This window comes from Dipodomys merriami, unplaced genomic scaffold, assembly GCF_024711535.1.
Source record: "Dipodomys merriami isolate MVZ:Mamm:240054 unplaced genomic scaffold, mDipMer1.0.p SCAF_2, whole genome shotgun sequence".
NCBI classification, from domain to species: domain Eukaryota; kingdom Metazoa; phylum Chordata; class Mammalia; order Rodentia; family Heteromyidae; genus Dipodomys; species Dipodomys merriami.
Genome location: NW_027203381.1, coordinates 109,957,043 through 110,029,131, shown reverse-complemented (window position 1 = coordinate 110,029,131; position 72,089 = coordinate 109,957,043). Strand labels below are relative to the sequence as shown.

The 72,089-nt window shown below is 38.2% G+C and overlaps 1 protein-coding gene across 1 annotated transcript; it reads left to right on the top strand.

Moving 5' to 3' along the window:
* The first annotated feature begins 29,240 nt into the window (after nucleotides 1-29,240).
* Adamts5 (ADAM metallopeptidase with thrombospondin type 1 motif 5) lies at nucleotides 29,241-70,964 on the top strand. The gene is made up of 8 exons (XM_070030523.1): nucleotides 29,241-32,177; nucleotides 41,487-41,619; nucleotides 52,536-52,703; nucleotides 59,914-60,197; nucleotides 61,498-61,681; nucleotides 62,598-62,773; nucleotides 64,891-65,066; nucleotides 69,271-70,964. The coding sequence occupies exons 1-8, from the start codon at nucleotides 31,053-31,055 to the stop codon at nucleotides 69,836-69,838; spliced, it is 2,814 nt and encodes a 937-aa protein (XP_069886624.1). The 5' UTR covers nucleotides 29,241-31,052; the 3' UTR covers nucleotides 69,839-70,964.
* Nucleotides 70,965-72,089: the final 1,125 nt, after the last annotated feature.

Below are 72,089 nucleotides of genomic sequence, written 5' to 3'. Positions count from 1 at the left end.
TTGGCTTGATGATTCATCTGGGTACTGTGACTGTACAATGTCACGGTCATAATATATTATTCATACTCTCTAAAATTTGATAATATTTCAGGGGAAAAAACCTGACCAGAGGATACTTGTGTTTTTCCTATAATATTTATCTAGGACCCCAAATACCAAGAGTTCTGTTAAATGATATGTATACAATGGCCTCTTCCAGTTACCAAGGCTTCTCAAATATCATACTCTTATTCCACTGTAAAATTAACCCATTCCCCAAACTATCTATAATATGAATTATTTGTGCTTTACCTAAATACTTCTTACTAAGCCAATGTAAGCACAACCTCAAACGCTATAGGAATTCCCTGCCAACAGCAGTGACCAAACCTCCAATAAATGGCCTTTGGAAGACATGAGAGCCAAACCATAATACTCTACCCCTCACCCCAAAGGCTCGTGTCCATCTCACATTGCAAAATGCAGTCAGTAACATCTCCAAGATTCCCCAGAGTATTAAATATTCCCACATTGCTGGAAAATCTAAATCCAGAGTCTGACTCTTCTGGGATTGTAATGAAACTTTTACTTATGAGCCATTGTAAAAATACAAAGATTAAATTATGTACTTTCAAGAAATAATGGGATAGATAAGTAAAGATTCTCATTCTCAATGGAAAGATAGATGAGGGGCATAGAAAGGAAGGAAGCAATCTATGGAAGACCAAAACTCAACAGAGCAACAATTAAATCTCCTGGCACCATGTCTAAAACTGAGCATGCTATGATGTGATGTGAGCTCCAAGGGATTGAGGAATTCCACTGTGGCGGTCTTGCTGGCTCTAGCCCATGAGACCACTGTCTTGAGATGGTTCTGATCACTGCCTTAGCTTACTATGCATTCTATGTTCCTGGAATCTGTTGCTTCCTGGGTTTTTCATAGCAGTTTTGGCTTTACTCTCATAGGCTGGTGCATCTCTAGCTCAGAAACTGCTGTCAGGGACAGCAATGGGCCTCTTCTGTTTCTTTATAATCTTAGCAGAGACTTCCATGACCCAAGAACTGTTACATTCTGTATGCCTGCAAAATCAGCAGGTCAATAGGTGAAACATGGCCACAATTTCTGAGTATTGTGATGGGTGGACATGGGGAAAACCACTGATAAGCAATTTCTTAGACTATATCTGTCTGGAAGCAATCTGATTGGGACTCTTCTCAAATAAAAAAATGTAATGAGCTCATAGTTATAAACCCTTAAATAAATGAAGTTTTGTTGAATTCTCAGGTAATTTCTAGGTATCTGTCCTGTTGTTCCAAAGCATTTGTTTTCTGTGTGTGTGTGTGTGTGTGTGTGTGTGTGTGTGTGTGTGTGTGTGTGTGTGTGTGCGCGCGCGCGCGATAGCGTACATGCGAATGTACTTGAATTTAAGGCCTGAGTATTATCCCTGAGCTTTTGTTTTGCTCAAAGCCAGCATTCTAACACTTGAATCACAGTTCCATTTCTAGATTTTTAGAAGTTAGAGATAAAAGTCTCACAGACTTTCCTGCCTAGGATAGCTTCAAATCAAAGTCCTTAGATTGCAGCCTTCTGAGGAGCTAGAATTATAGTCATGAGACACTGGTGCCTGGCTTGATTTTCTTTTTATTAAAAAAAAAACTGTGAGTTTATTCTTTTTAAGTATTTTAAAATCTTAACTGCATAGATTTAAGCAAAGAATAAAATAAATCTCTGACTAGGTTTTCTTCCTATGTTGGTCTTTCAACTTTCCTTAATTTCTACACCAGTATCTCTTCTTGATTGCAATTGCAAATTAGCTGTAGGACCCAAACAGCCAAACTCACTACTTCAGCTACACCATGCTGTAGCTTTTTGCAGAGGTCAACACTGAAGCTATCCAGGAACAGATCACGTGGTGAAAGGTTTGCCCAAATGCCTCCCCTAAATGGTGCCTTTCCCCAACCTCTTCACTTTACATTTTTGAGTTCCATGTATGCAGGGTCTAGATATCTTTCACTGTGTTAAATATGGGATTGGTTTGTAGACAAAATGGGTGGAGGTGGTCTTTTTCTTCCTTACTAGTCTGTTGGACATAAACTCACAAGTCAGCAATCAAAAATCTTTGTCAAATATTTGTCAAAATGAATTTCTTTTTTGGCAATGATGGAGTCTAGTTTACATGAAAAGGCACACATACTGTATTTACTCAATATTTGCATTATTTTTAAACAAAATCCTCAGTATTAGAGACCTATTAAAGGACTTCAGGATCTTGACTTAAAAGAAACTACCTCTTGAGGTTTTAAGCAAGAGAAATAAGAAGGGCATAATTCCCTTTTCCTTAAGCATATGTTAAGAATGTCTCAGACTGCTTGGATTATATATAGGATTGGAAACTGGGACAAGGGTTCCAGTGAGATACATACATATACAAGCTTGCCTACTCACCTTAATGTTGGTGCCTGTGTGCTTAATGTGGCATTCCTTATATTATAGGCCAAATGTTAGTTGATTTTATTAGATGCCTCAACAATGTGCCATTTTGTGATTAGGTATAAAGCCACAGTGAAATGTTGTCCTTGTATACGTGTGTGTGTTTGTTTGTATGTGTGCATATGTACATATATATATATATATATATATATATATATATATATATATATATATATATATATATCTTTTTCTTAGTAGAAATTCAAATTTCATCTGTCAGGTCAAAGAACACAAATATTTTATTCACTATTTGCTGCCATTTGGAAAAATTTTCTGCCAATTTGTATGTGCACTAGTCATGTTGAATCTCATTTTTTTGTTTCCTGAGCTTTCATTAGGTGCTCATCCTTCATTATTTTCTATGTAACATGTAATGTATGGTTGATCTCCTTTTAATGTTACTTATCCCCATACCTTCCTAGATTTTATATGACCCCCTTTTCTGGATAAATCAAGAAATGTTTTTCAAGCCCACTCCTGATTCTCAGAGTAAATTTAGGTTAAAAAACAACAATAAAAATAAAAAAGCATGATCTTTTTTTTGTCGGTTGTGGGGCCTGAACTCGGCCTGGGTGCTGTCCCTCAGCTCTTAGTATGGAGGTTCCGCAAAAGATTCCACATAGAGCTCCCCTATGACCCAGCAATCACACTTTTGGGCATTTACCCAAATGATCACAAATAAGACCACACTAAAGCTACCAGCGCAACTATGTTTATTACAGCATTATTTACCATAGCTAAGATCTGGAACCAACCCAGATGCCCCTCAGCAGATGAATGGATCAAGAAAATGTGGTATAGATACACAATGGAATTCTATACCTCCATCAGAAAGAATGACATTGCCCCATTTGTTAGGAAATGGAAAGACTTGGAAAAAATTATATTAAGTGAAGTAAGCCAGGCCCAAAGAAACATAGGTCCCATGGTTTCCCTTACTTGCAACAACTAGTATATGTCTGAGTCAAGCAGAAATGGGCAGATAAGTTGATGTTAGGTGAAATGAACCCCAAGATAAGGACTCAAATGGTTTTCCTTTCTTGCTATTTTTTCTAACATATTTATAAGATGATTTCTTTGTTGCTTTGTATGTCCTTCCTCCATGGTAAAACCCCTGTTTTCACTGTATTTGATGTTGGTATAATTTGGGGAGGGGAATGGAAAAAAAACAAATTGTTTGAATAGGGATACAGGTGGACCCATTGCAACAATGAGATGGACAAGACATTATGTCAAAAAACAAACTTTACAACTTTGGTGGGGGGTAAGGGAGACTGGATGCCACGATAAGGGGGGGGTGAGATGGGAAGGGGAAACAAAGGAGGAGGCTACAATGCTTGATAAGAAATGTACTCATTACCTTACTCATGTAATTGTAACCCCTCTGTACAGTATTTTCACAATAAATAAATAAATAAATAAATAAGTCAGTCGCTGGGGAAAAAATAAAATAAAATAAAATAAAACAACAACAACCAATCAGCAGTATCTATGCTATGAATGGAAAGCTATGCTGCCCTGAATTTCTTCTACCACACTAATCAGGCTATTATCTTTAAATTCAGCACCACATCTTTAAATTCATGGCATGGACAAAATGTATATGAGCTCTCTGGAAGCCTGCTGAATAAGTTCTAATCTAATTTCCCAGTAGAGTCCTCATTTCCCACTGATACTTTTTTGGCACAGCCTTTAATGTCTACTGATCATAGGCCTCATGGTCTTCTAAGCCTAGCCATAATTGTGTATCAAGATCTGTTTATTTGGTTCTATAACTTTTGCGACCTCCCCTCTAAATTTTCCCAATCCCTCTGACAAGTCCTTCTCAAAGACTTTGTCACATTATCCTAGGTATAGTCACAGCCCTGAGCTCACTCCTCAGTACCACTTTTTAGGATTGGTCAGCTTTCTCATCACCGTGAAAATTCCTTAGACCAGCAACCTTATATATCTATATTATCTCATAGTTTCAGAGTCCTCAGTACTTTGTCGCTTTTCTCTATTGTTTTTGGGGCCATGCCATGGCCTGGTAGAGAGCATTACATTGGTGAAGGACATCTGTTTACCTAAGTTGACCAGGAAAAGAGCAAGGAAAGGGAAAGATTTATTCTCTTCAGCCACACCCCAATGATCTAACTTCCTTCTACGATTTCCAAATCTTCACAGTAGTGCCAAGCCTTTAACACAAGGCTGTGAGAAACATTTAAGATTCCAATAATAATGTTGAGTCCAAAGCTACCTCATTGTAAGGTTATCTAAAACTGATTGCATTCTCCCTCTCCCCTGACCCATCTCTTTCTCTCTCTCTCTCTCTCTCTCTCTCTCTCTCTCTCTCTCTCTCTCTCTCTCTCTCTCTCTCTCTCTCTCTCTCTCTCTCTCCCTCCTTCCCCCTTCTCTCTTTCTCTGTCCATCTTAATCCTTTTATTTTGGAATACTTCTTAAAACTCAAAAAGACAGTACAGAATTGTCTACACCCCTTGCCCAATTCTTGCTCTGCTAACTAACATCTTAGGTTACTGATGTACATTTGACACAACAAAGAACCCAGTACTGTGACAGTCCTTAATAAGCAAGTTCCAGGCTTACATTTGCACTTCAGTTCTTTCAGTACCACATACTATTTGGCTGTCATTTCATCAGAGTTTCCTTTAGCCAAAAGTCCCTGCTCTTTTTTTGGCTATCACTCTCAATATACACTCTCTTCTGGGTCCCAGCAATGGTTCTCTTCCCTTCCTTCCATTCCCAACTGTTAACACTGTTAATATTTCAAATTTTCCTTCATTATACCTTGATTCTCCTATACTGTGTCTATTAATTTGCATAGTCCCTTTTATTAAAGCCTCCTACAATAATTATCAGTTAAGCTTTTTATGTTTACTGTTGCTTCACTGATCATCAAGTTATGCCAAGTTCTGTTTTCATGAAATTTTAAATAGTTATAATTTATCTCTGATCTCTGTTCTTGGGAGTTATCTTTTTATAATGTCACTATTAAATTTGCCTGATTTTGTTCACTAGGAATTGGACCATAAGCAGTATGGTATTTGAGCTCTGTTCAGTGGAAATCAATTATTTTTTTCAAGGGTGCACAGACCTATCTTTAGGATTCAGAAACATTAACTCAGAGGCTTAGACAATTCCCTAGTCGGTAAGGTACCAAAGCACAGACTGAATAGGAGACCTGGAGATTTAGCAACAAGGATTTGCATAAGAAGAGACCATTCCGAATGGGAAGACAGTGGGAGTGGTATGGTGTGATGGTGGAATAGGCTCAGTTAAAACACACTTATGTGGTAATTACATTAAATGTTGACACATTGCATGGAATCAAAAATACTTCAAAACTTGTAAGTATTGTGGCTTTTGACTCAATATCTAACTACAAAGAATTTAGTTTATATTAAAAAAAGAAAAAAAATTCCAAATAGTTCTTGTGGCAGATTAGTAGTGTGTTAATGAGGGGAAAAAAATAATGCCATATAGAGTAAAGCGAATTCCAAAATGACCAGGTTATCAATTGTGGACACAATATGAAGAAATATTGACTGTTGATTTCTAACATACTATTTGCATTTGCCACTTGGCATTTGTTTTAACTGACCTAACTTTTTGTTGAATTAGGTAAAATGGACAAAATTTATTTTTGTTAAAAGCACTAACAGAAATGAAAACTATGTTTTGTCAGTCTTTCAAATTGTTTGCCTATCTGAGTATCATATTTAGCTTAATTTTTTCCATCTAATTTAAATTACAGAAAAAGAAAACCTTTCTGTATAGATTAACACATAGAGGCAGAATATCATGCTGATATTGTAAATAAAAAAAGTTATTAGGAACTATTTTTATGAGTGATGTATAAATAAATAAGAAACATATGGACTATATTTCCCTGGAAATACACTCTGGTTTGAAAATTGAAAAGAAAAAAATAACCACATTGGCAAAAGTCTGACAAGCCTTTGCCAAACCCCAATAGTTGGAAAAATAGCTTGAAACATTTGAGGAACCCAAACATGGATGAGCTTGCCCTAGTTAGAAGGCCTTTTATGGTCAGATGAATGTGGGTAACAGTGGAGGAGGTAGGGTGGAAAAACAAATCATGAATAACACATGGCTTGGCACTATTCCAGTCAATTCAAGGGAAAACTTAGATTAAAATATTCCACAGAAGGTACATGACTCAAATCTTCACACCAAACAATCTCAAGATTTCCTGAGTAGTTGACACAGGTTGAAAAGTTTTAGTAGGTTACTATCTCCATGTTTTCTGGCATCTTGCCCCACCAAACATAAATTCTAGGTTTAGTGATCAGGATATCAAGTTCAGAAGAATGCATAAAGAAGGACCACATGAATAGGAATTTTGAAAGGCAGAAAGATTGCTGGTGCATCACAAGGGAAATTTTAGGTATGCAATAAAAAATATGTACACCCACAGAGAAGAAAATGTTACACTTCAGGTACTCTCGAAAGCTGAGTTGGTATATCCATATTTGCAGTTAGGGGGTGGTTACTACAACATAACCAAGATAGTTCTGAAGAAATTATTGGGAACATAGACAAATTCTTTGAATACTTAATAAAACCCTATTATTATCCACTCAAAACCTGAAAGTCAAACTGGACAAGTGAGAAAACAAATTGATTTATATGAATTTAAGAGCTGTGATTCAAAATCACATGCATTATTTTTATTTTTCTACCTAAGAAAGTAATTTTCATTTAGGCAAAATTAAAGCCTTAATTTAGGGGGGGAATACAATAGGAAAGGAGACTAACTTTTAAACATTTTAATATATAGGCTTATTAATTTCTAATATAGATCTTTAAACAAAAGTACAGAATACAAAAGTAAAACACTTATAGATATATCTCTGATAATTCATGAAAAATGTGAAAAACTAAAAACAATATGTTACTTTCCTTTTCGAATGAGTATAAAATGAGATGTCCATTTTGTGTGACAAACTTGTCGGGAATATACACAATGTATACCAAGTTAGAATACCAGATTAAAAGTAGTTCACATCTTGTGAAATTCAGAATTTAATTTCAATTTGATTTGTGGGAAATTTTCTCAAAGGGTCTTTGCATAAGGAGAAACAAAGGAGGAGGCTACAATGCTTGATAAGAAATGTACTCATTATCTTGCCCATGTAATTGTAACCCCTCTGTACAATATTTTCACAATAAAAAAATAATAACATAGAACTGGTTCCCATACTCATGATTCAAGGAAGTATTAGCGACTAAAAGGAACAGATATGGAAAATATATGGAATACTTATTATTAAGAGAAATAAACTGTCTTTATATAAGCTATAATGAGATAATTCAAATAGCAACATTTTTAAATGAACAAAAGAATAAATCTGTTGGAAATATTAAGTACTTGAGAATCTGTATTATTCTTTTCTGTTTTTGTTTTTGTTGTTGTTTTGTTTTGGGTTTTTTCTTTTTGTCAGGTGTGGGACCCTGCTTTTGAGTGGTTTATTGGAGATAAGAGTCTCACAGGGATTTTTCTGCCTGGGCTGGCTTCAAACCATGGTTCTCAGATCTCAGCCTCCTGAGTGGTCCTTTCCTCATGTTACCTTGATTTTCTATAGCAATGTTCAAGGCATCATGACTATTAATTAAGGTCAAGAATGGCAAAGTGGGGGGCTGGGAAGGTGGTTCAGTAGTAGAATGCTTGTCTTGCATGCATGAGGCCATGCATTTGATTCCTCATCACCACATAAGCAGAAAAAGCTGGAAGTGGTGCTGTGGCTCAAGTGGTAGAGCACTAGCCTTGAGCTGAAGAACTGAGAGACCAGAGTTCAGGCTCCACGACCAACTAAAAAACAAAAAGGTAAAGTGTGGCTAATTGAGGGTAGAGGAGCGCCGTAGTCATGACACATTTATATGACCCATTGATCTTGACTTTGTACTTCTGTCTTCCAAAATTACAAGAGAACAAATTACTGTTGCTTCAAGCCTCCAAGTTTATGATATCAACATGTTAAACTAGTAAGTCAAAAGAGGTTCATGAGGAAGAGGTAACAATGCTCGATAGGAAATGTACTCATTACCTTGCTCATGTAACTGTAACCCCTCTGTACACTATTTTTACAATAAAAAAATTAAAAAGAGGTTCATGAAATAAGATCTTCTTCATATCTTACAGTATTCATCCTATAAGCGACATAGAGAAAAAGCCAGGGTATTATCCGATAGAGACCAATAAACCAGTTAACAAAACAACTCTTAATAATGGTGCAATGTGACAAAAGGAGATGAACTCAAGAGTTATTTTTTGAGGTCCAACTTCCAGGACTTGCTGGCTAAATAAATATTAAGAATGAGAAATAATGCAAGCTTGCTTTTCCTGCAAATGTGAAAGAAAACACAATGTCATTAGCTGGGGGTGAAAAGAATGATAGAAGGGCTTGTGGGCGGTTTATCCAATTCATGCATTGACTTGATAAATATTTGCTATCCACCCACTTTGTCCTGATTTAGGGCTACTAATGTTCAGAAATGTTCCAGAGCCCCGAGGAGGTCAAGGAGAAGCAGGATGAAGGAAGAATAGAGTCACTGAGAGACTTTATTTTTTGCTCACTTTTTGTTGTTGTTGTTTGGCTCATGTTGGTTTTGTTTTGATATTTCAGTGGGTGAGCAGTGAGGGAAGGGGAGGCTGTAGGTGGAAAGGTTGTAGTCTGAAAAAAGGGAAGGCAATAAATATGCAGTGAGGAAAGTAGAGAGTTGCTAAAGTAAGATGCTAATCACAATTTTCACATTGCCTTGAACACAACTGAAACTTGATAACTTATTTTTTATTATCTGTAAGTAGTTGTACAAAGAGATTTCAATGCAACATGTCATTTTATGAGTACACTGCCTCTTGACAAATGTCACACCTCTCATAATACTCCCCACCTCTCTTAACCTCAGCCATCTTCTCAATTTACCTAGTTTCATTTTCACACACATGCATTAAGTATTACAGCTACATTTGCCTGTTCTTCTCTGCATTCATCAGCCCTCACTCCCCTGGACCTCACACCTCTTCCCTCCCCTCCCCCAACACCACAACTTCAAGCTTCCTGGTATTCATTTTATTAAACTGTTGGGTTGTTGTTCAAAAGAGTTGCACCATTGGAATCCTCTCTTGCATATGTCACATTTTAACTAATATATTTGTATATATGTATATATGTCACATTTTTTTGGTCCATTCTTCCACTGAAGGGTGTCCTGGGCTGTTTCCATAACTTGGCTATTGACTTTGCAATGCTTGGGCTTTAAATATAAATGGTACACATAGGCAGTTTTTCCGATGATAATTTGACATATCATTATGCAACAGAGCAGTTCCTAATTATTATAAGACTGCAGTGTACCTGATGCAAATGACTTGACTTCTACTCCATTTAACTCCTACAAGAAAAATATTCTGTAACACATAGATAACTGGTTATTTTCCCATTTTATGGCATGGAAGAAAATGCTATTTTGAACATTTTCATAAGATGAGGTATTGAACTAGCTGAAGTGAGATTTAAACTAACGATGTGACTCTTCAATGGCATACAATTTCAACATAACAAGCTCATAAACACTCAACTCAAAATTCCCTTATAATCAACAATGACCCTTATTTTGGTGGATTTGATCAGATGAAGTTCTTTGGAGGATAAAGTATTCTCTTCTATTCTCCTCATTGCTTTTATCTGAGTGAAAAAAAAGTAGTATGTTCTTGAATTAGAGATGCTACATCTCTGGATTTCAAGGTACCATTTGTTATTTATTGATAACCTAAAAATTAAACCTAAAAGCACCAAATCATTTGCCTGTTTTGTAGATAAGCTTTTATTTTAAAAATGATTCATGTTTTTAAGCATGTTAGCTTGATCATATATATTTATTATCTGTCCCTTAGCTTTCCATGAACCCATTTAAAAAGTAGCCATTGTATATTCCTTCTCATCTATACCATTCTTTCTGATTCTCTCCTGTCTTCTTACTCCTCCAAAATCTCTTGTCTTTTTTTCACTTTTAGCCAGCAAACTTATTTACTACATACTGTGAAGATAAAACTCTTACAAACTACCTGTAGTATGTAAGTATATATTTTAAACTTTATGAAGCATAGAGTCTTCATTTAGTGTCCTAGGTTAATTGTTTCCAGGACATCTCTCAGATAATCAAATCCAGTGATGGTACAGTTTTTAATATCACTTAAGGACACACACCCATATATTTTAAATCACCTCAAGATATATGAAATAGCTAATACAAATAGCTAATATAATTATTTAGTAAATCATAATAGGGAAAAATAGCCTGTACATGTCAGATCCAGTCATTTCTTAATACTTTCTATCTGTGGTTGGTTAAATTGATCATTTGTTGAACATAGATATAGAAGACAAACAAATATAGAAAAAGCAGAGGATAGAAGATATTTAAGCATACCTTAGGTACTGTGAAAGTCACTGTATGATCGGAACCTGGTGAATTAAGATGCAAAATTATTACATCACACCTAGGAATAAGAGAAGTAAGTATGAAAAGAGTAGTTGAAACACTAAGAATTCAAATATTTACTTCTGAGTAATAGAAGAATTAATGGATCTAAATCCAATAGTTTGCATAAAAATCCTGTTTTCACCCTAAACCTTTCAGCATTCTCTTAAATCTAGATGATCTAAACTACAATTTCATTAAAGTGTCGAATTAAAGGCTAAAAGAAAATACACAGATATTATAACTGTTTAACTATTGAAGTGTGATTTTGAATGAAATATACATTCCTTTCACTCTTTTTAATGTTACATGATTTGTAATATACCAAAAAACCTTTATGAGGAATGATTTCTTTTGCATTTTGTTAGTTTTAGAAAACATTTTAAATGTTGTTAAGAGAAATAACTCCATAGTGAAGGGTGATAGTACTTCCTATATTTGCATGTGTTAAACCTTATTACTATAGTCAAAATAAAGAGATTTCTCTCTGCTGATTCTTTATTGGACTTACAACATAATGAGAGGGAACAGAAACAATGCTCAATAGTAAGGAGTCACTAACTTTATCAGTAAATTTAATCACCCAAAAGAAGTATCTAATAAGAAGAGTTATTAGCCAAATAAAGTAGGTGATATGCATAATAAAGTACCCTATTTCTTAACTTCAAAGCCCATAAGCAGACATGAGAGCACAAAAAGTAGCCAAAGTGATCAGAAAAAAAGTGTTTTTGTTTTAGGATGAAGGCATACCTTCAAAGTCTGTCCACACTTCTCAGTGATAGCCCTTCAGAGTTCGTCAAGCCATCCAAGACATGGGGAACTTCAAGGCACAGGAAATAGCTAGATTGCTAACTCTCTGACTTCAAGTTAATTGAACATTTTTTCCTACCTCAGCAAAAAAAAGGTGAAAAGATTTCTCTTTCAAATACTTCACTTTCCATTCTTTTCATTACATACTCTTACAGTGTAGAGACATCATCTAGAGCCATCATTCAGGTCCTAAATGAAATGACCAAAGTGAAACCGGTTTCCTGTGGATACAATGTTATAATAAGGGATCATTTGTTATCAACAGCCTGATGCTCAAATTTTTCACAAAATGATCACAAATTCTCTAACAAAGAATGTCATCAAGTTTTTAGCATATGTGATTAATATAATACATGAGTAATATCACAGTATGGTACACAATGAATACTTCATTTTAAAAGGCATACCTACCAGAAATATTTGTGGAAAAAAGTGAACAACTGCATGCTTCCTTAGGAAGGATAATGTGATTGATAAAAAGTAAAGAGTTCGGAGTCAGAAAACCCATTCAGTCCAGGTTCTACACTGTAAAAGCTCAGATAATGCATCATTTTCAAATCCAAATTCAACAATAAATGAAATACACTTAGTTTCTCTACCTATGGGTCTCTTAAAAGATTAAATATCTTCATCTATCCAAAAGTTACATTACCATAATGTTTTACGTAGAAAGTAGACAATAAATATTTAATTGACAGTATTGATAGGAAATAAACACACACATGAGCAAGGTTATATATAAAAGAACTTTCTGTGGTGTCTCTTATATTATTATTGATTGTTGACAGTGAAATTTTGAGACCAAGTGCCCAATAGAACCCATCACAGAAGGCTGGGTAGACTACCAAGAGGTCAACTAAAGTTATGTACCCAGGCCACAAGGTTGTAAGTATGAGTGTGTGTCAGTAAAAACAGTGCCAATGATGCAGCTGTGTGTGGCTTTTTGCCAGGGCTATTAGCAGAGCTCTGAGCTTGTGACTCATTAGTAGTCAAGTTCCTCTAAGTGGAAAACTACCTGTAGATAAAACAAGTGCCCCACTGAATATATTACAGCATGTGAAAACAGTGATAGAGTGATCTCTTTGATGCAAAGTACATAGTCCTCAACTCTGGATTGGACTGCTTTCTAGGAATTCTCTTCTGCCACACCTGTATCTGGTCAAACCTGCACTCATAAGGATCATTTTGGGGGAACTAACTGTATCTCCATATACCCTAGACTTTAATAGTGTCTTCTTTACAACATTGTGAATTCTGGAAGGATGGAAGGGAGGGAAAAAAGGAAAGGAGGAAGGAAGGAAAGAAGGAAGGAAGGAAGGAAGAAAGGAAAGAAGGAAGGAAGGAAGGAAGGAAGGAAGGAAGGAAGGAAGGAAGGAAGGAAGGAAGGAAGGAAGGAAGGAAGCCTCCCTTGGGATTCTTGTAGAAACCATGGACCATAAGGCCCTGGCCACACCTATTTAATGTTAGTTGTCTTGTATATAAACACTCAAACTAAATTTTCTAAATCAAAATATAATCATCATTCACATCATCCATTTGAATTTCCCCTTATCTTGTCAAGTGAAGCTTTCTTAACATTAAAGTTAAATCCTGATTAGGTATTGCCACATATTTCTTGACAATTTTTTCTTCTCTTTGCTATTGAAGTTTTTTAAGTTCATTATTGCTCTCTGAATTTCCAAGTCTTCACATCAGGCTTCAATTTCTCTTATTGTGTTTTTCTATAGTTGTGTATTAATTAAGCAGCCCTTGCATTGCCCATTTCTCTTGGGTCACTGGATCACTGTAGCACCTCTTTCTCTGGTTTACGTTCTAGACTCAGCAACATCAATCCACCCACCTTCTCAATTCTTCTCATCATTTAACTGATGTTATAAGTTTTGAAAAATGACAGAAACAAAACAGCATGCCTATCAATATTGCTCATTACTGATGTTGACAGTGAACACCTCTAAAGTAGGGTATGAGGGACGTCCATAGCCCAGACATTTCGTTGAAATCAAGTTATCAAATATGATTCATAGTGAAGAATGGAGAGTTAAGGTCCATCCCCAGAGGAAAGAGTCCAAAAGAGGATGTGAATCCTTAGGTACAGGAGGTTTGAATATTTTCTTCCAATTCATGTAGATATATTTAAGTTAGTATCATTATCTTAACTGCCAGTTTTATTAGCTGTATAGATATTTCTCGATTTAAAATGGAGCTATGTTCTGAAGAACACATTGTAGATTTAAAATATGCTTAAGAGATGGTTTCATCACAACTAACCTACAAAACATTGTAGCTTAGCAACACAGTGCCCTGGAGAGTTTTTTTTTTCTTTTTATACCTTATCTCAACCATTTTTGTTATGTGTTGTAGCAGAGGAATATAAACAAAACATGCATAGTTACAAGTTTACAAGTGTACATACTTACCAATACAACTCACAAGCACTAAAGTTTTTCCTACTTGATCAGATTCTAACTCCTTGCTTCCCTGTAAAAATAGACATCATGTCAATTCTGAAGAGAAGAAATAATTAGAGTTAAATGCTGACTATTGTTTATCTCTAACAGATCGAATAGCAGCAGAAACACATAACAAGCATATAGCCTGTACTAAGCATTACACCGAAGATTCGAAGCAATAAATTGTCACAACTCTGTCTTATTCTGAATCAACTGAAAAATAGGCCTCAGATAAATATCAAAGTATAAATACTCAGGCCTAATTGAAGAACGAACTTGATTCACTATCATTCTGACCTAATTGTTTAGCTCTTAGGACCTGCTTCTAAGAAGAGCAAGATGTTTAGCAAGAGTGCTGCATAAACATGTGTTTGCCCACCAATGCATTTCTCTGTCAGTAAATTGAGTTAGGCCTGAGAGATATGACAGGCATCACTCTGTACCTAAACTACATCCCTAGATCCAATAGTAAATTATAGGATTTGTGTGTGTGTGTGTGTGTGTGTGAGAGAGAGAGAGAGAGAGAGAGAGAGAGAGAGAGAGAGAGAGAGAGAGAGAGAGAGAGAGAGAGAGAGAGAGAGAATGAGATTTGAATTTCAGACTTTGTGTTTTCTCAGCTGGCTTGCTTAGCTGGCATAGTATTATTGAAACATGCTTCCAATCTTGTTTTTTGCTGGTTATTTTGGAGATGGAGTCTAGTGGGTTTTTCTACCAAGGCTGGCTTATAAATTCAGTTCTCTGGTTCCCAATTTCTGAGTAAATTAGCATAATAGTTATGAGAGAATAGGTATGAGGTAGCTAACTATAATGTTTAAGCACATAGAACCTTCCCCTAAAAGCCCAATTATTGTATTTCTTAGCTCCTTATTAACTGCACCAAATTGTGAGATACTCAAATAGAAAGAATAAAGGACCACATTTTTTGGCTCAAAATTTTGGAAGCCAAAACTCCATGATTCTTTGACGGCCCTACCTTTGGGCTTATGGCTAGGTAGCACATCAATGCATGAAGCATATGGCAGGGCAAACTGATCACCACATGGCTGTGAGAAGAAAGAAAGAGAAAGGAGTTGGGGGTTCTCATGATACCCTTCAAGTTCAGGCAGCGATCTGAAGTTCTCCACTAAAAGTTTCAATGCCTCACAATAGGACTAATCTGCTGATGAAAATTTTACTATGTGAGTCCTTTGAGGGACACAGCATACTGTAGCAATGTTCTTTACCATATATATATATATATATATATATATATATATATATATATATATATATTACTGTATATGTATACACACACACACACACACACACACACACACACACACACCTGGGAAATGCTGAACATTTTGTCAATTTTGTCTATATTTTTCTTTTCCAAATCTATTATTTTTTCTCAGGAGAGAAATAGTGGAATTTGACAAAATTCAAGTGTCCTTCATCAACTAAAGTGTGTGTGTGTGTGTGTGTGTGTGTGTGTGTGTGTGTGTGTGTGTGTGTGAAATATCCAGAGGGCTCGTGAAAACGCAAATCCAGGGAACCTGGTTTGACATGAGGTTTTGCAGGTATAACACGCTGCCAATCATGCAGACACTGGGTTTTAATATCCTGTTCCTACTGCAGGTTTTTTCATGTCCTTTCAGGAGATGCCAAAGTTCAAAGGTATTTTGAGAGCAGTGAATTCATGGGAATGATCCAGAGGATACATAACATGTGTTACTTGTACAATCGAATAAAGAAGATATGAGAATCCTGTATAAAAGAGTCCTATAAAAAATTATTGGCCTATGCAGGAGATTCCTGAGTAGTATTTCAGAGGCTCAATAAATAGAATAAAGAATTGATAAGGGCTGGGAAGGTAGCTCAGTGGTAGAGTGCATGCCTTGCATGCATGAGGCCCTGGGTTCGATTCCTCAGCACCACATAAGCAAAAAGAAAAAAGCTGGAAGTGGCGCTGTGGCTCAAGTGGTGGAGCGCTAGCCTTGAGCTGAAGAGCTGAGGGACAGTGCCCAGGCCCAGAGTTCAGGCCCCATGACCGGACCCCCCCCCAAAAAAAAAGAATTGATAAATGGGATTGTATCAAGCTAAAAAGCTTCTATGCAGTGAAGGATAGTTACTAAGCTAGAAAGTCAGCTAGAGACAAAGCTGTACATCGACAAAGGTCTAATAATCATAATAAACAGGATGCCCATGATGTTAACTTCCAAAGACTCAGTAACCCAACTGATAAATGAGGAAAGAAGATCGGACACATTTCAGAAGAAGTAGAGATGGCCAACAAATACATGAGAACATTCTTAACTCTCCTGGCCATAAAGGACATGCAAATCAAAAGAATCTTGAGATTTATCTCACTCTGGTTATAAGGGCCATCATCGAGAATAGTACAACAGATACTGGTGAAGTTGTGAGGGTATAAAAAACCTTTCAGACTGTTGGTGGGAATATAAATTATTACAAGAACGATGGAAGGTAGTATGGAGATTACACAAAAAACTAAAAGTAGAACCACTATGATACAACGATAAAAACTTTTGAGGATTTTTACAAAAAATTGCAAGTCAAGACACAATAAGGTTACCTGTACAATCATGTTTGTTACTGCAGTATTCATCATAAACAAGTTATGCCAACAACCCAAGTGCCCTACAACAAATGAATAAATTGAGACAATGTGATTATCTAGGGATAAACACACACACAAAATATAATATATAATATATATGATATATGATATTATATATCATATACCTATCTGATTGTATAGAATATAATATATAATGTTATTATATTTGTAAATATATACTCAATATAATAAAATATAATACATAATTTATAATTAATTATATAATTCATTTTATTATATTATATATTATTATATATTATATATGATTGTGTGATAGCAAGAGAAAGAGAGAGAGGGAGAGGGATTAATTTTATACACCAGGAAGAACAATATTATATAATTTTCAGGAAAATAGAATTTGGAAAAAACTATATTGAATAGGATGCAGACAGGCATAATGTTTTCTCTTGTATGTAGAAGTTATACCTAAAATATAAACATATGTGGCAACATATACAGAGCCATATGCATGATACTCAATCAATATACAATACAATATACACTATATACAATCAAATGGACTAAAGCCTGGTATGCCCAAGGTAGATTTCCATGGTGTAACTTCATTGCACAGTTTTACAAAATACATACCAAGAAGCTGAATCGTGTCTTGCCCGAGGGAAGTGGGGGTTAATAGAAGAGTTGACAAGTGGAGAGGGGGGATAAATACCATCATAAAACTCAATGTACATGCATGAAAATGATACTAGGAAACAGGCAGTGGGTAGGTTGGGATAAATAGGGGTAATAATGGAAAGGATTACATTATTCAGTACACATTAGGCATATAAGTGTTGGAATTAAAACCCCTTTTATATAACTTTTTAAATATAATGAAATTATTTCTAAAATAACTAAAAACTTGGTTGGGAAAATTTTGTTATAACTATCTACATTAGTTATCATAGCTTATTTTTATTACAAAATAAATGAATGAATATTCATTTTTTCAGGCTTTAATGTTTATTAGGATAAATATAGGTGGTTAGAATTTACATAATCAATTTTTGGGACTCTGTAATAATATGTGTGAGTATGTGTAGAGGGGCAGGGTGTGCAGGTCCTAGGGCTTGAACTCAGGTCATGGTTACCAGCACCTAGCAATTTTTAAAGTATTCAAATGTTTTTTCTTTCTTGCAATTGTTTCTAACATATTTATAAGATGATTTCTTTGTTGCTTTGTATGTCTCTCCCCCACGGTATAACCCCTGCTTTCATTGTATTTGATGTTGGTATAATTGATGGTGGGGAAGGGAAAAGACAAATCGATTAAATAGGGATACAGGTGGACCCATTGCAACAATGAGATGTACAAGTTGTTATGTTGAAAAGCGAACTTTACAACTATGGCTGGGGGGGGGGCATTGATGGGAAGGGATGAGAAGGGGAAACAAAGGAGGCAACAACGCTTGATAAGAAATGTACTCATTGGGCTGAGAAATTGGCTCAGTGGTAGAGCACTTGCCTTGCATGCATGAAGCCCTGGGTTCGATTCCTCAACACCACATAAGCAAAAGAAAAAAGCCAGAAGTGGTAGAGCGCTAGCCTTGAGCTTAAGAGCTGAGGGACAGTGCCCAGGCCCAGAGTTCAGGCCCCACGACCTGACCCCCCCTCCAAAAAAGGAAATGTACTCATAATCTTGCCCATGTAATTGTAACCCCTCTGTATGATATTTTCACACACACACAAAAAAAAGAAATAAAAGAGCCCTCAAATTGTAGTCTATTATTTCCCTTGATCAGTACAAACCTGAAGAAAGAGAAAGTATGCTTTCTAATTTATAGATATGTTTAGAAATAATAAGAAGCTACATATTTAAATATATATATATATATATATATATCTTAGCACAAAGCACTTGTAAATTTTTTTGAAAATAAAATGTTTGGCTATGGCTCATGCTCTTTTTAATGGAATGTCAACAAACATCCAGGGAGTTCTTATTCAAGTCCCTTAATGTTGGCAAATGACAGAACAGGAAAACAAGTGACTCTTAATCCCCAAATATGCTACACTGCCACAAAACTAGATGAGTCAGTTCATCCTTGGCTTCCATAAATCCTCATGGTTTCTTGCCTACCTCATGAAGAATATTTGGGGCTGCAGTCTCGCCCAACATAAGCCAGTATTTTCATTATTAAACATGTTATTTCTCTTCTATGTGTTTCTTCTCAAAAGAATACGTGTGGAATGATGAGTCAAAGTATATTTTTGGCAAATAATAATAATAATATGCTTCTAGAAGCTGCCAAGCTCATTAGCTTCAGGAATCAAGAATTTAATTACTTCTGTCTTGCCCTTGTTATTTTGGGCTTTATAGAAATGCACTTGATTCTTCAAGCTTATTTTATTCATCCATTTATTTAATTAAGTAAGTAATTAATTACTTCTCTACTAGTACTTGGGGCTTAAGCTCAGGACCTTTTCTCCTTTTCAACTTTTATGTTTGCGATTGATGTTCTACCTTGTGAACCATGCCTCTAGTCCAGATTGTTGCTAGATATTTTGGAACTAGAATATCAGAGAGTTTTCTGTCTGGACTGGCTTCAAACCTAGATGCCCCCAGATGTTAGTCTCCTTATAGGTGTAAGCCACCAGAATCTGGTTCAAACTTGTTTTAATGGAAACTCACAGGCATATGTTTTTTGCTTCTAGGAATACATTGCAACATTTTTCAACTTTTCCAAACCTTCATTGGTGTATAATCTTTGCAATGGGTAAACCACTTGGAGATGTTGCATCATCTTTAAAAAAATACCTATAATAAGTAGCATAATGAAAATATTCACATGGTAGATTGAGCCATCATTACATTCTTTTTGCAATTGGGTTGTTTTATTTTCTGTGTTTTCCACTTAAATAAGTATAACACATTTGTCTCGTACCTATTTGTGTTCTGTTCCCTTCCATAATGAACAATACTAGTTAACCTCCTTATGAAGAAGCTCTCTTTGAAAGAAACAAAATATAATGCTCTTAGTTTTTGTCTTAATCTTTTTATTTTAGCTGCATGTTGTCTAATATGAGTTATTAAAATCAGAACGACAACAAAAACCTAAATAGGATTAAAGCTACAAAATGACTGCACAGGCTGAATATATTCCAAATTATGAATCTATATGTACTGTTTACAAGTTCTTCAGGAACCCACTCCACTCCGTGATTAAAAACATGAAAACTAAATGTAATAGTCCTATCCAACATACGTAATAATTTAATGGGAAATAGAATTCATTGACATCTTCCTCAGGTTCATATAAAACTAACCAATACTATGACAATGTCATTGTAGTTACCTTCTGGATATGGAGGTCTAGGATCTAAGATCTTCTATAAATTAACTTAGATATTTACAATTACTTAAGCTATAATTTCTGTTTTCTTTCTTTAATTTAAAATATGAAATTATTATTCTTAATATGTATTTGGATTAAATAGGATTGATCCAATTGAAATTAAGGATGTATATTCAAATTGGTAAAAGCCTATAAAATCTTGTGTACTAGTTGGTAGACTCAAGTAGGAGTTCTCATATTCTATGGAATGGCAAACTAAGAATTTCTAAAAAGATGCACATATATAACTTTAATTCTATTTAATTGTGCTGGATACCTGAAGAGCTGATTGGAAAAGGGAAACTGCACTTTTAAAAATTCTTCTTTCATAAAGAAATCAAAGGTAAAGACCAACAAGACATTCAGTCTATAAACCTTTTGAAAAACAATTTTGGAGAGTGGTATTGAAGTTCAAACTAGTTCTTGAATCATGCCTCCAGCACTTCTAAATCCTTTGAACATTTTGGTTTTTTACATTAGACTTTTGTGCACACGGATTATCTATAATGTCTTAAATATCTTTATTTTTTCTTTATAACCTTAGTGATTCTTTACCATAAATTTCCTATTAGGACAAAGTCAGATGTCAAAGTAATGAGGCAAAATTTAAATAGGCAAGGAAGAGTTATAATAGTTGTTTCCTCTTCCTCTTTCTCCTCCTCTTCGTTCTTCTCCTCCTCTTCCTATTGTTCCTCATTCTCCTCTTCCCCTTCTTCCTCTTCCTCGTCTTCTTCCTTCTCCTCCTCCTCCTTTCTTTTCTATACAACTTCACAAAAACCAAGTGAGTTATAGGTTGAATGTCACTCTTTTGCATGTGTAAAAATAAGTAATAAAAATAACACTTAGCTTAATATAATTTTTTCCAAGTCTTTCTATTTCTTACAAATAAGGTAATGTCATTCTTTCTGATGGAAGCACAGAATTCCATTGTGTATATATACCACATTTTCATAATCCATTCATCCATCTACTAAGGGGCATCTGGGGTGATTCCATATCTTAGATATGGTAAATAATGCTGCAGTTGGAAAAAATTATATTAAGAAAAGTAAGCCAGACTGAAAGAAGCATAGACTGCATGGTTTCCCTCATTTGTAATAGCTAGAATATGTCTAGGATATTCTTAGCAGAGGATCACAATAGTTCAATAGCTATGTGCATATGATCATGTAAACTGATGCTTAACAAAATGAACTCCAAGAAATGGAAACAAGAGGGTTTTTTTAGGGTATTGTTTGCAGTTACTTCTTTTTCTTTTCTTTTTCCTTTGGTTTATTCTCTTTGTCACTGTTTTGATTTATCCTGTATATAAGTTTATCAGACTTGGAACAGGAAGGGGAAATCACAGAAATGGGATATAAAGAATGAATCACAAGACACTATGTTGGAAATGAACTTTACAACTTGTGTGGGAATCACAAGACAATGAGGGAGGAGGTAACACTGTTGAAAAAGAAATGTACTCATTACCTTACTTATGTAACTGTAACCCCTCTGTACATCACCTTTACCAGCTGGACGCTGGTGACTCATGCCTATAATCCTAGTTACTCAGGAGGGTGAGACCCTAGGATGGAGGTTTGAAGCCAACCCCAAGTGGGAAAATCCTTGAGATTCTTATCTCCAATTAATCACCAGAAAACCAGATGTAGTACTGTGGTTCAATGTGGTAGAATGCTAGCCTTGAGCAAAATTGCTCAGGGACAGCAACTAAACCCCGAGTCCACAACAGACAAAAAAAGGAAAGAAAGAAAATGCCAACCAGTTTGAGGGTATCACAATATCTGGACTCAGATGGAAACTTATAGATCTTGGTTTATTGTTGTTTTCTGATGATGTGACAACTATATATGTAAAGTTAAGTAAATATTCTCATGACTTGGTAATTTAAAAAAGTTGATATATGACTCTGTCTAGCAGTTTTCACTAACTACTGAGCCATAGTGATTAGTGAGGCAAATACCAGAGATGAGAAAGGTGAGAAAAATATCTCTTCATAATGCATGCTGGAGGAGGAGAGACTATTAGCTGTCCTAAAATTCTAACAGTTCACTGATATTTGCATTCTTTTGTAAGACTGTATAGCCTTAGAATAAAAATATACCTGATGTCTCAATTTTGATTAATCATAAATGCAATTGTTAGAAATACTGTGAGAGATAATCAAGTTAATTTAAACCAGATCAAAATTGTTTGCTAGGCAAGGACTTTGTAGGCAAGAACTGTACCATGTAAGCCACAACCTTAGCTCTTCTCTTGTTCACTTTTTTTTTTTTGCCTCTTGCTCCATTTCCTTCCTCTGCTTGGCTTCATTCTGGGTGATTTCCTATTAGGTGGTATCTCTAAGGCAAGGTAGCAATAAGAACAACTAGCTAGATTTTTTTTTTCTTTTCTCTTCCTCTTTCCTACCCTTGACTCACATCTGTTTTACATTCCCAAACTTCCTGCCCACACCCTGACACTTGGGTGTGGCCTTATGGCTGAGTTTTCCTGACATATGGAGTGTATTTTTTGCTAATGGGGTAGAAGCAGGCCACTTCTAGGAAAAGGCAAGGAAGGGAGCTATGCACATTTTCTATTTTCTCGTTCTCCCTCTCCTGTCAGTCTTGGGAGCAACAAGTTATATATAGATAGGGCAAGCCAGGTGCCGGTGGCTCACGCCTGTAATCTTAGCTAATGAGGAGGCTGAGATTTGAGGATCACAGTTCAAAGCCAGCCCAGACAGAAAAGTCCGTGAGACTCATCTCCAATAAACCACTAGAAAACCAGAAGTGGTGCTGTGGCTCAAGCCATAGAGCACTCGCCTTGAGCTGAAGAGTGCAGGGATAGCCCCCAAGCCCAGAGTTCAAGCCCCACAACTGACAAAATAAATAATAAATAAATAAATAAAAATAAAAAATATAGATAGGGCAGGATCATGGGAGTCATACAAGTTTGGTTCTTAAATGGCTACATGAACTAACATTGTGCAGGACATGAAATCTCACTGGCCAGTGGGATGGGTGAAGACCATCTTTGTGATAAACCACTGAGAATTAGAAGGAATTTATTAGAACAGCAAACATTTAGCTTTAACACACAATTTGTAGATCCCCTGAATTAGGAGGTAAAATGTATTCAGCTAATTGTTATGGTTAGTACCGCAAAGGGGACTTCATTGTGAAGAGCTATTCCCAGAGCCAGCTTCTCTACACAGGTATGTCACTCTGGGTTTTCTAGATTTGTATCCTGTGTCCATTTGTGACAATCAACTTTATTCATTTGCAGGGATGTGTATCCTTGAAAAATTGTATTCAAAGGGGGGTATAAATAAAGCCCACATCAAATACTAATAAACACCTTCATTTGTAATATTAAAGAAACAGGTAACACATATTCTCATAGTTAATTTGTATATATTTATGCCTCTTCCTTGCCAGTCAGCTAAAAACTAAAACTTTCCTTATGAAGAACTCTTGCTGCAATACTCTACTGAAGAAGCAGACATAAAAGAGAGAAAGGAAAAGAAGAAAGACAGGGAGACCAAATTTCATAAGATGTCCAGTCATGCTTGACATTCAAAGGATTAAATTTTTATCAACAATCAAAAGCATCTACAAGATTTTGAAATAAATGTCATAGTCTTAAGGCATAGTTTTGCATTTTTCTAGAATAAGCCAATGAGCTAGAAGCTAGCAGAGACTCTAATGGGCTAGTCTAATCCTCCAACTACTACACATTTTAAATGTAACTTATGAATGTTCTAAAATTTTTTATGGAGTTTACTTGTATGTCATACCTACCCAGTTTCTTTCTGTTAACACATTTGCAATTTTCTTCTTACTTTATTGAAGAACAAGAAGGAAGAAGAACAGAACTAGGAAGAAGAGAGCTACTTAACAGAAGGAGAAAAATAATTGTTCAACTACTGCTTGTCAGAAATAAGTGTAGGTGTTGCAGATGAACAAGTTAAAGATCATGTAGTTAATTAGAAATGTGTTTAGCAATTTAGAAGCTAATGATGGTAACAAATCCTATAAATTTATGAGTCAGAAGAACTCTTTAAAGTATCTGTCAAAAGAATCACCTGAACCATTTGGTTCTGGTGACCTCTGTGGACAGATCTAGTGGAGACTTTGTTCTGAATATAAGCAACACTCTCAAAAGTGACTTCACAACCTCATCTTTCCCTCACTCTCCACCATCTTCAAAATAATTTGATATTCCAAATAGTTAAAGACAAGGGGATCCCGTTTCCTCTCTGGCAGAGTGGACAGACTACAGGTGGATTGTAAGGAGAAAACGGAAGAACTACCTGAGAGATGTTCTGAGGAAGAATCACATAGAAGCCTGAGCAAACTGAAAACCAGTCATAGCCCACATTCTCTTACCTTGCTGCTTGAAGCTCATCTGCTTATATATACAAAGCTCAGAGGTGACAGTCTTCTTGGGACCTTACAGTGCTTCAGCTAGTGATTAAAAACAGGGAATGTCCATCGTGTCTAGAAATGGCAATCTAGAAGTGGGCAGAGTTGATGGTGAACCTCTGTGAGGAAGTTTCTTTCTAGGCCACAGCTCAAATACAATTGGTGTTGGGAAATCCGTGTAGAGGAAGAATGACAATTGCTCCTAAAATCCCAAAATAGGATTATAAACTGGATAATTGCTTTTGTGTTCATTTGTACTTGAGTAAGAAAGCAGTGCTTTAGACAGTTAAGCAGTTGTCTGCCAGTCTTGAGTAGGTGCTGCTGTGTATTTCCTTCATCACCAAAGCAACCTGAAGTGTCAGCATATCAATTAGGCAGCTTCTGTTTTCTGTCTTTATCCACCACTGATGAGGGGAATAAGAAAGAAATTAATGGTCTTTAGCTTTTCAGATTTACCTTAGCTTCTCTACTTATGAGAATAAGGTGAATACATTTCATACAGAAAATCTCAAGAAATGCTGTAATAATCTGGAATTTAAGCAAGGACATATTTAACATTAAGAATAAATGTGATTTATAAGACTAAGGAACAACAGTTCCTACTGCTATTACCCTTATAAATTCAACTACCACTCAAAGTGCTTTGAAACATTTGCTTGCAATGTTCCATCATGAAGGAAAAAAGAAAAATTCTCAAATGTTTTAAATTACTCTTAGTTAGAAATTCCTGATTTTTTATGTTTCCAGGAAGGTTTGATTTTTTGAGATAAGTTCTGGAAAATAAAGACAAAAAAAAGAGAGAAAATTTGAGTAACTCATAAAAACAAGAAATACGTGCATAATTGTGTGAGAAAAGCTAAAACAACATTTCACAGCTGGTCACCCTAAAAAAATGACTTGTTGGTTTTACTTTACAGATAACACCTGTATGTCTTAAATAATACATATGCACATTATTCATTTGGAGGCTTTTAAATGGTCTAACATTTTTGTTTGCAAAAAATTGAATCTAGCTCATCTAAGAAATTCTTTTTTGTAATACTAAATAAGCCAGATCCTAAAGCATCCCAATAGATTGTTTTTGTGACATGTTCTATCTAGAAAAGAGAGAAAATTCTTTTGAGTTTTGTCATGCATTCAGTAAATTTCTCAGAGAAAAAGCATTATCTATAGTGCATGTCTTAAGAAAATTTTCTCAGCCAGAAGAAAAATTGATTGGTGTAATCCCTTCTATTATTTAAGCTCTCTTGTATTCACCCATCAGTGTAACCTGGAGGAAAACAAGACTGTGCATGTGTATATGCTACATGTGCTACTACTGTGGGGGAGATTTTGTGTGTGTGTGTGTGTGTGTGTGTGTGTGTGTGTGTGTGTGTGTGTGTGTGTGTGTGTGTGTGTGTGTGTGGATGCATCAAGATGGATGTTGTAGAACATGGGAAGAAATGGAGAGGAAAATGGGTGCAAAGGGAGGGAAGAAGGATTGTACGTTATTTCCTTAAAAATACTCTAAAATCCTCTAGGATTTAGATCAGTACTAGAATAGTATCATTCCCCCAAGTAACTTAGTTGTCTATTTGTGAAGCAAAGTAAAAAAAAAAAAAAAAAGGAAAAGCATTTGTAAATGGAACCAGGAAGTAATGGAGCAATTTTGATTCCATGAATCCATGCATCCTGCTACCAAAGAGAGAATTGTATGCCTTAGAAGGCTCAGAAAGCAGCCAGTCCTGGAGAAGGACTCAATATGGGAAAGGAAAACAGTCCAGAGTCTGTGATTCTTCTATAGGAGTTAAGAAGCAGGTGTTTAGCTAGAGGGGGATATTTTACTCTCAGATATTTCCTTATGCTTACCAAATGATAGTTTGTGGTGAGAGTGAGGATCTGACACTTTAGCAAATGGAAATTTGAGAAAAATACTTACAAGGATACAGAAATCCTACAGAGTGCAGAATACCTGCAGGTGTTACTCTCTTGCTTTTCTGCTGTATGTTTGTATGTGCCAGCGAACATTCCAACTTACCTATTGATAGAATTGGTTCCATCTCTGAACTGTGAGTTTCTTGCAATCAGAAGTCATGACTTATCCACCTTCACCACCCTCACGAGAGCCTCACAAAGCCTTTGCACTTTCACATATTTGTTAAACTGGGTAGATTTTAAGAGATATTTGGGTTGAAAACTGAATTAAAGAGTTGAGAGACTGGGGTTTCAGAAGAGTTGACTCTTCATAGGGAATTTTTCAGATCTTAGTTTCTCCCTGGTAGATGGAAGAGGTTGCTTTAGATAATCTCCAAAATAATTTCTAACTTGGAATAGTCTGAAAGTACAAATAAAATATTTATTTCTTTTGGGAAATGTAACGTTATGTGTTTATTGAATTTGGAGTCACATATACATATATATTCTGTAAATACAGTGGAAATTTTTCCTTAAATATGAAAAAAGAACACCTGTAATCCTACTACTCAAGAGGCTGAGAAGGAAGGACCATAGTTCGAAGCCAGCACAAACAGACAAATCCAAGAGACTCTTATTTCCAATTAGCTAATAGAAGTATGTAGTGCCACTCAAGTAGCAAAATGCAATCATGAAGGAAAAAGCCAAGCCAAGCAAGGCCCTGAGTTTGAGCACCAGGAAAGGCATAAATGTGTGTGTGAGTGTGTGTGCGTGTTTCTGTTTACAATTGAGTATATGTAAACATAGGAACAAAGAAAATGCTTCTCAGCATACTAACTAATTAAGAGGCAATTAGTCCACTGAAACATGATTGTGATTGTGATTATATTCTTTCTATGTGAAAAATTGAAAGCATTAGCTACTTTCATTCAGTGCAGATTATTTGCTTGAAGTGACAGACACTAATTATTTTCTGGAATATAATAGCTCATCATAATTCACCCAGATTATATTTGTTTGTTTTTTTGTCGGTCATGGGACTTGAACTCTGGGCTTGGGTGTTGTCCCAGTGCGCTTCAGCTCAAGGCAAGCGCTCTACCACTCCAGCTACAGCACCAGGTTATACTTTTTAAATATTACCAAATGAACTTTCTAGCATGCTGAAATAGCTTCCACAAAAAAATCTAAATATACTCAAGTAGAGTTTTACTGAATAAGTAACAGTTTATTCATGATATCTACAAACTCTACTAGTTCCTTTCCTTGTGATATGTGGTTCTAATAAATATTGATCACTTGATATTTACATTTTGAACTTTAACTGTTCTTCAATCTGTTTTTTAAGCATTTGAATAACCTGAGTACAAATGCCATCCATTTGTTAACAGTAAAGACATGAAGTTCATGGTGAGGAATTCATATGGGAAGAATGGCATTTGATAAAATGAGAAAAGCTTCAGGAAGAAGAAAATTAGCTGGTATTTCCTTAAATTCTAAAAATCTGTCTCAATACAAAATATTGCAGTAACTTAACTTTATACTATTATCACCTGATAAACCTATCAAAAATGATTCTTTGAGATTCACAAGGATAAAATGGTTAAATTTATTGAATTAAAGTTGTTTTAGAGATGGTGAAGAATCTCCCTGATGCTTCTTCCAGGACACCAGCAACTGACAAGTGAGAGACTGAAGGAACTGAGAATCCAAAAGCTTTTACCAGTAACTTCCTTCTAGATCCTTCCTCCAGGGGCCACCAGGGGCCATTGGTTCTTCTGAAGTCAGCATGGTCATTTAATATATAAACAAGAATCAAATGTCACAACAGGTTTCAACTGTCTCCTCAATGAGTCTAGCTAGAGGGTTCTTCCATGAAGTGGGCAGTGGACATCTTTGTTGAGCAATTCTGAAATCCCCTTCAGAATGCCATCCCTACTTTGAGCACCTCATACTTCCCACATCATTTCCCAGAGAAATGATCAACTGCAGGACCGCTGCTGCTGTTCTTGGAATCTCTGAGGCTGAACAAGATGGGACCTTGAGAATTCTACTAGATTCATTTTCGCCTGGTATATTTGTGGATTAACCCCAGAATGACTGCCAGAGGACAGACTCCACTTGCCCCTGAAGTAGCCATTACCAGGTAGCTGTTACAAAATCACAGGATTTGTTTGCCTCTACCTTCTTATAATTGATCACAAGAGGAGACATAGGGGACCAAGAATCTTAGTCATAAGTACTAGCGACCATGATGCCCAAGTACTAATAATCACCAAATTTCCTCTCTCTCATCACAAACTATTCATTCTTGGCCTCCTAAATGGAATTTCTGAAAATGACAGGAACTCAAGGACCAGGGCAATGTGGAGGTTTTTATAAGACAAGCAGTCAACACACATAAGGGTATTTGTCATGTAAGCAAGAATAAAAACATAAAGTGTAAGCACAAAATCTTAAAAAAAATCTATGGGGGGGGTACAGGGGGGAGGAAACAAGCAAAATTCCCTTGTACCGTTAACCCTTTCCAACCCTATACCCAAAGGAAGTTCTTGTGGCTGCGATTAATTGACAGATTGTGGGCCCTGGAGAAAGGCTCTCTGGAGAAAGGCTGCTGGAGGTGGGGTGTGTGTTTGGGAGGGGGGGAGTTGCACTCAAAGCCACGGAGTTCCCGGGCAGCCCTGCAGGGGAGACACCGGACACCCTGCCGCGCTCTGGGCATCGCGACGCGCCAGGAAGTGCCCGCGGCTGCCCGCTGGTCTCGGTGCTCTGCTGGTGGTGACTGGGAGAAGTTAGTCAGCCCTGAGCCTGAACCCAGCAAGGGCTGGAGCTCAAATAGACTGGGAAGGGAGAAGGCAGGAAACTCCGAAGCGGGAGACAGCTGGGGAGGAAGCGAAAGGAGGATGGGGGGCCAGAGGACAAGCGGAAAGCTGAAAGCTGCGGCTAGTGCGCAGAGCCGCGCGCCGTCTGAGATGCCAGAACACTGGGGCTTGCAGAAGGCAAACAACAACAACGGCAGCAGCAGCAACAACAACAACAACAACCTCCAACAGGAACTTTCTTCCCAGGGCCAGAAAAGCAAGCAGAAGGAAGCAAGGAGCGACTTGAAAGTCTCAGTAACTTAAAAAAAAAAAAAAAAGAAAGAAAGAAAGAAAGAAAGAAAATCACCCCTGGGGGAGTTGAGGTAAGGTGAGGCTAGCCAGCCCTGATTGGTTAGGAAATAATCAGACAGACCCACAGTCGCTGCGGCTTTAAATGAGGCCAAGGAAATTTTTGTTATTTTTTTCTAGCCCAAATACTTCCACCACCACCATCACCACCACCAACACCACCACCACCACCCCCCCTCCCTCTCTCCTCCCTTTGTCCCTCCTTCCAGTCCCGTCCTCTTTCCTTAGTCTCCCCTTTCCTCGATCACCCTCCTCCTCCTTCCCCCTTCCTACCGCCCCCCCTTGGCCTCTCCCCATCTGATTAGGCAGGAAGGGTGGGAGTGGAGGGGGAAGGTCTCTCTCTCTCTCTCTCTCTCTCCCTCGCTCCTCTCTCTCTCTTCAAGAGGCAGCGTACAGTGACGAATTGTTGAAATTGCCATTTCAGGATGGCATGCCGCTATAAATTCATTGTTCCACCTCCTCGCATCTTCACAGCGCTCGCGCCCCGCTCTGCGCTCGCCACGGCGGCCGACGGGGGATGAAGGCGGCCAGGGAGACCCGGGCGCGGCGGGGACCCGGCCGCGCGGCAGCCCCGGCTCGCCGCCCCCCGCCCCCGGCGGCGCTGGGGTTTTAATTTTGTTTTGTTTTGTTTTGAATGACTTTGCGCCCCCTCCCTCTCCTCCCCCACCCCTCCCCTGACTTCCCCGTCTCTTTTCTTCCCATCCTCTTGGTTCCAACAAAGCCAAGGCAAACCCCACCACCTAAGAGAGAGGAAGTGGGTCCCAGAGCTCCAAAGGACCGCAGTGGGGAGAATCCGGACCGGCGAAGCGGGGTGTCCGGAGGCTGCGTGCAACCAGTGGCGGGCCCGGGCGTAGGCCACTATCATCTATATGATTATTATTGTCGCTGCGGAGGTGGTTGTTATGATTATTGGATGGACCGATTGTGACTGCATTTTTTAAATTTTCTTTGCAATATTTGCAGAATCTCCACCACTTGGCTTTTTTTTAAAATACGATTTTCTCCCCATCTCGTTCCGGAGAGCAAATCCACACATTGTTGTTTTTTTTTTTTTTAATATTTTATCTTTTGGTTTGTTTTGCTTTGTATTTTTCTTTTTCCAAATCAACTAAGAAAACTTCGCAAGCTGGCACCGCGGCCAGGACCGGCTGGCGCTGCTTCTGCTGCTGCTGTTGGTGCTGTTGGTGGTGTGGGTCGTGGTGACGGCGGGGGTCCCTCTCCAACACTCATCAACCTTGCAAGCCAGTGTGTGTCTGTGCGCGTGTGCGCGCGCGCGCGCGTGTGTGAGTGTTGCCCCCCGCAACACCACATCCCCGCCCCTGCAAACTTCTCTCTAGCAAATAACAAATACCTATAAAGTGCCGGCGGCGCAGCCCCTCCCCGCGGGCAGCGCACTATGCGGCTCGGGTGGGCGTCCCTGCTGCTGTGCGCCCTGCGCCTGCCCCTGGCCGCCGCCAGCTCCTCCGCGGCACCTGCCCAGGATAAAACCGGGCCGGCTCCGGCCGCCGCCGCGGCCGCCCAGCCCCGCCGGCGGCGAGGGGAGGAGGCGGCGGCGCAGGAGCGCATCCAGCCGTCCGGCTCCCTCGGCCCCTGGACGCCGGGGCCGCCGCGCGCCAGTCGCGGGCTGGTGCAGAACGTCGACCGACTGTACTCCGGCGGCGGCAAGGCGGGCTACCTGGTGTACGCGGGCGGCCGCAGATTCCTCCTGGACCTGGAGCGGGACGATTCGCTGGGCGCCGCGGGCTGGGTGCCGGCGGGGGGCGGGCTGAGCGCCCCCGGGCGGCGCCACCGCGGCCGCTGCTTCTACCGGGGGACGGTGGATGGCAGCCCCCGATCCCTGGCTGTCTTTGACCTCTGTGGGGGTCTCGACGGCTTCTTCGCGGTCAAGCACGCGCGCTACACCCTCAAGCCGCTCGCGCGCGGGCCCTGGGCCGAGGCGGACGCGGACGCGGACGCGCAGAGGGTGTATGGAGATGGATCGACGCCCATCCTGCACGTCTACACCCGCGAAGGCTTCAGCTTCGAGACCCTGCCGCCCCGCGCCAGCTGTGAGACCCCCGCGTCCCCGCCGGAGTCCCACGAGCGCCCTCCGGTGCGCGGTCATCCCGGCCCACGCGCGGCGGCGCTGGCCCCGCGGCTTCCCAACCCCGCACCTGCCGGGGCCCCCGGCCCCCAGACGTGGTGGCGGAGGCGGCGCCGCTCCATCTCCCGGGCCCGCCAGGTGGAGCTGCTCCTGGTGGCGGATGCATCCATGGCACGGATGTACGGCCGGGGTCTGCAGCATTACCTGCTGACCCTGGCCTCCATCGCCAACCGGCTGTACAGCCACGCCAGCATCGAGAACCACATCCGCCTGGCCGTGGTGAAGGTGGTGGTGCTGGGCGACAAGGATAAGAGCCTGGAGGTGAGCAAGAACGCGGCCACCACGCTCAAGAACTTTTGCAAATGGCAGCACCAACACAACCAGCTGGAGGACGACCACGAGGAGCACCACGACGCCGCCATCCTTTTCACGCGCGAGGTAGGTACAGCCGGGTGGGCCTGTCCTGTACGGGGCCCACGTCCCGTGCTGGGATAAGGAGGTAGGTGGAAGGGGACATCTTTCTGATCACTTTACTCGCTCCCCCTACCCCCAATTTTCTCCATCTGTGGATTGGCTCCATTGGGCTCTCGCAGAAACCCAGCTCGCCTCCACCCAGTCTGCTCCATATCTACTGAGCACCCACAGTCGCCTGAGGTGACTAGAAGTGCTTATGCAATCAATATTCAATACTGTTGGGTGCCATCCAGCCGGGGAGGAAGCCATGTAGGTACCCACGCCCGAGAAGGCACCGGAATGCTTGGCAGATGCACGGTCAGATGACAAAAGGGAAGAATTCAGAATGCCTTTGCAATCATGGGGCTTTCTACTGTCCGGCTGAAGTCAAAATTATGACTTCCTCTAACCTACTGGGAAGAGCCGGGTAGGTCATCCACTGCGGTCTCTTCTATCTGATTAATGATCTTCCTTAGGGAATGTCCCTACTTGAACCTTCTCTGCCACACGAATCCAACGGACTCCTTTTCTAATGTGGGATTGCTAATGACGTGTCCACCTCGGGATCTCAATTCCTGGGAAGGAAGGGAGGCATGTGGGAGGTGTGGAGAGGGATGTGGAAGCCCAATCCGCTGAAGGGACACAAGTTGGGAGGTGCTTTGACACCGCTGCCAGTTGTCAGTGCCTCACAAGCACCGCCTTCTCCAGACTCACCCAGCCAAACAAAGGTTCCATCCAATTCATAGGTTTGGGGTTTTGGATGAATGTGTTTCTGAAGCTTTAGTGCAGAAAGTCTGGGCAAAGACTCAAGACCTGAGGAAGGAATGTTTTCCCAGGACTTCCCCATTTTAAGATGGTTACTGAAATGGGGGGGGGGTGGAGAGGGGGAGAAGGAAGGGTGACATTCTAAATACAGAGCCTCTGGGAAGAGGGAGGAGCACAGGATCTATTTACACTGTCATTAGACCACCAAGTCAGTGGTGACACAAAAAGTCTGGGTTGGTTTGGAGCCTGGCTTGCTCATAGTTCTTAGCTTCCGTTTTTTTACAGCTCTGTTCAAATTGGCAGTTTTTAAGTTGTGCCTCTCAAATATCTTAGATGTCTGAGATGCATTCAGAGTAGATGAAGGATTGCTAACTTTGAGGTTGCAAAATGGAGCAAACAGAGCAAGGATAGGAAGTTAAATGATGCCTTGCAAGAAGCTTCAGAGATGTACAGCTTCACTACCTAATTTTTCTATTTTTACTTAAGTACCCCTGGTATGAAGGAAAAGCGCTGATAAAGTTGGAGTAGAGAAGCACTTGTGGCTCATAGGGTGGACACAAATGCAAACCACATGTAAACAAAGACACTGGAAGGCAGCACTTTGGAGAGAACCAGGCAGTCCATAGTGTGGTGTACAATGGAAAAATTTTTCTCCTCATTAAGTGATATTCTGGAAGCCATTCTTTAATTCCTTTGCACAACACTGGCCTTTGAAATGGTAGAACTTTCATGTTGTAGCCCGCCTTATGAGGCTTTCGTGTAAAACGACCCCTTTCCTACTTGGTTTCCAAATACTTTTTCTTTTTTTCTTTTTAAAGCAACTTTCCATGCCTGGGTTTCCTTGCTCTGCTACATCAAAAGAGCCTGCCAAGAAGCAGGCTTTGGAGAGTTTATGGAAGGAGGCTCCCTAAAGAAAGGGGAGAAAAAGAATTTGGAGACATACTGCTTCCAAAGAGTAGGCCATGCTAATGATATTTGTTTTCATATTCCATTGTTCTAACATAAATACAAGTTAATAGAAATGTGATCATCCCTTTCCCTCTGCCCCATAACTTTCCTAATTGTTTCCCAGAATAAAGGAAACTAGTCTATGATTCTAAATGATGTTTATTGCTTTCTCTGAGTCTATTTTTGGCTCACATAGTTGACAATTCCTGTTTTGGAAACTGTGAAACTTATCAGTAGATTTTTAAGTTGATAACAAAACAAGCAAGAAATAAATGAATGATGTACCTTAATTTGAGTTACGATTGCAGGATGACACATTTTTTAAATAGTATACACAATGGGCAATGTATTACATAAGCTGTCTCTGCCCTCATCAAGCAGAAGTGTATTTTGCCATCAATCAGTTTGTAACTGGCTCTCTGTCCTATTCAGTCAACTTCTTAAAAACTGAATATTTGAAGAGTACTTGTATTAGGCACCAAATCAGATGGAGTACTACTAGAAGGCTGATAAAAAATATTTCAAGACTTATGACAGCATTCATCTGAGAGTATATAAAATATGAAGTAGATTTCTGATTCATACTTCAGAAGGCGAGAGAGAGAGAGAGAGAGAGAGAGAGAGAGAGAGAGAGAGAGAGAGAGAGAGAGAGAGAGAGAGAGAGAGAGAGAGAGAGAGATGATTTAAACTCTTCTGTCTCCTGGAAATCAGATCTGAAGGCCTAAAGGAAACGTTTCATAGCTATTTCTTTTCAATGAGAAATACCAGGAGTTGGCACCTGGATTCTACTTTTACAACTCTGTTTTGAATGTAAGAAGTGGGTTGCTTAGCAGCCAGACGCCAAGCCATCAAAACTATGTTTTGATGGGCTCTGAGTCCTGCTCAAATTTTGTATCCAGATGTCTTCTCCTTAAATTGCTTGTTTTTCAAGCATGAAGAAAATGTGAGAATATGTTTTCCATCTCTGTTTACCAGCTGAGGCCACCTTGAGCATTGTGTCTGGGAGTTGGCATGGTAGCGTTAATAATTTGTCTATCAAATCAACACACTTCATCCGCTTCACCATCAGGACTGTGCTCCAGCCCTTTGGCACTATTCTAATGAGGGTAAAAGCAGCCATGCAGTGTCTGACACAGAAAATTGCTGAAATTCATACCACTTCTGTCATCAACATCCAACAGAAATCCAATCTTCCCAGGATTTATTTTGCTCTTCAGAGTCCATTTCCTTGTTGCAGACTTCCTCTTTTAGTTTAAAACAATTTCTTCAAAGACACTGTTAGGCCCATATCCAAGACTACTGGATGCCCTGTATTACACAGTTAGGGGATCTGTTAATTTCCCATCTTCTCTCCAGCATCTCAATGAAAACTTTACCTTTTCATGGATTGAAGCACTGGATGGAAGTTGGACCACTTAAGAGAATGTACAATATAAAAAGTTTATTCACTTTCATTACCCATTAATCTGCTCCTTGGTAGTCTTTTATCTCTCTGCTAAAATTGTCTTTTCTCATTCATTCCACCTTATGATTCTGGATTGAGACTTAAGTATTTCTCCTTTGCCACCAGGTTCTTTCTTAGGTTTTGAAAGCATGTGTTCTTATTTGGCCAAATCAAATATTTGGGTTCAAATCCATTTAAGATTGAAAGTAACTTTACCAAAGAATTATACCTAACAATCAATCTTTACCAATAAAAATAAAGCTATATAACTCAATAAATGAAGAGACTAGTAAGAGCTGAAGCAACTGTCCTTTATCTTCTTAAAAATGATGAGAACTATTTAGCAAATAAATCTAAAGCCTATTAGAAAATATGCTACAGTGCACAGGACTGATTGCCTTGTTGTATTCTTTGCGTTGGGAACAAGGCCTATTGAACCCGCTACATGTGGGACACTCATTTAGGTAACAACAGACAAGAGGATGGTTCCTGTCCACCAGGCTGGCTACTAGCAGAAGAGGAAGTAGATGCCTGTAAAGATCACTCTACTCTAAGGAAAACTGAGCTATAAACAAAGCTTATGAAAGGAACAAGGCAAGAACTGTTATGTCTGCCTATGTGTCTTTACATAGGTCTCGAAAATATAGAATGAAATAGGTCCTCAAAGGAGGTATTGCTGTGACTTGGATTTAATCACTTGCTATTGAGCATTTCCTAACTAATATCCATTGGTATAAACCACTTTATCATTGATCCTTTCAGTAATCTGCAACTGTGGTATCATTTGTAAAACTTTGACAGTTAAGGTCATTTGTTTGAGGAGGAATGTCAATAATCAGCATACAGCAGCCTCTGACTTAAGAGAGAAAATAGGCCTGCCTAATGCTCTGTGAACTAAAAGCATATATCTTATTTATTAAAACATTTAATATTTTGCTTATATAAGCAGAAATATGACTTGAAGGGTTAAAGAGTGACCCCTTTCCACTGTGTGGAAATGCACAAAGTGGATCTATTGGTTTATTGCATTGGCTGTTAAGGTAAATGTGACTGTCAAATATAGAGGCATATGGAGTTGTGTTGACCCCATCTCAGTTCAATTTTAAAGAAAGACTCGGAGTAACCTAAAAAGATTAGGAGGAGCTAAACATGACAGAGTACCAAAGCAGCATCTGTCATGGCCACAGGCAACACCATGACTCTGTGAAATTTACAGAGTGAACTCTGATGGGACAGGAACAATAACTGAGTGGCTGGATAATTGATTCATTGTAAAAGACAATAACAGTCAGGTTAAGGAAGAAATTACGTGTCACATACATCATTTTGCAGAGAATGCATGGATTTAACAATGGCAAGAGAATTTCTCCCAGGGCTGGAAGCTGAAAAGTGTATAGTCATGGTTCTAGTTCATTTAGTGTGTGGTAAGGCACACTTCTTTCCCCCTGTGTACTCTCATAGTCTTTCCTTTGTTTTTGTGCACAGAAAGAGAGACAGAGAGACAGAAACAGACATAGACACAGACACAGACACAGAGACAACACAGAAATGAGGGTACAGAGACACAGAGAGAGAGAGTTCTGTTCTAATTCTGATTAAAAATATTAATTGTCTCTCTGATCAGGGTCCCTCTCTTATGACCTCAGTTCAACTCATTTACTTCCTTATAATCTCTGTCTCTAAACATGGTCCCACTGGTGGCTCATGCTTCAATTTAGGAATTTAGGGAGGTCACAGTCCAATGCATAGCACCACGCTAAGAAATCCATGTTGTCAATTAAGTGGGAGTCAATGGAAAGTGTATTAGTGGGGAAATAGTGGCTGTCAGAGGATGTTCTGCAATGAGCCATCTGGCCTAAGTCACTGGATTGAATCCTACAGGAACTAAATTATTTCAGTAATCTAAACGGAAGGGAAAGCTCAAGATGGACCAAATTAAAGCATTGTTATTAGAAAGTTGAAGGCATGAATACAGTGAAGAAATGTTTTAAAAAATCAAAGAGGGAAAAAAAGAGTACCTGGACTATGTTTTGAGATCCAAAATAGCCATGAGATATGAAGGGAATAGTGGGTAGAATAGAGCAGAACTTGCCTGGTACAAGCCAGAATGTTTCTGTAAGTCCTTCCTTGATAAAATACTTCTCTTCCCAGACCATCTGATTCAGTCAAGTGACTCCAGTCCTTTGACACCCTTTATGCTGTCTCTTAAAGAGAGTCTGTTAAACCTTCTATAACCTTCCCAAGACATGTTCACCACAACATACAACAGCTTGCTTCACTCTGCACATACCTGGGTTGCCCACTAGATTGAATCTTACTTCACTTATTTATGGTCAGCATTTAACACAATAGCAGTTGCATTCTGGACCTGCAATAACTGGATTAGGAATAAATGTACCTGGATTTCTTAGCAGCCCCTGATCCTGCTGAGTGGATGCATGGATAGAGATTGTACAACATGAGTCACTGTAATGATCATTTTTACAGCTGAAGTAGAAAAATAAGACTCCTACTCTATAGGTAGCCTAGCCAAAAAAGTAAATGATACCTCAAGAACCAGGTCCATATTGTGAAGCAGTGAGAGGGAGTGGCTGAAAGGAAGTTAGATTTGATCATTCAATTGACTTTGGGTAGGGAAAAAGTCACACTAAACCCATTAATATGTATCATTAGTTCATATTAATCGAGGAAAAAATAATTATAAGCATCAACCCCCTGAAACATATGTATGAGCATATGTAAGTGTATGGGTAAAATAGTTATAGTTAAATCATGTGTCATGGGTTCCACTATTAATTTTTCTATCGCCCATCTCTTTTTGGTAGAACTTACCTAGACAGAAAGGTAGACATCTGAAGCCAAGATGGCTCACCCCGTAATCCTAGCTACTCAGGTGGTTGAGATGTGAGGATGGCAATTTGAAGTTCAGGGAAGAAAAGTCCTTTAGACTCCATCTCCAAAATAAGCAGCAAATAACCAGGCTGGAGGCATGGCTCAAGTGGTAGCATGTCTCTTTAGTCAAACAAGTAAGCTGAAAAACATGAGGATACCTTGAGTTCAGAAAACTACTTTCTGTCCTTCTCTTGAACTCTATTGCTGCCCTTACCAGCAGGTGATGTTTACAGAAACAAAGACCATTGTAATTTAACTCCCATGTAGGTTGTTCTCACTAACTTTTGTCTACTGACACCACTACCGCTACACTTATGTATTTCTTCCAACTCTTTGTCTCAAAATATGCTATGCTACTTGTTACCAACCTGTCAGTCAAAGCAGGACATCCTCCAATGCCTGTTTTGTGTTCCAGGTTTTTGTATTCAGCCCACTTGGCTTATTTCCCTATCAAGTACTAACGGCTGGGATTTTCCTCTGGGTATTACTTCTCCACACAGAGTGTTTTGCTGGCTCCTTGGCCATCTCTTGTCCTCACAAACAGGTCTTGGGCTCTATTAATACTCCTAAATCCCATGAGAAGTCGCAAGCTTTGCCACATTCATAGTCTTCCAAAAGATTGCCACAGTGATGGTCATACAATGTCAGTGACTTCTCTCCTAAACTTCTTCTGGTCTTATAGACCATCTCAAGTATATTTCAGTTTTATAACACCACAAGGCCACAGTTCTATCGCCTCATACTTTTGCTCCCCTAACATGTTGCTTAGTCTTGTAATGCATTACTCTCCAGTGTTGTTAAGATGTTGATTGTGAATTACCAGAGCCATCCTTAATATGACAAGCATGCATTCATCTTCAGATCCACACTGGATAAACAGAAATAGCACACCTTGGCATTTTCACTTACATGAAGACTATACATGATGTGCACTACTTCAATGCTTCCTGCTTCCGCAGCTATGTTATATATATGGTATTATAAATAAATAGGTATGTGTATAAATATATATATATATATTGTACTATTTTTGCAGTAGTATCCTTACCCCTACATTTGATGTGTTAAAAATCCTTTACTTTGAAGGGAAGTTTTATATGTCATATTATAAATCATCTTCAGGAAAAGGACATCGATTGATAGACTGAAATTTAACACAAGTTCCTTTCCATATACTGAAGGAATATTGGATCAAAAAAGCGATTCAGATATTCATTGTAAGTTTTGGGAATAAAACCATAGAACCCTGTCTAGGTTTGAAATTGCACAAGTGAAATAGAAAAGGTGCCAGTTTATAATTATAGCCACGGAAATATAACAGTGTGGCTGTGTAGTCAATGAGTTTAATCAGTGCAGTTAAAATAATAACAAGTGCTTCTGTTCAAAATTTTGTCACATGAACACATTTTCATGGCAAAAGACCAAATGCATTTCATAAAATTCAAAGAGGATGAGGGCTGATGGCCTCTAATGAGCAATTGATTAGCAGTAAACAGAGAGATAATAAGATTTTGGCTTTAATTTCATTCAGAACAGGAAGGCCATTTCCTTTTGCTGTGGCTCTTCATTCAAGCCTATTAGTGAAGTAATGAGCAAAAAGTGAAAGCAAAGCTTATCCCCAGATTTTATTATTTGAAGATAATGAACACCATACTCTGATGATAGACATACATCTTGTTTTTAAAACATATATATGTGTGTATTTATATATACTTATGTAAACATACCTATGTATATATACATATGTGTATATACACATATGTAGAAGTAACTCACAATATATATCAACTCATTTAATCCATGACCAGGGATTGTTTCCTAGAATTACTAAATGATTGGATGAAGGGGGATTAAAAATGTGTTAGACTATATTATTATCTCAAGGACTGATTGTTATGCAAAATATATTCCAGTTTGAATTTTAAAACAATGAATTTGTTCTTTACAGTTGAAATTTGGGATCCCACAGGATGATACTTTGGAAGGCCATTTTTGATTTGGTACTTTGATTTGGCTATTTGGCTGTCTGAAGTTACAGTAGCATGGTAGCCACAGTGAAATCCATCACAGCTGGGAACTTACAGAGAACAAAATAAGGACATGAGACCATATCAAAGAGAGGATTATAATATTTTGATGGTGTTTCATCTTAATTATATTTTTATGCAACACTGTAGGGAAGAGTTGAAACACATGTTGATGATAAGTATATGGCATTGGTTGTCCATAAGTACTGTCTTCTAAATACCTGAAGGCTGCTGAGGTCACCCCAACAGAGAGTATGTTGAAGGACCATGAAGGTTACATTGAATCTGACTATATGTCACCATTCAACACCATTCAACATTGTGGCTTATATTTTCATACTAAGCTTCATAGCATGGCAGTGTTCTTCTCATGAGAATCTATAATTTTAAATTATTAAAATGAACTGGATCATGTCCCCCATTAGAGAATCTCTTAAAAGCTGTACTTCACACATACCCATACACACACACAAATAAATCTTATAAAACTATAAATATTATAAAACTTATAAATCTATAAAACTTCACATACATACAAACACATAGAGATAAAACTGTATACACTTAAGTCTGTACATACAATCTACCTGCATTATTTATATATTTGAAGACGATCATATTGACACATACTGTATTAACTATAAGTTAGAGTTCAATGAATTTCCAAAGATTGCAGTGTATGAAATTATAACTCAGCTTTGAAATTAAGAGATCATCTTGTGAGGACTCATACATATGAAGTAAAATTAATTTCTTATCCAGATCACCCATACATTCACATTCTGTCACAAATATGTGGCAGTAGCTTTGCTCTGTGATGCAAAACAAACTAGTAAGCCAATCTTCTGATAATAGAAGTATAGATTTAGGTCAGAATATTAAAACTAGTCTAAATATGACCATCTGTGGAAGTCATCCTTACTACCAATACGCATTATAGTTTTGTGAAAGTCAAATGGCTGGACTTGTATTGGACAAGCTACAAACTAAGACATCTTTTTACGTGTAATTGAGACTCTTTATCCTTCCGTGGCTTTCGGTCCCAAAGTAGCTCAGCAGAGTTGCTGCATTGAGCTTGTCATTGGACTATTTCCAGGGTGAGCAGGTGATACCACAAACATAGCCTGGTCTTGCCATTTGGGTGAGCAAGTGGCAGCGCATGGTGGCTTCCTCTGGAAGTAAATTGATTTTAACGATTTCTTTCTTTCTCCTGGGCAGGATTTATGTGGGCATCATTCATGTGACACCCTGGGAATGGCAGACGTTGGGACCATATGTTCTCCGGAGCGCAGCTGTGCAGTGATTGAAGATGACGGCCTCCATGCAGCGTTCACGGTGGCTCATGAAATTGGTATGCGGGGCCTTTTCTCTTCCCTCGCCAAATCAAACACTTGTAACAGCTGCAACAGGAACCAAAATACTTGGCGATTAATTCCAGATTTCTTCTGGTTCAGATGTACCATTGAGGATTAAATTTGTTTATATTTGCACTTTTAGGGGTTAACTAATGTGGGAGAAGGAAGGCAATGTCAGCCACACAGTAGATATTTCCTTCTGACAGTGTCACTGAAAAGTTAAAGAGAGATTGGCTACTGCTACTGACTCCTTCCTGTTTTTGCAAACATCCCTAAATGACTCCTAGACAGAATTTGTCACAGTGGCCTATGGAATGTAGAGGCGGCCCTTTTAGGGGTTGCTTGAGACAGTATTTATTGACTGCTCCAGGCCTAATCAGTTTGCACAGAAATTTGCTTTGCTCTATCATGAGTGATCAGAGTTAGTTCCTGTCAAAGATCCTCAGTGGCTAGGGTAAAGATTTCTCTCTTTCCTAAATAGCAAGGCCATTGAAACCAAGCTGATACACAACAAGTCTGCTCTAAAATGTCACTTGATTGGTTTGTCTTAAGAAACACATCTGAATCTTACAACTATCACTTTAAGGCTGGGATCACTGTAGAAATTCACACACTATAGAATGTATGTTTCCTAATCATGGATTTAGACTACTAGGTATGGGAAAAATTGACTTAGTGCTTAGGACAAGATATTAGAATTAGACATCTCTGGGCTCAATACATCTTAACACATTCTTGCTATCTGTATTCCATCAATCTAATTCTTTAAACTCTCTAAGCTTTGTTTTCTATATCTGAAATAAAGGAATAAAACTACCTATCTAGTTGATAGGGTTGTTTTGGAGAACAAATTGGGACTACCATGGATTGTAGTTATTATATATACATATAGATATAGATCACTCTATTTTGCTTTTTCAATAGGTTAATTTGCTTTCATTAGTTTCGATTTGCTTAATTTATATTTCATTGCTTAGCATAGTCGTTGTGGAGAGGCACATGATGGTTTATTCATTATTGTGTTTGGACTTTTAACTTTTTTCTGTTTTTGTTAAGCACAATATGGTTTTAAAAGCAAAAATCATAACATTATTTATTTATTTATTTATTTATTTATTTATTTATGCTGTAGAAGGGCTTGAATTCTGGTCCCTTAACTTTTATTTTTCAAAGTTAGAACTCTACCACTTGAGCCATACCTCCATTTCTGGCATTTTGGTGCCTAATTTGAGATAGGACTCTCAGGAACTTCTCTGCACACACTGGCTTCAAACCTTGATCTGCACATTTTCCATCTCCTGAGAAGAGAATTACAGGTATGAGCCATGGGCACCTGGTTATAAATCCATAGCTTTTAAGTGGAAAATAAAACTTCTATAGACATACCTAGAAGGAAGAGAATATTTTCACAAAGGTCAGTTTCCAGCTGTTATATTTCCTTGTGGACTCAAAAGTAACTGCTAATTAAAGGTGTCATTTCATGAGTCTAAACAGGATAGCAATGATAGAACTAAGCAGTTAAATTTCACCTATTAAATACTAATTATGACATTAATATTCCTGACACTCTTCTTATCATCTAAGCAACAATAACAAAAGCATCAAAAGGAAATAACCATCCAACAGTATCCCTGGTGATAATTCAGCTCAACATAGTGAGCATCCTTGGTCTCAGGAGCCAAAAATCTGAGCTAAGTCCTAGCTCTGCCTCCATGTGTGTTGTGATACTTTATGCAGAGGTTTTTCTACTTTAGCTTTGGTATTTCCTACATAGTAGACTGATAATGAAACTGGGCGCGCTCTCTCTCTCTCCCTCCCCCCGCCTCCTGTGCTACCCTGGCAGAGTCAGTGTGCCTGAAAGTGTTTAGTAAAGCCCAAGCCATTTGAGTTGGAGGGTGGAGATTATGTCATCACTTGTCTCACACTCCGTTTATAAAACTAGCTGATGAAACACAGCTTAATGGAGAACTTTACTCAATATTTATTACGTATCCAGGTATGTGCAGGAGTGAACAAGTGGGAGAATGCCCCACGATAGCTATTCAAGGTAGCATTCCCCACTCTTTAGTAGAAATGAAGAGGAATTAGCCCCCAGCACTTCAGAGGACTATAATTAAAGGAGAATTTTGTTAAGGATGTCAGTAATTAATCACCATTACTCAGAGTGAAAGAACTTCTGTAAGACAGCTGCTCAGTCTCTGAGAGAACAGAATGGCTCCTCTGAGGGTGGGTGGGGAAATAATGGGAAAGCTAAGCCACTGAGATAGAATTGGACTTTGCCCATCCACAGGATTAGGAACTGTCACTCTGATCTGAAAGAGGTTACACATTCCTCACAGAAGGGTTATTTCTGCCTGGTTCCCTGTTAACCAGTAGTGATGGGTTTGCACACACTATCAGCATCTGGGAGGTTTCCCTGACAGAGCCCTGGTGGCAATCAAAGCAGCTTCTTCAGGACCAAATGCCTTGACTCTCAAGCCAATGGAGCTGGAGTGAACAGCTTAACATCCTCCCCAGCCTGCACACATCCCTACACTGGGGCTTCGGGTTACATAGGCGAAGGCAGCAGATCGAAACGTAAGAAGCTAGGTTCCGACAAGAACACACAGGGCCACTCATGATGCTGCCCAACTGCCATTCCAGCTATCCTGAAAGGCAAACGTTAGGAAGACCATAGTGTAAGGCTAGCCTGGGAGAGAGGTGAGGAATTAGCAGAAGTTATCTTCGTCAGCAAGCTGGGCATGTTGGCATGACTGTGTAATCATACCTATGTGGAAGGCTTGATCAGGAAGATCTGGGTCTTAGATCAACCCTGAGCAAAAAGAGGAGATCGTATCTGAGAGAAACTAAAGTAAAAAGGCTTAGCTCAAGAGGAGAAACACTTACCTAGCAAACACAAAGCCCTGAGTTCAAATCCCAGGACTGCAGAAAAAACAATGAGCAAACATATTTAAACTGTATATAAACATTCTATGAAATATATATATATTTAAAAATACAGTATGGATTTACCTTAAAAGTACAATTTCCATAATTATGTAAGATACAAAACATAGGAGATAGATGAGCTTTAGATACAAAATCAAACCTAAATCATTGTTGTATGTTTACATCCTTTGTCCCCTTTAATTTCATGGTTGGATCATTTCTATTTACTTTTTTTTATGTTTCTGTCACTTATTCTTCAATAAAACACTGACAACTTAATTTCATCTTTGTATTACGAATGGCCTAATCTGAGCTATTTAAGATCTAGAGGCAGTGGAGTATGGCTTTAATTCTCTTTTCATTAAAAAAATATATATAGCTTTCATTCACTTTAGTTTCTAATTGCATTTTTCTTTAATTTTTTCTAGTCTTCAACATCATGAACATACATTATAGAGTGTGAGCCTTAAAGATTTTAGAAAAGGTAACCTCTCGGAGGACATTCTAGTCCACTGTGTGTCATTAGAGTCTTCTCCCTGTAGCCTCTTTCATCTTCTGTAATACATATCTGTTCCAAAGCTTTTATTTTTGGATTGAGGCATGAAACTCATAAAGCTGCCAACCAAGCCAACTTCCTCATCATCTGGATTCTAATCCTGCTCCATTTTTCTTATGCAATTTCCTTCCTTCCCTTTTTATTAGAGGCTTGCAAGTGGCTGGATTTGGAAGTTTTATATACAGTTTACGTATGGTGATAGAAATGGTCTTTTGAAACCTCATTTTTCCAGTATTTCGTGTCTGCCTGAAACTCATTCCAAAATGTGCAGTTTGCTTCGTACAAACAGTGTCAATGTGTTATTGCATGCAAAAACACAAGCTGGGGGAAAATTTCCAGGCTGCTCTCATAACTCCTGAACTTTATTTTTTCTACAAGCAGTAACAGGATATATTTAATGAAGAATAACACTTTCATTAACTGACTTACAGGTTTTCATGGTAGTCTAGTGGCTTCCCTTTTATTCTGCATGATGGTGGCTTAAAGTACCAAGTCTGAATTATCTAATGAACAAAGAAAGTGGATCTCAATGTTGATTTTTCTTTTACTCCCTTCACTTAAAGAGAAATTCCTATACTGAGAATGAACATGTAAGAAGATAAAGCAAAGCTACCATGAGATGTTGTACCATTTCTATCCATTATGTTAATGCCTTCCATGATGGTCATGAGATGTTAGCTGAATTGTCAGAACATCTCAGAGAGCTACTTCAAACCATCCAAACCCAGCCCTCACCCATGTCTCTTGTATCTTGGGTGAGAAGGAACATGCTGACTGCCATTGTACCATCCAAATCTGAACTGCAGAAACATTTTCAAGTTGATATAAGTTTACATTTTGAGTTAGTATTTTTAACTTGTCAAATTTCATATATATATATATATATATATATATATATATATGCTTGTAATAATAAAGATTTCACCTGCTGCACACATGGCTGTTAAAACCACTAATTTTATTGATATTGAGCCAGCTTCCAATTTGCTAGGAGGGTAGCAATACGATCTTATTTAATGAAACCCTTAATTTGCAAACATGCCAGTGGTTGGCTTTAGTGTAGTTAATTATAAAAGGTACTAAGGGACTATGCCTGTGGACGACTCCAGTGAGTTTCTCTAACCCCTTCCAGGCAGTTTTACAAAAGTTAAGACTCAATACTCAGCTGAAACTTTGGAAGTGGTGGAGATACAACAGCATGGCTGCCTGTCTTTTGCTGTGGTTAGAGGGTGTTCTCTGGATGTGCTGATCTGCCTGGGAATGTGCTCCTACTAATGATTAGATTAAACAAGGGTATGTTTTGAAAAGCTAGGGAGGCCCTAACAACATGATAGACCAAAGCCAAGGATATAGAATCAAGATCCCAATGGCCACGAGATGTGAGGCAAAAAGGAAGTTAGGATTAAACTTGTTATTTGTTCAGCCCCAAACTTAGCGCTTTAATCCACATAAACTGAGCACAATTTTCTACCCAGTTTGGAGCAGTGCCATACAATGTCTTTCTTGGCCCTCAGATGAAAGGTGGGAATAGGTCTTTGCTATACGTGTAAACCGCATTGAGAGGTTTAGTGTTTATTGACTTAAAAAAAAAAAAAGAAAATCAGATCCAAATTTGTGTTTCTCTAGGGGAGGCATATTGATTTTCTGCCATGTGTGTGGAAACTAGCAAGTTAAAAGTGGCATAACACATAAAATTGCACTTACTATGCAATTTATTTTACCTTTATATTTAGGAAATTTCCCTTCTCTCCCAAATCGAGGTGTTTCATTATAGTAAAGTTTATGAAAAACACCGAAAACATGCATATACAGTAGTTAAAAGTAGAACCAATCAAAGAAATCAGAGGTATAGGCACTCATCCTTTGATCTATGCCAGTCAGGTATCCTGTGTGTTTTGCATCTTCAATGCAATTTAGTCCTCAAAGAATTCCATGTGAAACACAAGGAGGAAACTGATATCAAGGTCAACTTAAACTTATACAAGGTCAACAGCATCTATACTATGGGGTTAACAGTTGAACCCAACTCATTTGATTTTGCTACTCTCCTATAATAATATTTTAGATAGTATTCAGCTTGAAGTCTATAACTCTGAACTTCATTTAAAAGAAAATTCCAGAGCTCCTTAAAGCATGAAATAAATTGTTTCCTTTGGCCCAAATTGCATCACTGGTACCACATTTCCATTTACACTTAATGCTCTTAAGTGCATGTTTAAGATCATTATTGATTCTCTGTAAGGATTCCTGTTGGAATGGATGCACATGATCTAATCATTGGAGCTCATGGGTCTCTTCTTCAAGCAACTCTAGATTCAGATCCCATGTGAACTGTTGACTCACTTTGGAACTCCTGGCAAAACCTTCTTGCCCCTCTATAATCCCAGCTGGAAAATTAGGTAAAACAAAAACATGACCTCATTAAGAAACAGATGCTTCATCTGAGCAGTGCTTTCCCAAGTAAACACATTACAGGGCTTCTTGTGACATTTTTGGAGGATGCAGTGTTGTGTCCCCTCTCCATCATTGGTTAGTGAGGATCAGGAGATGAGAGCTCGAAATTCTGTTTAATTTGCAGGACAAAGTTTAGAGAAACAACCAATTTCCTCCCTGAGGTCAGTGTTATAAACCAGCTAGTCATAAAGGAATACCTGAGTTGAATAAACAGTCAATCCAGCCCTTTGCTTTGAGGTAGTGTGGTCTCAATCCTGGCTACAGATTATAGATTTTCTAACATGTGATGCACTTGTCTATTTGAGACACCTAGATACTATTGCAACCTGTGTTGAGAATATCAAATTTAATTATATATGACCCATTTGCCCATATCAAAAATTACCATTCTGGAAAAATGATCAGGTGAACAATTGCTATACAATAGAACTCAGACTCAGGAGCTCATAGATTTTGCTTTGACATATTGTCACTAAATTCATGACCACATGATTCAAATAAACTCCTTCCTACTATTATTCTGTGTGACGAATCTTAGCAAGATCGTCCTTTTTATGATACAAACTAATACCAATTCGGTATATAGTGCAACATTTTCTACAAAGCACTTAGAATTGATGCTTGGACTTTTACTGATGATTGCAAACAATGAAATACTGTTCTGGGTTGTAGAATGTCTCACATTTTCCCAACAAAAACTCTTGGAAAATTCTTATGGATTAGTCAGTTTCATTATTCTAAAATTTTACTCTGGCTTTTTATTGGATCTTATTTAATATGTAAACACAGAAGCTATTAGTAAGTAAGCCCAATAGTTGAAGGAGTTTGACGCTCAGTTGCCTCAGTATTTTGATGAGACGTTTCCAATTACATCACAGGAGAACTAAGAATTTGCTAAGAAAGATAGAGTTTTAAACAAAATCGCATCAGCAAAATGCTGTTCAATGTTTTGCCTGTCTACAGGTTAGGTTCAAATGGTTTTAAATGCAAATACTAATTCTTTTTGTGAAGGAAGATTTCAGAAATTCTGGTTTAAACCTAGAATGGCCACCCGTAAACTGGTCTGAACTTTCTCTCACTAGTTTTCACATCCTGTTTTACCAACGAAGCTTCCTCAAAATTCTTCTTGTAACTTTCCAAATTGCTTTGAATCTTTCCCACACCCTCCCTTTCTTACTCTCTGACTCTTTAGAAACAAATACTTTTCACTGCCTCTAAGGGGAAGAATTTCCTCTCTGTGTGGGTTTCTCAGTCCTTCCTCTATCAGCTCCAATACCTCACCTTCAGCGATGCCACTCTATATTGCTCTAAAAGCTCATCATCTACTCCTGTAATGGAAACAAGAAAGTAAGGCAGAGTGTTATGAACACTTTCTTTAGCACTTTTTATCAGATTTTACATAGGCTTTGACCCTCTGGAGCATGAATATATCTTAATCCCACCTACTGATAATGCTCTTTGGGGCTCCCTTTTACAGAAATTCTTCATCTCCGATACACATCACTCATTTTTAAACATCCCTGTAGATGATTTACAAACAGAGGATCCTTGAAAAGACAGGTATCTAAAGCTAAAGGCCTGACCTTGGCAATCAGGAGGTCAATAGACATTATTATCCCAGTTTCACCACTATTTGATATACACAGTTGTCAGCTGTGGCTTTCAGTAAAGTTTTCTAGATTGCAGATTTCCATGATCACCATACTTGAAATACCTGAAAATTAGGTTCTCAATGATATTTGCACATTTTGCCTTGACATCAGACATCTTAATGTAACTGATTTGGGGACTCAAGAGAGTTTTTTTTTTCCAAGTTAATCTTTTTCCTCCTTTAGTATGTGAGGCACATCTTTCCTGAAGAGCATCCAACATTCCTCACACTGATCTTTCCTTTCAATCCTGTCCAGCTCCTCAGGGAAGTCACGTGAGTCTCTCACTGTGCCCTGGTTCCAGCCCTTCTGGAACGGGCTGTTGGTGAGAAATTAAATGTTCCTCCCTTTCCCCATGCCCTTGAGAGGAGAGCATGCCTTGGACAGCCAGCTGACAGACTTTTCTCATGGAAGTCAGAAAGTTCATTTGCCCTCAGAAGACCCCGTCCCTTCCAGTTAACCTTCATGGAATTTATTTCTGCCTGACTTGGATATCAGATAAAACCCGTGACTCCTTTTAGTTTCAGTGGCGTGGAAATGAGATTGGTGCATGCTCAGAATGACAGTTTTTCTTGTGGAATTTCCTCTACGTATATTGAGGGACAACTCATTTCTATAGGTACATTGGTAAATTTGGGGAACACAAAAATCCCACTATGATGTGAAATAGCAGTCTTACTGATTCATCAGATTAAACCAGAATATTTAAAAGTAAACTGCCTGGATGATATAACTGAAAATTTTAAATGAGGTGCTTTGTTTTTCTGTCTAATATCCAGTTTATACCCCCAAACTCATTTAAAGTAAATTTCATGTTTCCCATATAATCTGTATTTTACTTTCTTTCTATTTCTTTTATTATTACTATTCTTTCATTATCTTTAAGTAGTTATACAAAAGTATTGCTCTTTAACAAAGCAGTCATGAATACAAAATATCTTTTTTCTTTTAAATGTAATTTTTATACTTATTATAAAGATGATGTTCAAAGAGGTTGCAGTTATATAAGTCAGGCAAACAGTACATTTCTTTTTGGACAATGTCACCCTTTCCCTATGTCTCTCCCAGTGTTTCCCACCCATCCCTATTCACAAGTTGTATAGGTCATTTTCAACATAGCATCTAGTGAGTACCACTCCTTCATTTGTGATCCTTAGACCTCAGACACCTGAGTAGCTGGGATTACAAGCATGAGCCACTGGCTCCAGGCTGATATTATACTTTTGACTACTAAAATATCATTAAGAGAAATGGGAGGGACAAAGGGTGACTAACTGTAGCCTGTATTTTAGATCAAAAATTTTAAATCTACTCTATTAATGAAGTGAAATTCCCTTGATGCAATAATAAAAAACGCATGTGGAAGTGCATGTGTTATTAATATTTATTTTGAGGAAAAGACTGTTACTTCCTTACATATGATTATCTTATAAAATGGGATACAAATTGGCACGTTGTTTTAAACTATAAAATCTAGATTCAAATAAATATAATTCAGAGATTTCTTTTCACCTACTTAAACCAGAGTGAAATTTCTAACAAATCCCATTGTATTGGTTCTTAGATTAGAAAGCTTGGAGAATTGCATAGTGGATTTCTAACTTCCAGTACATGGTAGACTGAGTGACTTTTTGTAGTTTAAAGGAAGATTTTTGTTTTTCTGTGAACTGTGAATTCCTTAAAAAGTATCAATGTGCCACTCAAAATCTGAATGGACCCCTGTTAATTTTATGTATTGTTGGAGACATGCTTTATAAACTATGTTATACATCCAGACTACTAAACAAACCAACTAGGAGTTGAAGTGGGAGGATTTCACAGAGCAAACTTGGTTACCTAGCGAATACGACTGAAGGCAATAACCAAATAAATAGCATAAATATGTGGAGGCTTGGAACATCACCAAACCCAAGTCACTTAAATTTCAGCCACAACAGCAGTCAGCTGCTCGCTGAACAATTTTGTTATGAGGTGTTGGTGATTTAACAAGTTGGCCAACAGTAATTGGAATGGAGCATGAAAATATTTCATCTCTGTTGAATTTTACTGGTGTGTACTGGACTCTTGACAGAAGAACATCTAAAGAGAATGAAGTAATCAATTTGCTATACTATTTTCAACATTCCTTTCTGTGGTTTTTTATATGATTCATTCTAGAAAGAAATGGCTTAAAATACCACTAGGGTGCTTTGTTGTTGTTGCTGTTTTTCTTCTTTATTTTGGTGTTTCTGCAAAATGCTTAGATTCCTGGTCTGAATTTTTTTAAAAAAAAACAGCTTTAGATTTGTTGAAGAATGTCAATATATCCTTAGTGTGAAAATTGATATTAGACAATAAAATCAGTTTGGGTGTGTATTGTGTATATAGATGAATGTATATGTTTTATATATATATATATATATATATATATATGAGATGATAGATAGATAGATAGATAGATAGATAGATAGATAGATAGATAGATAGATAGATAGATAGATGTGGTAAGTATGACACTCAGTAATAATATCAGTCAAGACAGAAGAACTGTGGGATGGTTGGGTTTGCAGAGGACCTGAGGTAGCTTCTGTACATGTAGCCACTGGCTGAGTACTTTTGAACAATTATTCACCTGCTCAGTGAATTCAATATCTTAATACTTGATCATGTACTTTTAGACATTCTTAAATGTAGATGGGTGTATTTTTAAGGTAAGCTCTTCACGTGTAAATTTAACAAATACTCAGCATTTGCTAGAGAACTAAAAGATACAAATGTAAGCCAGAATACAGTTGCACATAACCAGAAAGATATTAATTCCACTTAATCAAGTCAAAGACACTCAAAAATCATCTAGTCAATGTTTACAGTTTGCCTGTCATTCGGTTGAATACAGATGTCTCCACAGTGGGTGGTGAGAGGTATACTTTGCTCTCTTGAGGCATATGGTTGGTGAGAGAAGGCAGAAAATTAGACAATCAAAAGCGAATGTGGCAATGGCTATGACAATCCCTTAGTTGCCTCATAAATTCCGGATACTAAATAGAGCTTTGTTTCTATGTGTCAGGGAGCATATGTGATGCAGATGAATTATGGGATTATCCACTTCTCAGTTGAAGTCTTCAGATTTTATCCAAATGTCCATGCCAAACAACTGCTCCACTAACTGTGGAGCTTTTATATCCTTGGGGTCCAGTCTGTCTTCTTGAAAGGCCAGTTAAAATGACCCCATCTAGGTTTGGTGAGAGAAAATCTAATGCAAGTGGCTACATCATTGTAGGGAGTAAATAGAAAAGCAAACTCATTGCACTCTCTTATTTGAATTTCCTTTGTTCTTTCCCCTTAGGACATCTACTTGGCCTCTCCCATGACGATTCCAAATTCTGTGAAGAGAACTTTGGTTCCACGGAAGATAAGCGCTTAATGTCTTCCATCCTAACCAGCATTGATGCATCCAAACCCTGGTCCAAATGCACTTCAGCCACCATCACAGAATTTCTGGATGATGGCCATGGTATGTACCATTGAGAGGGAAACGTACTTGCATTCTTAGGAGCTTTGTTCTGTTACATCTTCATCCTGGTCTTCCTGCCCTCTAGGACAATGCTGTGCAGACAGTGCCAGAGACACAGCAAGGAAATTGATTTTCTGTTGGTGTGTGATGCCGGCATTCTTGGTGGCATGATAGCTATGGTATTTTTGCTTTGGAATTGAAAAGTTCAAAGGAGGAACAGTGTGGGAGACCACACAGCATGTTTAGCAGCGGGTGCCCTGAAAGCCTGGCTTTTATTCCTTCTTTCACCACAGGCTTCCTGTCAGAACTTTTGGCAGACATCTTGGTTTGTCTGCTCTTAGTGTGATTCTCAGCATTACTTGTTACATGCATATAATAGCAGTGTGGTTAAGGTGTAGGTGATAACTCACTGGTTTCTTTTTTTTGGTATCATAAAGCCAGGAAAGGAAGTGTTCTAGGTTTTTATTGACTGGGAGAATTTGATTTCATCTTGCCAGCACTTCAGAACAAAAACTGAGGAGTAATTTGAATGAAGGGAATTTACTTCAAGAGGATCAAAAGGAAATCTTTGATAGTCTCTTTAAGAGACAGTCGAAGAGCGTAATACACTTTATTAAATCTGTTAAGACTAGAATTTGTGCTGTAAGCTATATAAAAATATAGAGGAAGTTGAAATTTCTAGAAATAATAAATCCTGGCCACTAAGTAGTCTTCAAAACAAGCTGTCATAAATTTTCTAGTATCCTTTATTATTTCAAAATAATAGAAACACAGGAGGTCAAATATGTTAGGATTAGAAGAAAGCTTATAGCTCTGACTTCTCATTATTTAGGAAAGAACATATACCTTTGTTCCTCTTTTCACTGTTAAAATTGGACTCTTTCTAAATCTGGAATTTAAATTGTATGAAAAAGAAATTATTAATGATATTAATTTTCCATATAATTGTTTTATGATCTGTGGCTCCAAGTAAAATAATAAGTCTGTGGTAAATTTACCCTAGTTGTACACAGTGTATGATTTAATATTTTGACAAATTTCTGAGACCATATCTAAAATTTCATTCTACTCTCATGAAGTTACATGCACTTGTACTGACAGCTTGGTTTTTTTCTTTTTTAATATCTTTTAGTTTTCCTATTTTCTATGCTAATTTTCAAAGCTAATAATAGCTTTAAGTAATAAACCTCCTATGGGATTGGGGAAAACTTCAAATGGGTAAATTGAGGCAAGAATAAAATGTAGCCCTACAATGTAAGATGTATAGTGGTATGATCTCATTTTCTACCAGGTCAAAAGCCCCAAACCTATCCCATTAGTATTTAGGCATAAAGGTACCTGAATATTTCATACTGATACATTAATCCATACACACAAAGAAGATTTCTAGTCATTTACAAAAATTCAATGGCAACACTAATGTAAAGGCAGCAAAGCAATGGCAATTTTCAAGCAGACATTCTTATAGAAACTCTACAACTTCCTAATGGCACTTGATGAGTACATTGTCTGAAAAGTCATTCCTGTGTATCTTATTCTCCCTCATCCCCTTTAAGTAGAAGTGAGACAGTAAATTCAAGGTCAAAGCATTGGATTTAGTTTAAAATTGATCAGCCAGAAGTAGGTGGTCTCTCCAGCACCCTGTCATGGCCAGATTTACATCCACTAGTACTAGTGTTTCCTGATTGAGACTTCAGCAGAAATGCAACGTAGATAGGCAATTTACGGCTGAAGAGCAAATGTGCACGCTTCCATGTAACAGTATCTGGCGATTTGGGATTCAGAGAAATGTCCGCCATGGCTCATGGGACTCCTCTGCCCCTCGGCCAAGATACTTGTAGAAATTCTGCAGTGTTTATATAAGTGAGCTGTAGGCAAGGTGGCTAGAAGTATGATCCTCTAAAACAAGGGCAAGCGTTGGCAAAGAAATTGTGCAGTAAAAGCAGCTTATTGAATTTCCTTTCTCAAATGCTTGGTAACCTTGAGTCCCATAAAGATAGCTGTGTTTGCTACATCTTTTAGTCCACACTGCAAACTGAGGAAAAAGGCCAACCTCTTCATAGACACAGCTCACGAACACTCACAACAGTTTTAAATATTAATATGTAGTTTATTTTAAAAGCCACCGGCTGAACATAGAACTTGGAGAAAGTACTATTGGAAAACCGGGTCTCTGAATGTTTAATTGCCAGCTACTTAAAGTAACAATAAGAGTGAAACATCCAGTGTTTCACTTTGTGTTTTGATTTTTCACAACAAATATGCTGTTTGGAAGAATGGAAATGAGATACTTTGTGACCATAGTGGCCTATACTTTTTTTAAATTTTAAATATATATTTTTTATTGTAAAGATACTGTACAGAGGGGTTACAGTTACCTGAGCAAGGTAATGAGTCCATTTCCTATCCAGCATTGTTACCTCCTCCTTTGTTTTTCCCTACCATCCCTTTCCTCCTCACCTCCCCAACTCCTCCACCCCTGCAAACTTGTAAAGTTTGTTTTCAACATAGTGTCTTGTACATCTCAGTGTTACAATGGATCATCTTGTATCCTTATTTCAGTATTTTGTTATTTCCCTTCCCCTCCCCAAATTAAAAAAAATGTATATACAAGATTCAGGGCACCAGAATCAAATACAGTGAAAACAGGGGTTGTACCATACAAAGAGGAAAAAAACCCCACATAGTACATTAAAAGTATATTAAAAAGAACAACAAGAAAGATAAAAATCTCTTATGTCCCTATCTTGGGGTTCATTTCGCTTAGCATCAGGTTATATGGTCATATGTACATAGCTTTTGACCTCTTCTAGTTGTCCTAGACATACACTAGTATGAAAACCTTGCTTCATCTTAAATCATGCAGAAGTCATCTTATTTCCTGGCCATTGCCTCTGCTGAGCAGTGACTCTAAAGTCTCCGATATTTTCACAAACAAAACTCCTAGCCTTACTCTGGGCTAACACCCTTTTCTCCTTTGTCAATGGCCTTTCTTTGTTATCATGAGGCAAAATGGTTCATCAAAGAGTAGGAAGATATTCCTGTTTCTCAGTGTTTTATTTTTCCAAACAAAATCTTAAATGAGAGCTGTAGATTGGGGGAGATGAAGACAGAAGCAAAAATGGAACCTATCCAGTGCTGTTATAGGCCCTGAGGTATTTTTCTGCAGGAACATTAATTGATTTCTTCTAGGCCATGAATATTTGGATCAATGCTTAATTGTATGCCTTAATAGTAAAAAGGAGAATAAGGCTGAAATAACTACAATACTAGAAATAGGAAAGAACAAAGTAAAATTAAAAAAGACAACCTCTTTAATCCTATCATTTCTACTTCATGTCAAAGATAATACTAAAATTCAAAGGTATAAAAACAGAGTTTTTATATTCTGTTGTGTTTCCTGGAGACAGGAAGGCATCCTCTTCATCCTCCACTGTAAACATCAGTGGTGAAGGAATGACCAACTCATTCCTTTATTGTCTCTCTCAAATCACTTGTGCTGAACTTCTTAAACTTGTTTGCCTTGTTGGAAATATTTAACATACTGTGGAGGGCAAGAGTAGATATGCAATCTGCACACATTTCTGTTGACTTGCTTGTAAACTATCTATTTATATACACATGCAAGAGAAAGGAAGGAAAGGAGAAGGGAAGGAAAGGGAAGATGATACAACAAGGCAATTTGTGGGACTGAATGGAAACAGTAAAATTTGGTAACAAAACCAAGAGAGAATATCAGACTAAAGTTTACTTCATGTTTTTGTTTTCTTGGTTTGGAGACCCAGACTGGCCTCCAATTTGTGATCTTGCTTCTGACTCCTGTTGAGGTTACACGCATGTACCACCACCACACCCATCCGAACTAATTTTATTTTCAATAAGGAAGGGTTAACTTTGTGTGACCTCTTTAAGAAAAATCAATTTCCCACATAATTTTAATAGCAAAGCAATGTATTACTTATTTTTTTAAGTTATAGAGGATTAACCTTTGTAAAGAGATGCTTTTTATGTTTAATGTTTATGTTTTAATGTCTAAAGTTTTCCTATAGGCAGATTCACATTGTGTTCTGCATTTCCTTTTACTCTTCATGCACTAGAGAAGGAAAAAGGATGTCAATGACTCTCAGTGATCCATATTGAAGTAGGGACTTCTTTTGGGTCAAAATAAGTAAAATATACCTGTACCATAGGCAGGCACAAATGGCAAATTCCGGCCGATTGTCAGTAATTAAGGCCTATGATCAGTGCTTTTAGTATTTAAAAAAAAATCTCTTCAAACAGCACTTTTGAAGAATTGGAAAGCATTCTTGCTGATTCAGAGATATGTTGACAGTCTTCAACGTCAGCAGTTTGTTAGCCCTCCTGGTATATACAAAGCTGCTTTTTATAGACCAATGAAGATAAGGGTTTCTCCCCCTTCCTCATGGCTTCTAAAATGCCTGATTTTCTTCTGTCTTGTAAACAGAGCTTAGTGAGGGTTTTTACTATCATTCTTTCCTATTGAGTTGATGTGAATGTTTTGCCTTATAACTCAGTGTTTTTCTCCCCAAGTTCTCTTTGGCGGGCTATTTCTTTTTAATGCTTTTTCTGGCCTGTCTTAAGAAGCTTTACCTATTCAAATGCTGTGGCTCTGATGTGAAATGGGAGCTCTGCTCCTTATTCATTTCCATATAATGCCTCCATCACAGATGGACACATTGGTGTAAGGAAAAACCTTGAATGTAGTTATGAAAACATTTCCAGTAAACTTAAAATGTGCTGAAAAACCTGTTTCTTGGTGGCAAGTGAGGATTTTCAGGTCAAATGGTTTCTTCTATTAAAAAAAGAATGGCTGGAATATATGTAAGAGGTTGTTAAATGTATGGAAACACAACTCACTTGTTTTTCTTTTAAAAAATACTTTTCCGGTTTCCCTTTGAGAGTGTGCTAGTTAATTCTACCTTTATGCTATCATAGGGGCAAAGGAAAATACTACATAGATCTTGAAAATAAATTAAGGGGAGATTAATGAACTTGGCCAGGCACATGTAGCCAGTTAGTGTTTTACCAGGACTAGACTTCAGGCCAGATGTTTCTAGCCTTAAATATGATATCTGCCCTAAAGGGATCTTTACAAACTTTGGCCTTTGGCAAGAAAAGAAGTCAGCTAGCCACATGTCTAACAGAGGCAGCATGTAGCCATGAGGAGGCATGGCTCTGAGCACAAAACCACAAAAGCGATGTGACCGGGGTAAGTGCCCTATCTTTTATATTATCCAGTCTCCTTATTTTAAACTAAATAAAATCAAAGGGTCTACATCATAGGGTTCCTAGGCACATGAGATAATCTAGGGATTGGAGATATGACTCATTTGGTAGAGTGCTAGCCAATGAGTGAAAGTGGATGCAGGCACTGAGTTCCAGTCCTAGTCTCAGACCTAGAAAAAGAAAAGTAATAATCTAATAAACATAAAGAACTGAGAATTGTCATCATCATTATCTTTTTCTTTCTCCCCCCTCCTCCTCCTCCTCCTCCTTCTTCTTTTTTTTCTCCTCTTCCTTCTCTTCCTTCTTGCTATTATATTCTTATTGCTATTCTTCTTCATGCTAATATTCTTATTGATATTAGTGAAAACACCTAAATAATCAACAAAATAGAGATAAGGATGGGCAATTATCATGCATGAGCATTTGAGTAGAAAAAAATATGGTGTCATCTCACTAGGCAGAGATTCTTTTTTTAACTGATTATCATCATCAAACTATACAAAACAGTTACAATCCATAGGTCAATTAATGAGTACAGTGCTTTTTGGACAATGTCACTCCCTCCTTTATTTTCCCCCACTTTCTCCTCCCCTGGGCTGGGATTCTTTGGCAATCATTTTGGAAGAAGAGAAGCACAAGTAAGTTTCTGATTTTATGTTATCTCTGTCCCAGCTTCTGAGCACTTTGTGTGTCATTCATACTTGTTCTAATCCTGTTCCTTACCCCCACATACAATGAATCAAAACACCAACTTGGTTTTGGTGGACATGCTGTAAATTCCAACAAATATTTACTCTATGAAAAAACATATTCAAAGGAAAGAATAAAAAGAGAAGCGTATAAAGATGGGCCAAATTATTCTTCTCTCACAGTCCTTTCTCTTTTGTGAATATTGAAAGATAGATTAAAATTTCTATCAGTCTGGGAGAAATACTTTGTTTACTCTATCTGCTTTACTTTAGTGGAAGACCTGTTGAAGTGGATCTGGGTCAAACCTAGAATGTCTCTAGAACCACCTAGATACTAAGCAAATGCTTAGTGTGCTGAGATGTTCGAGATACCACTTTGAGGATTATCTTGGATCTAATGGAAAGGAAACGGGTGAGAGGCAGACACATTCAAAATGGAGAATGAGATGCAAATAGGAAACCTTATATTACTCTTTCTCAAACTTGTATGGAATAGTTATTATCTAATTAACTTTCAGACTTGTAGGTCCATGATTTTGGTGTCTCAGCTCAATGGTTATTTTCCATTTTCATTTCTTTTCCAGTCTTGGCTGGCATTCTTATCTCTAGAGCCATGTCTCCATCCTGCTTTTTTTTTGGGGGGGAGGGGTCCGGTCTTGGGTCCTGAACTCTGGGCCTGGGCGCTGTCCCTCAGCTCTTCAGCTCAAGGCTAGCACTCTACCACTTGAGCCACAGCGCCACTTCCGGCTTTTTTTCTTTTTGCTTATGTGGTGCTGAGGAATCGAACCCAGGGCTTCATGCATGCAAGGCAAGCGCTCTACCACTGAGCCACCTTCCCAGCCCTCCATCCTGCTTTTTGCCAGTTGTTTTTTTAAATGAATTCTTGCAGCTTTTCTCAGCTCACTGGCTTTGAACTGTGATCCCCTGGATATGGGGATTTCTGAGCAGCTAGAATTAAAAGTAGAAGCCACCTGCACTGAGCCCAGTGGTTACTTTCACAAGTACTTACAAAATTGTTGCATGTATTCATACTGCTACTAGCCTGTTTCCATCTCCAGGTACTCTCAAGAACATCTCCCAGGGAAGATGCTGGATTCCAACCAAGGGCCTAATGCTACCCTTCACAAGTACCTGATCCAAGACATTAAACTGCAGATTTATGTGTACATCAATGTCCATACCACATGCACTGTTTCATTTTAAGATCTCCTACCTTAGTGATTTGAAATCTCAACCCAGAATAGCGGTCGTTGTGGATTGTTCTGTTCTTCTAGGTAACTGCCTGCTGGATCTACCACGGAAGCAGATCTTGGGCCCTGAAGAGCTCCCGGGACAGACCTACGATGCCACTCAGCAGTGCAACCTGACATTTGGGCCCGAGTACTCGGTGTGTCCTGGCATGGACGTTTGCGCCCGGCTGTGGTGCGCTGTGGTACGCCAGGGCCAGATGGTATGTCTAACCAAGAAGCTACCAGCCGTGGAAGGGACGCCCTGTGGCAAGGGGAGAATCTGCCTGCAGGGCAAGTGTGTAGACAAGACAAAGAAGAAATATTACTCAGTAAGTCGTTTTCTTGTCTTTCAAAGGCTGGGGACCCAACAGGGGAAACAAGTTCCCGGGATAAATATGGGAATTGCCGTCCAAAGGCTTTATTTCCTAATTCAAGTACTTTTCCCCTAGGAATCTTGTTACAATATCATAGTTTGTCTGCCATAGCCACTATCAGTAACCAAGTGCTGGAGAACAGGGAGATAATAGGGATTTCTTCACAAATTATAAGAATAAATATAAGCCAGAGGCCATCTGATAGAGATGCCCCTCCCCCCCAAAAAAAGAGCTCCAGATGGAAACACAGTTTTAAATCCCCTCTTGTAAAAACTATTGGAACATATTCATTTTAACTCAGTAAGGAAATGGTAACAAAGCTGACTGCATAATTCTTGCACAGATTTGGTCCAGTGTGGTTGCTTTTTATTCCCATAGCAACTCATATAAGCAGTGGAGCTATAGAAGCTATGTGATGATAAACACACAGTCCAGCATCTGGTTCGCACCTGCTGCCTTAATCTCTGAAGCTAAATCAAAGTATATATTCATTCTCATTTGCAAGACTGGCAGTGTACCCAGGAGACTGATGCCCTGTGTTATATCTTGGGTCCATCGGGTCATCCAGCATGGGACATCAGATAGAGTTCTGAATCTGTTCCAGGCAAAATGGCGTGCAATACTGTGCTTTCTGGAGTCTCCTGCAAAATTTCAAGAGGAATAGACATCAGGTGTCATGAGAGCATTACTCCTTTCCCGTGTGGGTGGGGTGTGCAGCTTGGCGGAAGGTCCCTTTTAGTATGTGGAACAGTTAATGAATTTAGTCAAGCCTAGCTCAAATGCACTTAGGTATGGAGTAGAGTCTGCAACAGAGAGGATGCGATGTCAACAAAAGAACCAGAGAATTTTAAGACTAACGGAGAAAGAGATACAAGTACAATCCTGCAATATCTGGCATCACACAAAATCATCAGTATTAGACACTTCTTTACATATCCAGGATCAGAGTACACAGAAAGTCAACACAGTTCAGTGACATCGAGCAGGGTTTTATAACATTCAGAGACAGAAGTTGAAACAGCATAGAGAAAATGGAAGGCAATCATTGTTGTGCGCTCAGTATCAAGGAGCCACTTCAGATCTTTTACAGTAGGGGAGAGGTGAATTACCCGGGATTGGAAATGCTCTGGTGTTGAAAACATTAACGCTGTCATAAAGTTTCCACTGTGTCATTGTATGTAACTGATTCACAAAGGTACATTGTGAATGATTCCCTCTTCTCCGATTTTAAAATATCTTCTCTGTTCTGTTTCAGACATCAAGCCATGGTAACTGGGGGTCCTGGGGCCCCTGGGGCCAGTGTTCACGCTCTTGTGGAGGAGGAGTACAGTTTGCTTATCGCCACTGCAACAACCCTGCACCCAGAAACAGTGGCCGCTACTGCACAGGGAAGAGAGCCATCTACCGCTCCTGCAGCGTCGTGCCCTGCCCACCCAATGGTACGCCAATGGCTCCTATCCCTTACAATGTCTAGGTCTGTTTTGTGTTTACTTTTTGGTTTTGTCCGTCTTGAGGCTTAAACTCAGTGCCTAGGCACTGTCTCTGAGCTTTTTTGCTCAACTCTAGTTCTCTGCCACTTTAAGCCATAGCTCTACTTCTGCTTTTCTGATGGTTAATTGGAGATAAGAACCTCACAGATTTTCTTATATGAGCTGGCTTTGAACCATGGTCCTCAGATCTCAGCCTCCTGAGTAGCAAGAATTATAGGTGTGAGCCACCAACATGCATCTAAAATGTCTCCTTATATATAATGTTTTTATTCTAACAGAAATCATTAGAAGCTGGAGAGATCAAATTAAGTTTACATTGTCCACTTGCACTATGCAGACAATCTTTAAATCATCATTATTACTGAAAACAGTGTATTTGGAAAACTGAGACTAAAATAATTATTTTTTAATATTTTCTTTTTCTTATTATCTTTAAGGAGTTGACGTTTAACAAAGCAGTTTATGAATACAGTGTATCTTGATTAATGTCATGCCTTTAGGACATTCTTACCCAACCTTCCTCTACACATCCTTGCCCTCATTTCTCTTAAACTGTAATATATACAATAGATGTTTTGCCTTATTTCCCCCTCTTCTCCTCTTCATTAATCTACTCCTTTCCCTTTGACTCTACCCCACCGTTCTGCAAGTACCCACTTTGTGGTGTTTTGTTTTGCTAAGCTTTGATTTGGGCTTTCTATTGTCAACTCTATCTAGTTGAAATTGTTCTACCTTGGTGCCAAAGAAGCGCTGTATAACAAATAATGTTCACATTGTTTCTTCCTATCAATTACATAAATGTACAAGAATACAGCTGAGTGTCAGAGCAGATAAAGGATGAATGCCAGTGTGCTTTGTTTCCTAGGTAAATCTTTTCGCCTTGAGCAGTGTGAAGCTAAAAATGGCTATCAGTCTGATGCAAAGGGAGTCAAAACATTTGTGGAATGGGTTCCCAAATACGCAGGTGTGCTGCCAGCCGATGTGTGCAAGCTGACCTGCAGAGCCAGGGGCACTGGCTATTACGTGGTCTTCTCGCCAAAGGTGAGTCCACACCGAGTGGAGGAGTGATCGGCTTCCGCGGTGGAAATGATTTGGAAAAAATGTAGCCAGCACATACCAAACATAAATGTCATTATTTAGGGGGTGGTTAGATTTTGGAGAGGTTTTGTTTCCATCTCTATAATTTCTGTATTTTTCAAGCTTTTATACAGTGAATAAAGACCATTTTTACACAGATCCAAGTAAATGTTTTAAAAGCTATCCTTTACGCACCATTAGTTACTCTCAAAGAAGTTGAAGAGTGACCCTAACTTCAAAATAATTGTAGAAATATCTAGCATTTCTTAGGCACATGTCTAAAGGGAGCTTAGAAAGCCAACCCTTTCTACTTTTCTAACATTTTCCTTAAGGATTCCTTTGCTGGGTTATGAAAATAGCTCTCAAGATCACTCTGTCTGATCCATGGTGTTGAATAGTTCTGAAGTCTTTAATATAAATTCGTGTTCTTCTAGATGTACACATTATGTGTGTATAGCTGCTCCTTGTTTTTTTTCACAGATAAGCATTTTCTAAAAATACTAAAGTTGATTTTTCTAGCCTTCAGTCTTAGGCAGTAGATTTTTTTCAAACACGATGTAATTTGTTAGTAGGTGCTATGTCTTAAAAGACTTCTGAAATTTATATGTGTATACACATAGACATATAATTGAAAAATAAACCAATACTCCACTTACATAACAATTAAGACACATCTTTTTTATATGAAATAACACATTTTAATTTTGAATATCAAAAGCAAAAACATCCGTTGGACACACCACCAGGTAGAGAAGTGCTACATGTTGAAATATATTCAATTTATAAACACATAGGCAAACGCACATACGCACATACTGAAAAGACAGACTCTCTCATGTCTGCAATTCAAGCATGCATGTGAATATATATGTATACAGTCATGAACAAAAGCTGCAGTTTATGCACATACTATATTTTACTAGCTTTGAATTTTTAATATTTTATGATCTTTAAGTAGTTGTACAAAGCAGTTGTCATTCAACAAAACTGTTTATGAATACACTGAATTTTGATCAATGTCTCCCCCCCGTCAACATTCTTACTCATCCCTCCCAATTGACCATTTCCCTCACTTTTCTTTAATTTTGTAATATATATATATATATATATATATATACATATATATATATATATATATATGGCATTCTTAACTGCATTCTTCCCCTCTTCTTTTCTTCATTTATGTACCTCAGACCCCTCGGCCCCAACTTACCTTTCCAAGTGCCTATTTCCTGGTGTTGATTATGTTGAACTATAATTTTGCCTTCCTAAGGAATTATACTGTTTGAGTTCTCCATAAATCTACCATATTTCAATTAATACATGAATGAATACTGGCTTACCACCCAAGGCATTGACTTACATATTTGCCAATCAATTCTAGCTTCCACATATGAGAGAAAGCATGCAGCCTTTATCTCTCTGAGCCTGGCTTCTTAACTACACTAATTCCTTTATACAAAACCAGTCTCTTTGAGGACCTAATTTCCTGACTTCCCTGATTCTGTTTTCTGTGGCAATGTGTTTGAGTCTGTTCATTCAACCCACAAGAGAGGAGGCTTTTCAAGTTTTGAATACGTTTAGATTTTTAAATCCGTTACTGTACTAATGCTTATGCAACAAAGAAGAATCATTGTGCTCTTAAGCCTACTTAGACTCCACTCTCTGCAGGAGTAATAGTCCCACACATGGAGTGAAAAGATTGTTTTCATCCACACAAAAAGGCCAGATTATGCTGTGGGAACATGGTTTGCATCTAAAACTTGCATACAAAAAATTGCATACAAAAATTGGATCACCTACCAAATAAAGAATTAAGCTCAAAGGAGAAAGTGCATAATCTAGTTTTCTGCAGCTCTTCCTGCCTGCATTTGTCAAGGAGGGTTTGGCTAGACACTCTTGGAAAGTAAGAAGTTGGCAGTCTTATGGGATGCTTGTTGTGGTGGTTGTTGTTCCCTTGAGGTACAATTATTCCAATCAAAGTAAAAAAAATCACAATTTAGAAATTGTTAGTTTATTAAAAGAACCAAGTACCCGATGCCCAGATGTTGCTCACCACTGAGGTGTTTGTCCTGACTCAGGTGACCGACGGGACTGAATGCCGGCCGTACAGCAATTCGGTGTGTGTCCGAGGAAGGTGTGTGCGAACCGGCTGCGATGGCATCATCGGCTCCAAGCTGCAGTATGACAAGTGTGGAGTGTGCGGAGGAGACAACTCCAGCTGTACCAAGGTTATCGGAACCTTCAATAAAAAAAGGTAATGTGATAAAGCCCTGCCCTTCTGGGAACTGAACAGAGCTCTCGACTCTTGCAGAACTGCCACAGAAAACTCAAATCACCACATCAGCTCTCTGTAGAAGGAGATCGAAAGTGGCTCTGGTAACACTTTATGAATGTAAGAAGGGAGGGAAGGGAGCTGAATAAAATTCAGGCATGTCTAGAAGCAGTTCAGCAAAAGCCATGAGGTCAAGGTGTAACAGAGTCAGAAAAGGCAGAGAAAAAATTCAATAGCCTGCACCTCAGTGATACCATCCAGATGTATTTATTTATTAGTAAAAGGTAATTCATGAAAGGATGGGTCTTTCTTTTGTAATGATTTCTTTTAACAAATAGATTCTCATTAGGGTGTGTGTATATGTTTGTATTGTGAGAGAAAACATTCCTCTTGGTTGAGTTAAGATTGCGTGAGGAACAATTCTATTTTACAGTTTGTAAAGCTGTTCTGCTTAGCCTCTATTCATTTTATAAGAAAGTGCATACAAGATCGTCTTCAATTGTATTACTCTAAATGTGTCCATTGTTTCTTATTAGCATAGGTTCTCTCCTAATATGTTTTTGTTGTTGTGAAAAGAACACTCCTTTCCACGAGTTATATTTCTTGTGTATACTGGCCCTTTCACTCCAACAGGCAAAAATACTTCACTCAAGAAATTACAAATCGCAGCTGGGCTTGGTGGCTCACGCCTATAATCCTAACCACTCAGGAGGCTGAGATCTGAGGATCACAGTTCAAAGCCAGCCCAGGCCAGAAAGTCCACAAGACTCTAACCTCCAATTAAAGCACTCAGAAAAAGCCAGAAGTGGCACTGTGGCTCAAGTAGTAGAACACTGACTAGCCTTGAGCACAGACAAGCTCAGACAAGGCCCATACCTTCAGTTCAAGCCCCAAGACTGACAAAAGAAAAGAAAAGAAAAGAAATTACAAATCATAAATACATGCCAAATAACAAGAGATAAAACTTTAGATATAAAGAGAAGAGGATGGACTCTGGAATTCAACTGATAATAGTTTTATGAATCTAGTTCTGTCTATGAGTTTGTGAGAACTTGGGATGTCACATAATTTCTCTTGTTCTTATTCTTTTTATTCATAAAAGAAATAGTATGTTAAATCACATGTTTAATATGTTAATTAAAGAGAAATAGAGAAGACATAGTGAAGATGAATCAATAAGTGAAACCCCATCTTTTTCATCTTTATCTAAATGCATGTCAGTTTTCATAGACAGTGACATTGATGACAAATACATTATGCACAATAAATAGATATAGAAATAGATAATCATGTAAGTACAATTGTTCAGTTTACATGTTTCATTAAAGAAGGATGCAGTCCATTTGCTCTCTCAATCATTGAGAGAGCCTCTTCTTTCTTGACCTAGTCTCATTATTGCTATAGAGAAAATTGGAAGTGCTTGCAGCAAGAGCTACTGTAAAGACAATTCTTCTCAGCTGCTTCAAACTTGGCATTAAAAGTATATCATGGAAAGAAAGGTTGCAGTTCAAATGGTAGAACTACAAATATTGCCTGACCTCTGGTGTCACCTCCAGCAGATCTCACACATTATGCAGACATTCAAAATGACCAAACAAAGGCGTTTTCTAGCATAAAATATGATGCCAACATCATGTAGAAGGGCTACAGAATCTGATGGAATGAAGGATCTTTTTTCTTCTTTGCAAAACTTCTCATAGGTTCAGTGTATTGGCTGAGAGTACCTGCATTCTTGATGTTGGTGCTGTGTTGTCTCACATATAAAACAAGATCATGAATGGTAGGGCATACCAAAAACTATGAAGCATCATGATAGTGTAAAAATTGTAAATTATGTTTGATGTGGTAAACATATGGCTAAAAATTATTCTTAATATTCATTTTATCCTCTTATTTTCTAATGTAGTAATAATTCCTTGTCTAGCTACTTTGAACCATCACTGTAAAAAACCTTGTATATCTGAGGTATCATAGCCTGCCCTTCAATACATTTGAATGGTAAAAGATCTTATAAGTGATTGGTTCAACTCCTTGTTTTACAAAGGAAGAAAGTAGGATTCTGAGAGTTTAGGGCTTATCCATTGCTGCATAGCCAGGTGAAGGATGAACAGTCTTTAACTTAAGACATGGGCTACCTAAGTCATTCTGTAACTTTTGAAGGAAAGAAGAAACAGTGATCACAGAAGCTACTTGATATCTAGAATTTACATGGTGTCCCAGTAGAGTACAAAGAAAATGAATAAGCAATTCACCTTAAAACATATTTTCTAAAGCAACAAAAATATAAGGGCCCTGATTCTCAGTCTTACCCAGTGCCTGGTAAAAGTTTGATGATTGGCCAGAATGCTGCCTGTGCTCACTGATACTCATCCATCAACACAAGACCAGTGCTAAGAAATAAAGTTCTAAAGTTCTCTGGATTCTCTTATTCTTCATCCTGTCTATTTTCTCACAACCTGTCTGCTATCGTTTTGAGAACGATTGTAATCAGAGTTAATCATCATTAGCCACTAACAATCATTTAACTGCTATAAAATATAACCTGCACGGCTAAAAGTATGCCTGGGGTCATTGTGAAAAGACTGAAAATTAATAAATGAAAATTTTGTTTCTAGCCTAGCATGGCTACCCATGAGCTCTGAAGCAAACTTGCTCACTTGCTTTCACATCTCCAGTTTACATTCTTGTAGTGTAACGTGAGATACCTCCACATCCTTCCTGGCTTGGTTTGGAGCCCCTGAAAGTTTCAATATTGATACTGGATACTACAAAAAAAAGTCCTAGAACCAAGTCTTATCTGTAATGTATTACAAAGCTAAAGATAATTCACTGAATTAGAATGAGCAACACCCTGAGCATGGCCTTAAAGCACTGACAGACTCTGACACGTGTGTGGGGGTCACTAGATACATGTCCAGGGAACGAGGGATTCCTTGACAATGAGCTTCCTTATGGATTCAGAGGAGAGGCAGAAGAGGTAACAGACTTGGATATTTTCGTTTTTAGGGTAACTGTCATTATTCCCTAATCTCTAAACTAGAGTACGAATTGGGAAATAGACAACTTGGGTATTTCAATTGAAATAACTAAGACTGTATTTAAGGTGATGCCAAGTAATAGTAAGTCTTCATATCCAATCATGAAATTATTTATAAGGGCAAATATTTTGACCAATAATTCTTCCTTCTCACTAGTATAGCTCCTGGGTGCTTAATTAGCTTTGCAGTGGCAAATTAGCATTTGCCAGTGGTTTCCAGCTGTCAGACATGCTTATAACCTTTACACATTTTCCCAAGCAGATGATGAATCTTTAGTGATCTGTCCTATTTGTCAACAACTACAATGAATTCCTTATTCATTATAACATTACATGGAATGGAACATTCAGGATAAAATTAGTAAAATTAAGAAATTCATTTTTTTCTCCTTATGCCAGTTGTAAATTAACGTTTTCCAGTTAAAGAATTTACCCTTTCACGTAGCTTTCTACCCCATGAAATAGAGTTCTAGGATCATTGGAAGCAGAGCCTCCATTTTCTGTTTCCAAACCAGACACATGCACGCGCACATACACACACCACCACCACCACCACTAAAGCCCTTCTCCTAAATTAGTCTGCATATCTGAGCAATGTGAAGACCTTCAGGAATACACCCTTCTGTCCCACTCTGAAAGATAGGAATTTCATCGATCTGCAAATCAGCTCAGTGTTTGGAATTACTTTAAAAAAAATCACTGGATGATCTGAATCTGCAACAAGTCTGAGAATTGAAATGTCTGCTTGTGTCTTTTTACACCTATATAAATACACATAATAATATATTTATAAATAATATATTATATGTCTGTAAAAATGACAGGGTGTAAGCAAAGGGCAGTGGTTATATGCATTTTAATAATGAAATGTCCTAATTTTAAACATCTCAATACCAATCTGCACAATAGTCTATCCGCAATTTCATTGGTGATAAGAGAATGGATGTTAAAGCCCATTTAGACTAATTTCTTGAATATATTAAAATTTTGTCTTAAGAAGAACAGCACCTTAGAGAACATTTGTTTTATCTATTTGTTACGTGTGCACTTATTTCTCTTTCTCTCTTCCTCCCTCTCTCCTTCACCCTACTTCCCTTCCTCCCTCTCTGCCTCTCTGTCTCTTTCTCTCCTCCCTCTCCCTGCCTGCAGTAAGGGTTACACTGACGTTGTGAGAATCCCCGAAGGGGCCACTCACATAAAAGTCCGACAGTTTAAAGCCAAAGACGAGACCAGGTTCACCGCCTACTTGGCCCTGAAAAAGAAAAACGGTGAGTACCTCATCAATGGAAAGTACATGATCTCCACCTCGGAGACCATCATCGACCTCAACGGGACGGTGATGAACTACAGCGGCTGGAGCCACCGGGATGATTTCCTCCATGGCATGGGCTATGCAGCCACCAAGGAAATTCTCATCGTCCAGATTCTTGCCACAGACCCCACGAAAGCATTAGATGTCCGTTACAGCTTCTTCGTTCCCAAGAAGTCGACCCAGAAAGCGAACTCCGTCACTAACCACAGCAGCAATAAAGTGGGAGCAGCCACTCAACAGCTGCAGTGGGTGACAGGTCCCTGGCTGGCCTGTTCGAGGACCTGCGACACTGGCTGGCACACCAGGACCGTGCAGTGCCAGGATGGAAGCCGGAAGTTAGCCAAGGGCTGTCTTCTAGCTCAGAGACCTTCGGCGTTTAAGCAGTGTTTGCTGAAGAAATGTTAGCCTGTGGTGATGCTCTTGTGCACAAAGAGAACGGGAGGGTCCAGCGTGGAGACACATGTGGTGAAGAGGAGGTGTACCCAACGCACAGAAAGTCATGCTTCCGTGTCATTGTCACCAGGAGTCGAATTATGGGCAGAATCTGCTCTCTGTGACCAAAAAGATGGACACAGCTTCATGTGATCATGGTGACCTTGGAATACAGAAAATCTTGGGGCCTACAAGAATGAGGGAGAAACAGTGATGAATGTAGAATCAGGGGACATTGGAAGATGGCAGGACAGTCTCCCCCTTGTCACCTACCTCTTACAGAATATCTTCAAGGCATCATAGTCATTTCCACCCATGACACACAATTGCTTGTTTTTACTGTTTGTAAATAACATCAGCCCTTGGTATGTCACTTTATAGCACTTGGTTCTATTAAAAAATATATATTTCTAAAAAAAAAAAAATTGTTTGACCAAAGTAGGTCTGCAGCTATTTCAACTCCTAGTTTCCAGAAAGAGCTGTGGATGTTTTACTGGAAATTAAGAACTGGCTGCTGGTTTAATAAGAGTATATGTTTGTGACAACAGGAGAGCACATGTGTGTCCAAAAACATTTTGACAGCAAGCATCCTCTGAGAGATTCTGGAAAGAAATGGGATCTCAGGGTGTCTGCTTGCTTCAATGCATTTAAATACATTTAAATGCTATTTACTTAGAACCTTTGACTGCCTGTATTTTTTTCAGGCAGTCGGCCAAATTAAGGTATAATTAAGATGTAGAAAGAATGTTTTTCCTCTGTGTTTGTGATACATTTTTAAAGTCTCAAACTTTGTTTGCTTATGTTGGCATTTCAAAGGAAAAGCAACACATCACTGTGTTTTCAATTTGTATTTTCATGACTTTCCTATGGCTCCCATCTGATGTCTCATAATGTGCAATAGTCATACAGATTACAAAGCATAAAGTGCTGTGTCCCATCCAACACATTCAGCACTGGAATATTTCTGACCAGAAAACCTGTACAATCTGTTTGTTTTTGCTTGTTCGTTTGTTTCATGCAAGGGTTCTTAAAGACTGCTACTTGGTATTTCTTCTTGACTTGGTTTAATAGGAATATTAAAGATCACTTGGTAATAAGCCATGCCTAGAAGGGACCTTCATCATTAGTCTGATTAATGCTAAAAGAAATGGCTAACTTTAATAAGACTGTTTCCACACCACAGGCAATCATTTCTTAATTTCTTAAAGACACATATATTCCTACAGTATTAAATGTTTCCCAATTGGAAAGCATTTGGTCGTGTCAGAAAGTGTTTGAGTGACAAAATGTGATGGATTTCAGGAAGTTTGTTGTTTTTGCTTCCATAGCCTGTCTAGGTAGGTTATAAAATTGAATAGACATTGAAAATACCTGTTTAGACTGTAATGATTGCATAACCACCACCTTATAGCTCACAAAATGGAAGGTGTTTTATTCCAATGGGATTTCTTTTCCTTTGTGAAATACTGCAGCACCAATTGTTTTATATAAAATTTTATAATAATCAAACCAATTGTGCCTATTGTCAGAGATTTGAATATAGGGATTTTAGGCAATCATTGTTTAGTTCTATGGAAATTAGGAGGTTTATTTTTATTATATTTTTATATAAAAGACTTACATAATTGATCATTCTATATCACATTCATTTCAGTGGTCCAAAAAAATGGATATATCTGTTTTAATACTTTCTTAAAAATCAGTTTGAAAAACAGTTATTTTACCAAATCAGTAGTCATGGTTTAGATTTTCATAGATTGATTTTGCTTAAGTTATAATAATTTTATATGAAAAAAATTGTTATTTCTAGAAATTCAGGCTCTATAAGATGGAAATCACTAAACATCAATAGGAGAGAACACAGCTAGACAAATTGGTCAGAAAGTCAAAATTAAAAATCACACTGGCCATTTTATTGCACAAAGAGCATTGACAGAGAATTCAATGTTACTTTTTTCAATTTTGAAAATAATTTTTAAACAACTCAAACATGACAAAATTTAGTTTTATCCTTTTTGGTTATTTTTCCAAGGGCATTAAAGATAATTCACAAGTAACCTCACAGTTGTATCCTACTCTGCTCCACTATACTGCATTTATAGACTTGTATGGGATTTATCAAATAATTCATTTTCCTCAAAATAGTGAAGTTTTTACACTTTTCATTGAAATTAATCCTAGACAGGCTAGAAAAAAAATAAACCACTATGCTGTGTTCTTAAGT

What these genes read in the sequence shown, in the direction of transcription:
- Adamts5 (XM_070030523.1), top strand. Translation starts at nt 31,053, where the DNA reads ATGCGGCTCGGGTGGGCGTCCCTGCTGCTGTGCGCCCTGCGCCTGCCC. An exon ending in CACGGTGGCTCATGAAATTG is followed by an intron (nt 41,620 to 52,535) that starts GTATGCGGGGCC and finishes CTTTCCCCTTAG; the next exon opens with GACATCTACTTGGCCTCTCC. An exon ending in CAAAGAAGAAATATTACTCA is followed by an intron (nt 60,198 to 61,497) that starts GTAAGTCGTTTT and finishes GTTCTGTTTCAG; the next exon opens with ACATCAAGCCATGGTAACTG.